The sequence below is a fragment of the Hibiscus syriacus genome, unplaced genomic scaffold (genome assembly GCF_006381635.1).
Source record: "Hibiscus syriacus cultivar Baekdansim isolate YM2019G1 unplaced genomic scaffold, ASM638163v2 tig00110263_pilon, whole genome shotgun sequence".
NCBI classification, from domain to species: Eukaryota; Viridiplantae; Streptophyta; class Magnoliopsida; order Malvales; family Malvaceae; genus Hibiscus; species Hibiscus syriacus.
Window position 1 is genome coordinate 1,199,772 of NW_024062652.1, and position 72,089 is coordinate 1,271,860.

Below are 72,089 nucleotides of genomic sequence, written 5' to 3' on the forward strand. Positions count from 1 at the left end.
GAAGGGATTTGTTGTTATCATTAAAAGATTGTGGAGCATTCAAATCCATTTTTTCTTGTGAAGAAATGCATGAACATGAAAATCTTGTCAAATTAATATCAGTAGCCCTAATTTTGGTATGTAAAAGATATCATGGGATATCAAAGCTGTATTGTTATATAGAGAATTAAACTGGATGAGTTCGTTAGATTTGGGTTTTTCCTAACAATTAAAGTTTGGAATAGATATATAATTTATTTTAGTCATAAAATTATACCATCACGTGTTTATATAGATCATATATTATCAAATGATAAACATATTGATATTAATTAAATCTATCTATTTCGTAATAACAGATATAATAATGTATATAATAATAGATGTATATTTTGTTAAGTATTAAAAACATAATTACATGTATTATATTAATTAAATCTACATATTTGATAATAACAGATATAAATATAAATATATATATATATATATATATATATATATATATATATATATATATAAGAATTGATGTGTGAGTAATAAAAATATAACTATACTTATTATATTAATTAAATTTACTTGTTTGATAATGGCAAATATAACTATATATATATAAGAATATATGTATAATTTATTGAGTAATACAGATATAATTTCACGTATTTACATAAAACATATAATATCGAATAAAAGTATTACATTTATATTCATTCATGTCGGTATTATTTAATATTATATTTTGGTTTTGACAAATATATTTAGTCATAAAAAAAGTAAATGCATGCTTTGTTTTTTCATAATATGATACCATCATGTGTCTATATGAATAATATAATATTAAATTATCAATGTTATATATTTTATATTCATGTTGATATTTATAATTTTGACAATGGCAAATATATGATTCATCTAATCATAAAATTATAACATTACGTATTTATATGAATCATATAATATCAATTAATAAATATTATTTTTGTATATGTTCATGTATATTGGTAAAATAATACAACATTTTTTATAATAACAACTATAACAATGTACATATAAGAATAAATGCATGATTTATTTAGTCATAAAATGATACCATAATGTATTTGTACGAATAATATAATATTGAATAATAAGTTTTATATCCATATATGTTCATTCATGTTGGTATAATAATTAATATTACATTTCTGGTAAGGACAGGTATAACAATATATATACAAGAATGGTAATGACATATATAGCAATGTATATACAAGAATGGTAATGACAAATACAACAATGTATTATGTATATACAAGAATACATTCAAGATTTGTTTAGTTTTTTTATTAATATGAGATAAATACAAGACAGTAATATATGTTTAAATATAGCTCTCAACTATTTTACATTATATTAGCAAGAAAAGGTATACTGGAAATGCATCATATAGTATTTCAAAAACTGTGTCAATCATATAAGAGGACTAACTATTTAAGAAGTTAGAAATAGCTTGCTTTACTGCTATATAGCTGTCACAACCACTTAACCGTATGAATAACACATGTTAAGAATAACCACGTGTGACTAACTACTTAACATTCATCCTGCTACTTTACATAACTTCTCTAACTCAAATACACCAAATTTGTTACTAATAACCCTTCAAATCTATTCAGCGCAAGAGGTTTTGTTAAGACATCTGCAATCTGACTGTCAGTCGGAACATAATTGATTTGAACTTCACGTGAGTCAATTTTTTCCCGCACGAAGTGTAAATCTAATTTAATATATTTACTCTTTGCGTGTAAGATAGGATTTGCCGCCATGGCAATTGCATTGGTGTTGTCGTACCAAACTTTCTGCGTTTCAAGCAAAGGTACTGCCATCTCATGTAGTACGACCTTTATCCACATTACTTCAGATGTAACATCAGCAAGGCTCCTATATTCAGCTTCCGCAATAAATCAAGACATTGCACGCTGTTTCTTGGAGCTCCAAGAAAGAAGGTGATTTCCGTTATAAACATAATAACCCGATATTGATCTTCTGGCATCAACATCTCCACCCCAATAGGAATCAGAAAAGACACTAAGGGTCACCATTCGTTGCACTTAAGCAGAGAACCAAAGACCAAATTCTAATGTTCCTCGTAAATAACGTAGAATTCGCTTAACAACCATCTAATGTACTTCAGTGGACTCTTGTAAGAACTTGACAGCTTTGTTAATAGAAATGAAATATATGGGCGAGTGTGACAAATGTATTGAAGTGCCCGATCATACTTCGATACTGTCGATGACCGATTGACAATTCTTCATCATTCTTGCTAAGCTTAGTCGTGGTAGTCATAGGTGTAGTAGTAGCATTCACATCAACCATTTGATTCTTTTACAACAACTCTGTGATAAATTTCTTTTGACTTAGAAACAAATCACATTCAAACCTATGAACTTCTATGCCAAGAAAAAGCTTCAGCTGCCCAAAATCCTTCAAGGAGAATTTCTCATGAAGCTTGTGTTGATCAACCTCCTCTTGTGAACTCCCGGTAATAAGAATATCGTTTACATAGACCACTACATAAGTGACATCATTACCATTTTTATGAATAAACAAAGAAGAGTCAACCTTTGAAGATTTGAATCCTAAACCATGCAAAAATTCTTGTAGCTTAATAAACAAATTCCTTGGTGCCTGTCGCAACCCTTACAATTCCTTTTTCAACTTACAGACTAACATTGTTCCATCAGTTGTAGATTCTTCAAAACCAGGTATTTGTTGCATATAAACAACCTCACTTAAATCTTCTTTTAAGAAGTTCACGTCCACCTGCCTTATCTGCCAATTGCATGTAACAGTTAGTGAAATCAAAATATTCATTGTGAAGAAGCAAATCACTGGAATAAAGGTGTTCATAAAATTATGTCCAAGATGAGCTTTCAGCCTTTTCACAAAGCCACCAACATTCTTCTTAACTTTAAAGATACATTTACAATCGATAGCTTTCCTCCCAGGTGGTAGTTCAACAACGTCCCACGTGTTATTACTTAAAAGAGCATTATATTCAGCCATAACAGCTGCCCTCCAGTCAGAATGTTCAAGAGTAGTCTGAATGTCACAGGGCACTTCTTTACATTGCATGTTATAAATTTTTGGCTTAAAAATACCATGTTTACTTCGAGTGGTCATAGCATGAGTGTTTATCGTACCTATATCCTGATTATTGACTTCATTCTGACCTTGACCACTAGATGCACCTATCACAATTCAAGATAGAAAATGATAGAATTGGGGATTTCAGAAAAATGAAGAAAGTATGAAGAAGAAGAATTGCATTGAAATCTCAGCATATTTTCTCAATTACAATTCTGTTGCATATATTTACTAATCAACAGCCAATTATTTATTTACAGCTGTCACTATATTTGTCTTGTAGTCTAACTGCCTGCTTCTTGATAGATTCCTTCAACAGATTTCTTCTTGGGCTTCACGGTGGGCTGTCATCCTCCTTTATATTCCACAGCTGTAGTTACTTGGGTATCTCCTGTGGCCCATTCCCATTTCACGTTCCAATCCAGTTTGTCATCTCCCTTGGTCTGCTCCAAAACTGCATTCTCATCAGGTAATTTAATCGATTCCTCTTTCTCCCAAATCCCTAGCTTTCGAATTCTCTGAACCCTAATTCCATATTTCCGCTAAATCTCCTCTCCATTTCACCTGTCTCCATGACAATACCCCCATCTTCAGATGATCCTTAACCCCAAGGATCAAACCGTGGAAACTGTATTTGCAAAACAGTATAATCTTCCCATGTAGCATCATCCTTTTCCCAAGTTTGTCCAGTGAATCAAAAATTGGGTAACATCCTGATTATTGCACTTCACAATTCGTTTGGCCAAAGCAGCAACAGGATATACCTTTAACTGGCCGTCAACATCAATCTCCGGAGGATCCAACGAGGTAATTTGCTGGTCACCAATATTTTTCTTTAAGAGACTAACATGGAAAACATGATGGATTTTCGAATGATCAGGTAATTTTAATTTGTATGCCACTAACCCCACTCGTTCAATCACTATGTAGGGACCAAAAAAATGAGCAGCCAATTTAAGATTTTTACGAAGTGCTAACGACGTCTACTGATACGGTTGGAGTTTAAGGTAAACACTATCCCCTACCTAAAATTCCTTATCTGTACGCTTCCTGTCTGCATATGCTTTCATTCTTGATTGAGCCTTCTGTAGTTGTTCCTGCAAAATTTTATTCATGACATCTTGTTGCTCTAATAACTCATGTACCGTCTTCACTATTGACTGACCACCCCAAGATAAAACTTGAGGTTTATAACCATACATTGCTTCAAATGGAGTTACTCCTAAGGCAGTGTGATAGTTGGTGTTATACCACCATTCTGCCTGTGGTAACCAATCAACCCATATAGTAGGTTTAATAAAACAAACACTCCTCAAGTACTGCTCAACACACTGATTTACTCTTTCAGTTTGGCAATCCGTTTCTGGATGATAGACAGTGCTGAAGTGAGTTTCTGTGCCAACCTGTTTCATAAATTCCTTCCAAAAAAAACTTGTAAATAACTTGTCTCTATCTGACACAAAAGACTTAGGATGGCCATGTAATTTATAAATCTGAGCTAAATAAAGCTTTGCCAAATCAGCTGCTGTGTAAGGATGTTTTAAAGGAATGAAATGACCATATTTAGTAAACCTGTCAACAATTACCCAAATGCAAGTGAATTTCTTGGAATGTGGCAAACCTTCAATAAAATCCATAGAAATCATATCACAAGCCTGGTGTGGAATTGGTAGTGGTTTTAGGAGACCAGCTTTGTGAGAATGATCAACTTTAGTCATCTGGAAGACCTCACACTGAGCAATAAAATTTGTGATCTGTTTTTTTAATCTTGGCCAATAAAAATATAGTTGAACTCTATAGACAGTAGCTTGAATTCCTGAATGTCCTCCCAAAGGAGATGCATGTAAAAGGGTCAAGATTTGTTGCCTCAATCCTCCAGTTTCACCCACATAAACTTTCTTGTTAAATCTCAAAACTCATTGAGTAAAAGTCCATTGACTGTTAGCATCTGTGTATATACTCAATTCTGTAATTTTTGCATTTGCAAAGCTATCTTCTGTATAGCTCTTTTCAAGATCTTGAACCCGCTGTGGAATAATAGTTGTTACAGTCATCTGCTGTAATTCAACTTCATTTTTTCTAGATAAAGCATCTGCAGCCAAATTACTTCTCCATTTTCTGTAAAGAATTTTATAGTCTAACCCCAAAAGTTTTATAAGTCATTTCTTTTGGATAGAAGTAGTGAGTCTTTGGTCCAAAAGATGTTTAAGTGCTTCATGATCTGTTTTGATGACAAATGGAATTCCTTCAAAGTAATGTCTCCATTTAGTTACTGCTATAAGAATAGCTAAGTATTCCCTTTCATAGACAGACAGATCAGAATGTCTAGGACTTAAGGCCTTACTTAAATAGGCTATAGGACGTCCCTCTTGAGATAAAACAACTCCAATTCCAGTAGAACTCGCATCTGTTTCCAAACAGAATGGTTTAGTAAAATTAGGCAAAGCAAGAACAGGAGCCTGAGACATGGCTGCTTTAAGTGTCTCAAAAGCTGTCCTAGATTCAGGTGTCCAAGTGAAATTATTCTTTTTAAGCATATCAGTCAATGGCCTACTAATCATACCATAATTGCGTATAAATTTCCTGTAAGACCCAAAAATCCCTTGAGAGACTTTAAATTTGTAGGCAACTTCCAAGTCGTCATAGCTTCTATCTTAGAAAAATCAGTAGCAACACCTTGAGCTGATATTACATAACCCAAATATTCCACATGTGTTTGCCCAAAAAAACACTTACTTCATTTAGAAAACAACTGGTGCTTCCTCAAAGTCTCTAACACAATTTTTAAATGTGTCTTGTGTTCTGCCATAGACTTACTGTATATAAGAATATCATTAAAAAAAATAAGACAAATTTCCTCAAATATGGTCCAAAAACTTCATTCATCAATGTTTGAAAAGTTGCTGGTGCATTTGTTAGACCAAATGGCATGATTTTGAACTCAAAGTGGCCATGATGAGTTCTAAAAGCTATCTTCTCAATATCATCAGGTCTTATTCGAATCTGCCAATACCCTGATCTAAGATTAATTTTAGAAAAATACTTAGATCCAACCAATTCATCCAAAAGATCTTCTACCACTGGTATAGGAAATTTGTTTTTAACTGTCATAGAATTCAATTGCCTATAATCAACACAAAGCCTTCATGAACCATCTTTCTTCTTAACCAACAAACAAGGAGAGGCAAAAGGACTCTTACTTGTTTGTATAATGGAAGAGGCTAACATCTCTTTAATCTGTCTCTCAACTTCTGTTTTTTGATGGTGAGGAAATCTGTATGGGCGTAGATTGACAGGTTGAGCTCCCTCCTTAAGTATAATTGCATGGTCTTGACCTCTTTGAGGTAGCATACCATCAGGTTCATCAAATATATTTGCATACTGTTGTAAAATTGATTGTAAATCTGCTGAAATTGAAAACTGATCTTCTTCTGTTATCATCAAATAGAATTCACCAACAAAAGCAACATCTTTAGCAACCATTTTATGTAACTTATTCTCAGAAAGTAATTTAATGGTTGGCATCTTTTTTTCTCCTTGTAAAAGAATTTGTTGTCCATCTTTTTGGAATGCCAATGTCAATTCATTAAAATCCATCAAAATGGGATTGTACTTTTTCATCCAATCAACCCCTAGCACCATATCACTCCCTCCCAGTTGCAAGACTCTGAAATCATGTTCAAAAAGATGTCCTTGCATTTTCCATTGGAGTTGTTTACTAGTGAGTGTGCTGTAAAGTTTCTCTCCATTTACTACTGTGATTGAAAGAGGTCTAGTAAAAATAACCTCTGCTCCTTCCTTAGCCCAACCAGCAGTTACAAAACTATTTGTACTACCACTGTCAATCAAAATATTTAAGGGTCTCCCTTTCACAGTCCCTTGAATTCTCAAAGTTGAAAAACTAGCCTGTCCATTTAAAACATTCATAGAAATTTCGAAAACTTTTGCTCCTGCAATTTGAGTAACAGATTCTGGTAATTCGGTCTCTTGAATATGCTTCTCTTCAATGTCTTCAACAAATTCACCTTCATTCATACAATTCAGCTGCTTTTGTTTACATTGATGTCCCGGAGCAAACTTGTGTCCATATTTAAAACAGAGATTATTAGCTCTTTGATAGTCTAAAATACTCTGCTTAGTGTTGGTAATTGGAGGACTAGGCTTAGAAAGAATTGTAGTAGACAAATTCTTCACTGTAGAAGTTTGACTTGAATTGTAGAAATTTCTAACAGGAAGTCGAAATTTTTTACTCTCAATTTCACCAGCAATTTCATGAAGTTTAGCTTGTTTAAATGTAGCAGCCAAAGATTTTGGTTCATGTGCTCGAACTCTGTGCTTCATTTCTTCCTTTAAGTCGATAATAAAGCTAGAAATGAAATACTCTTCCCCAAATGAGGATTCTGCTGTATAATAAAAGGCATTAATTCATCAAAACGTTACTGATACTCCTCCACAGTACCTCGTTGAGTTAATTTGTTAAACTCATCCACCACATCAATATACGTACTGCTGCCAAATCTGTGACACAAATCAGCTGCAAACTCATGCCAAGTAACCTTATGTTTGTGCATTAGATACCCATCAAACCACGTTTCAACCTTCCCAGTCAAATACATAGAAGCTATTTCAATCTGCTGAGAGTCAGGAATAGAAAATATTATGAAATATTTCTGACATTTTTGCAACCAACCCCTAGGATTTGAACCATCAAAGAACTGAAGTTCAATTATAGGTCTAGAAAATGAAACAGAACACCAACAGTAGCAGGAATAGCACTAGAATTCTCCCCAGAGGCATCTCCATTACTAACCAGTCTCAAAGATGGAACAGTTGGCAGAATAGGATCAGATTGTTTAGCACTAGAATTCTCCCCAGAGGCATCTCCATTACCTGGTTCTCTAGGTTTAAAAGAGTATCTTTCATGCTCATTAATTACAGTAACCTTACAAGGTGTCTTACCTTCCATTTTTGGTGAAGGAATGTCAGCTCCTTTCTTACTGGTTGCTGGAGTTAGGTGATCACCTTCCTCTGCACTTTTTGCAATTATCTGAATAATCTTCTGAAGATACCCAGTATTTTCTATGGACTGAGCTTCCAGGGTAGCTAGACGTTCCTCCCATTTCTCACGTTGAACAACCTACCATCTCGACACTTCCTCTTGCTGCTCTGCAGGTACAGTTTCAGTTGCTTCAATCGGATTTGTTTCAGCCATTTTTGTATTTTTCTTAGGCATCCCAATTTTTTTTTTTGAATTTTGGATCAATTAACGTAGCTCTGATTACCAATTGTCACAATTCAAGATAGAAAATGATAGAATTGGGGATTTCAGAAAAATGAAGAAAGTTTGAAGAAGAAGAATTGCATTGAAATCTCAGCATATTTTCTCAATTACAATTCCGTTGCATATATTTACTAATCAACAACCAATTATTTGTTTACAGCTGTCACTATATTTGTCTTGTAATCTAACTGTCTGCTTCTTGATAGATTCCTTCAACAGATTTCTTCTTGGGCTTCACGGTGGGCTGTCATCCTCCTTTATCTTCCACAGTTGTAGTTACTTGGGTATCTCCTGTGGCCCATTCCCAATTCACGTTCCAATCCAGTTTGTCATCTCCCTTGGTCTGCTCCAAAACTGCATTCTCATCAGGTAATTTAATCGATTCCTCTTTCTCCCAAATCCCTAGCTTCCGAGTTCCCAATTCTCTGAACCCTAATTCCATATCTCCCCCAAATATCTTCTCCATTTCACCTGTCACCATGACAGCACCTTGGTTTAGATCAAATGAAGTATCACTCGTTTGCTCTACAAGTTGCGCATCTGACTGATTTCTTGTATCTGTAGATTGTTCAGCTTTTGTTGTAGCTATAGTTTGAATGTCATTGGAACTCACATCTTGAACAAGCCTGCTTTGATCTTGCTGATTAAAACCAACAATAGGAGTAGTTACATAATGAATAATTGGTAAAGGTTTTGACCAAAATACTACGTTGGAATCTTTGTTGGAAGCCAGTGGTTTGCGATGGAAACACCTTTTCATTGAACACCACACTTCGAGACACAAATATTCTACCATTCGCATCCATACATTGATAGCCGTGGTGAATTGAAGAGTATCCCACAAAAACACAAGACTTGGAGCGAAAGTCCATTTTGTGCTTTTTGAATGGTCTGAGATGAGGAAAACACTCGCATCAAATTTTTTTAAGGAAATCATAGTCATGGGGTTTACCATAAAGCTTCTAATGAGGTGATAAATTGCCAAGAAGTTTGGAAGGCATCCTGTTAATGAGATAAACTGCACTAAGGACTACCTGAGACCAGTATATCAAAGGCATTGATGCTTGAGCCAATAATTCTAGAGCAGTTTCTATTATATGCCCATGTTTCCTTTCCACTACCCCATTTTGCGGAGATGAGGACAAGATCTCTTGAGTCTTACTCCAAGACGATGTATAATAGTTTCCAAAAATCTAACTCTCCTCCACCATCGGTTTGTAAAGCTAGAATTGTTGAATCAAATTGATTTTTAACTACAGCGGCAAACATTTCAAATGCAACAGAAAAATCACTTTTATTCCTTAAAAGATAGACCCAGTTATTCCTGGAGTACATATCCACAAAACTCACAAAGTAAAGAAAACCACTAGAAGTAATAGGGGGAGGACCCTATACATCAATTTCAACTAGCTCAAAGCGTCTGCTATACACTGTTTGTGATACGGAAAAAGGTAGAACTCGACTTTTTCCCATCTGACAGGCTGCACATATGCTATTTTTGTCTACATATACTTGTTTATTCAAGGTAGATCTTACCACCTCAGTTGCTGGATGCCCCAATCTCTTGTGCCATTTCCAATATTCTTAACTATCTTTAACAGTTGTATTGTGAACCACTGTTGACCTTTCATTAATTTGACACTCAAAGTTGTACAATCCACCATCAAGTCTTCCTTCCTTCAGCACAGCTCTTGTGCTTTCATCCTTAACATAGCAAGCATTGGCATGAAATTCAAAATAAACAGAATTATCTCTAGTAAATTTCGAGAGTAATAACAAATTCTTTGTTATTTGAGGAACGCATAAAGTCTGATCAAGCAAAAGATTCTAGAAGAAGTTTGAAAAACATTTCGACAAATATGACTAATTGAAATAGTTGAATCGTCTCCTAAATGAACCTTACCACTGTCTGTATATGCCTGCTTACCTGAAAGAGTAGAATAACTACTAGCCACATGATGGGTAGCTCCTGAATCGAGGAGCCATTTAGCATAGTTCAATGGATCATCAGCCGTTAATGCATTGACTTGAATGTTGTTAACTGGTTCCATGTCAGGAGAGCCTTCATCGCCTACATTTGCATTTACAAAAGGAGTATAATTATATTCAGACACGAGGACAACACGAACAGATATTTGCTTGAGCCTCAGAAGCCGTAGAACTCTTTTGAGTTGAGACTCCCTTAAAATTTTGATCGAACCTATGTAAGCATCTATCCACAATATGTCCGACCTTTCCACATAATTGACATTGCTACCTAGGTTGTCCCTTGTATGTATTTCCAGCATTGTTGTTGGGTTTAGAACCCTCATGTCATTTGTGTTTATGAACATCAGGAACCTGATTGGTGTTATAATGAGTAAAGTTTACTCCTACTGGAAAGCGAGATGAGTCATCAAGACGAGACTCAACATCAATGAGAACAGACACTACATTCTCCAATGCAAACGGTTCTCTGCTCGCTATAATAGCGGCAACAGTTGGTTCATATTCGACTGACAAACCATTAAGAATAATGGCTATGTGATCAATATCAGAAATGGGATTACCACACGTAGCTAGAAGGTCTCAAATTCCTTAATAGCCATCGTGTAATCTCTCTTGGATTATGTGCCTTTTTTCATTGACCTAAGGTGACAATGTAGAGTCATTATTTTAGTAGTGGAGAGCTTAGAGTATAACCATGTGATAGCATTTCAAACTGCTGCTATAGACTCAGCACCAACTAACTGTGGTAAGATGTTACGTCTTACTGTTGAAAGAAGACAAGGAGCTATCTTGCTTGACATAGCATAAGTATGTCGGATTAACAATCTGGTCATCGACGTTGTTGAGAACCATCTTGGCTGGAACCGACATGGATTGATCAAGATAATCTTCAAGACCTAGCCCTCGAATCGTGAGTTTCACTTATTGTTTTCAAAGAAGGTAGTCCGAGTCAGTTAAACACACGTTAATCCTTTTATTAGAGAAAGTGTATGAGCTAGTATCAGTGATCTGCTCATCCTCAACTACCTCAGAAATTGTCGTAGGTTGCACCATGACATAAATAGCAAGCTTCAAAACCCATAATTCAAGAAGAAATCAAGAAGAAGAAAAACAAGCAAAACCCAACGAAGCAATTTCAAGATCTCACTGCGAAAGATATCATATTAACAAGTAAAGGTATACTAGAAATGCATCAGATAGTATTTAAAGAATTGTGTCAATCATACAAGAGGGCTGGCTATTTAAGGAGCTAGAGATAGCTTGCTTAATTGCTATACAGTTGTTACAACCACTTAACAGTATGAATAACATGTGTTAAGAATGACCACATGTAACTAACTACTTAACACATTGAATGATTACACCCTATGGCATTCCTACTGCTCGAACCTAAGACTTCAATGAACAACAACAATTCATTTACCACCGAAATCGCTTCATTCGTGCCAAGATTTGTTTAGTTATCATCACGTATTTATATGAATCATATAATATTGAATAATAAATGTTACGCATATGTATACACACATTCATCTTGGTATCAATATTTTTGGTGAGGCAAATATAATAATGTTTGTGCACAAATTAAACTACTTCAATAATTAAAGATATGTTTGATATTATTCAAAAAGCTCACTAACATGGTAAGCACTTCTTAATGTCATCCGAAAAGCTCACTAATACAGTAAGCACTCAATTATACAATTTCATAAAATTAACCTTCCTTTAACTAATGATGCTAATTAACTACAATTGGAGTTAATAGCATTTTTTACAATGAAACTTCGGCCTTTATTGATGCTTAAAAGCATACGTCCATTAATGGTGAATATCAAGGAATCTTAGAGATGTTTAGCCATGGCTCGGGAAACTGTGATTAATATTATGATTTTTTTTATTCTGAAGTGTAAATAACTAATAAACGTAAGTTTACAGTAGGGCACTGCCTAGCTTGTCCTCATGAAGGATATGGAGGAATTCAAGAGGAGGATCTTCAAGAAGTGTAACTAATAAACGTAAGTTCAAACCGTGATGATATCATTAGGGGATTTTATATGAAGAGGCTACCGACTTGAGTAAATATTTGAGAGGGGTATATTACACCATTATTCATTAAACTTTAATATTTCTCTTATTTTACTCATTGTATTTTTAATTTTTCATTTTACTCGCTAAACTTTCGAATTGCTTCTGTTCTAGTCACTCTGAATTATTATATTATTTTTTGATATTATGTGACATTTTTATTATTATTAAAATATAAAATAAATAATAAAATATTATTTTTATTATTAAATTTTAAAAGATTTAAAATAATCATCATCCACCGTTGACCATCGTTAATCTTTGAAACCGACAATTGTTCGGTCCCAAATTTCATGGGAATTCAAGTTGATTGATAAAATGAAGACACAACTTTCAAGTCGTGCGGCAAAAACACTATCCCTTGCAGGTAGCCAGAGTTAAGCTTGCTAAGGCCTAGGGCTGTTGTTCAGGCGATCTCAACCTATATTATGCAAACTTCAGATATTCCAAAATATGTTTGTGAGGCAAAGAAGAGGATTACTAAAAATTTGGTTTGGGGTTCCACTAATGAAAAAATAAAAAGAGTATTCATCTTGTTAATTGGAATGCAGCTGTTGAAATATTTGGTTTGTGATGGTTGTACTGCGGATTTTTGGATGGAACCGGAAGGCCCTCTAGCTCCTAGATGTTATGACGCGTTCTCTCCCATTTTTTCGATGAAAGTAGCGTCGATGGTTATCTACGCCTTTGTCCATCCTGAGCGTAATTAATTAGAAGAGATAATGATTTCACAAGGAAACCATTATAAAGGGTGGCTTTTGGATAACTTACATTAACACAACAATTCAAAATGAAACTTTCTATTCGTTTGTAAGACAGCTGTTGATTAATTGGACGAGATCACTCGAGGGATGGATCAAGGCTAACGCAAATTAGGTTGAGGTACAAGGTTATAGTTGAAACTGATAATACCTGAATTGTACAACTTTTATCTCTTGCCACAACAATAGACATCAGTTGTGGAATTGATCAAGCAAAAATGGGAAGTGAGAGGGAAACAAATTACATGTCGTTAAAGTTTAACGGAGCAACTAACGTGATAGTTAATAAATTTAGTGTAATTATATATTTAGTCCTTATAATTTATACATTCTTTCAATTTGATTTTAATTTTAAATCAATTCAATAATTTTAATCTTCCAATCAAATTACGACACATATCGCTATATGATTAGAAGAAAAACCGATTACAAGAAAAGTGTGAGAAGCTAAAAAAACCTAGGCCTTGCAAGTGAGATGCACACACTTGCCACTAAGCTAAACTCTGAACTTCAGATGTAAATCATAACAATATTTCTATAACTTATAGGAAAAAGGAAAGAAAAATGACAGATACAAGTTGTTGCAGTGATAACATGGGCAGTTGTGGATTCAACTCTTGATGTCGACAATGACAAACCGGGTCAAAATGTATATGTTATATGTGTTGCTGATGGTGTTTGGCTCTGCAGACTAATGTGGACAAAGATAAAGTGAAGGCTGCTATTAAAGCTCAACAAGAACAACAAATTGATAATGCAAGACCTTGCAAATAAGATGCACACATTTGCCACTAAGCCAATTTAGTTTTTTTAATCGTGAATGAGAACCAAATCCTAATAAATATAAAAATTTAATCATGTCAAATTATTAAGAATAAAATATTAGACGTATAAATATAACTGAATTAATTGATAGATTGAAATCATTGAGTCTTTATTTGATTGTGATCTTCCAAGAAGATATGTATGCTCTAGCCGTAAAAAAACTTTGACGAGATGAGAGTAATACAAGTTAACATATTTCTTGAGGACTATTACCTCTTTATATAGAATGAATTTTAGGTTAATCTCTTAAGTATTTATAATTATGTCTTTCATCAAATTATAAATACAATTTATGGTATCAACACTTTAATTTCATGACACTTTAAAACCTATGACACATGTAACATAATTGGTCACTTAATTTTATGTCATACTTTATGATAAAATTGTATATTATACATATGTTTCCATAATTATGGATTTTAATACAACAATCTCCTACGATGTACCCACAATTATGGATTTTAATACAACAATATCCCACTAGGGCAACATATGTTTCCTGATAAATGTACAACCTTGTGATCTCAAAATTTACTATCATATACTCTCTTTGACCCATAAAAATTATCAATTATTGACTTTTAAAAAGTTAAAATTTTTAAACTTTGATCATGATTACTTAATTATTTCAAATAATTAAATTTTAGAAAATATATATTTAAAAACTACTTGATTGAAGATTTTTTTTTTCATATTTTTATCAATACTAAATTTTAAATAATAATAAGTCAAAGTTAAAAAATATTAATAAAAAAGTCAATAATGGACAGATTTAATATGAGAGAGGGAGTAATAGATATTTTATAACAATCTTGCCGATCAACAATATTCATATAGGATCAAAGTAGTATTCGTCGTATCAATCATGACTAGACATATTAATGGTCACGTATACAAACATAGTCAAATGACATAGATCAATCATGAAGTGTAGCATGAAAACTACATGCAATGTGAACCAAACATGCATATTTCCAGCTCCTCTTTAAACATTAGTGATATAAAATTTACTAAAATCAGAGTGTAGATAAACCAAAACAATTTTTTTTGGATAAATCAATTTATTACCAAAAGAAGAGGAGTTCCTGCTACAAAAATACAGGATCAACAACCTGATTACATCGACCACCTTACTTACAAAACAATGCAACGATTAAACTATACCCATTGATTACAAAGAGTAGTATTAACACTATCAAGTCTATTTATGTTCCTACCCCCTAATTGTATACGAAATATATCCTTAACAACTTTAATTATCTTAACAACATTTCTATAGTAGCCCTAGAACAATCTTCTGTTTCTCTCCTCCCAGAGGGTATAAATTTGAGCACACCAAGCTAGCTTCATAATTGTTGTGAGTAAAGACTTTCCTTTACAAGCTCCACTAGCCCATGCTATCTCAGCCTCACAACACAAAGAATTTATCCTCAAACCACTTAGATTCAACACAGTCTCCCATATAGCAGAAGCCAAAGTACATTCAAGGAGCAAGTGATCCATTGTCTCCAAAGCATCATTACAGTTAGCACATTTAACTCCGATTTCAAGCCCCATACACTGCAACCTATCCTTTGTTGGAAGTCTATCCAAAAATACCATCCAAGCAATCACACTATGCTTAGGGATGTGGAGAGGAAACCAAATCAGATTTTGCCAAAGAACTTTGACACCCTTCACCCGAATCTCTTCCCAAAGTTCTCCTACCTTCATTGCGCCAGCAGACAAAACTGAAAAAGCCTCAGTCATCCGTTTAAGGATACGCCTTAAGCATCAACTAGTATTAACTCCAACTTCCATGTGCCAAAAGTCCATATCCTTTAAAAAATTTATTTATGTAGAAAATAGCCTTAAAATAAATATTCTTAAACTGAAGTAATTTGAATTGTATTTATCACAAATGAGTATTAAAATTACAATCTCCCACTAAAACTGAATATCCTTAAATAATATTACACCCAAATATGTAGTGTGCTAATAAAATACTCCTTAGTAAACGTGTAATCATGAATTTGTATCAATATGTTCTATAAATACATAATCTTTTTAATTATACATATTTTTTTTGAAAAAGATATGTAATAGGGGGTTGTCTCTGGAAAGACAGACTAATATACGGAGTGACCGGATACATTAAAAGATATTTAACAAAATCGGTTTAGCGCTATCGGAAATGTTAAGTAATAATAATGTTGTAGGTGGAAATCATGAATAAATATTAAAAAATTTGGCAACCAACAAACTTAGCTTGTCGGTTTGTGTCGATACAAATAAAAAATGTATCGATCCATATCAATATAACAAGTAAAAATATGACATGTAATAGATGAGGATCAGTGAACACGATACATGAGGATACGACGAGACACAACATGTTTGATGAAACTAGAATTTTACTGACGGTGCAGAAATCTTCTAATATCCAGATTGTAACACCCTCAACCCATACCCGACCCGGATACGAGTCCAGGATGTCACATTGACTATCAAAAACAATATTCTTAAAAAATGATAAAACATTTGGACTTATATAACTAAAATATGATAATATACATAGGTTAATACAAGTTTATCAAAATACTCAGAGCATTCACAACTTGACCATTTGATTACATGCCAACATTCATTTACATAACAAAATGACCTACTGATTAAGTTGCTTATGATATGATAGTTCAGGAGTAATGTTGTCCAACTGCTTAACCTGTCTCGTCTACTTTCTCAGATCCTACGTGTGAAACACTCACACGCTAAGTCATCGACTTAGTGAGGAAAAATAATAATAATAACAACAAGGAATTGTAATGAAAATGCCATAATGAGATGAAATGAAATGAAGTCATATACTTAATCAATGCAGTTATATCACCATGTTCCTTACCTATAAGCGTATTACATTAACATTCATGAATTCGTATTAATAAGTTTATTGGCCCATGATACCATACTGAGAACCTAAGGTATGTGAGTACTGTAAGGTTGTGCACTATGCTATCACCACAACTCGTATAAATGCACCGAAGTGCCACGTAGAATTGCACCAAAGTGCCGCGTAGAATTGCACCGTAGTGCTATATAAGACGTCCCTAAGGACCACGTAGAAAATTCCTTAAGAATCATATATATATGTTAAGGATCAAGTACGTGTCCCAAAAGACATCACACATGTTCCAAAGAATATATATATGTCCCGAAGGATTGCGTAGACCCTCTACTCTTGGCATGCCAACTATACCTATAGTTCTAATCTACATAACATGGGCTTTTCTCAATCTACATAGTATATCACATAAACATATCATTTTCCTTACTTTCATCACATAGTTCATATAACTTTGCATACATATTCATTTAAAACATATTACACAATGCACATAGTATGAATTTCTATTACATTTCATAATATGAAATGAATCATGTATCAATGTATTGAATATAGACTTATCACAAGTCTAGAACTGAATACACTACGATAATCATGTTATGCATATGCACTCACCTATATTTCTTTGCCTTTCCCTCGATCGATCTTACTGGGCAATTGTTCTGGAACTTGTTTAAGCTCTGTATCTACATAGTAATACATTGATACTTATCAGTATACTAATTATATATTCTAAACTATCATTTCTTAGGTTAAAAGAAAAGCTATTTTCATCTTTTAATAAAGGTATGTATCGATGCACTCTACAGTGTATCGATGCACTCCTTAATGTGTGCATCGATGCACTACCCATGCATTGGTACACAAATTACATTCGATGTTTTCTTCTCAAGGGGGTGCATCAATGCACTCCTTATACATCGATGCACTAATTGCATTCGATGTTCATTTATTTGAGAGTGCATCGGTACACATTGAATGTGTATCGATGCACTTAACCTAGAAATATTATTTTGAGCACGAAAATCCCTTCATAATCCTCTCAACACTACATAATTCACCTCTTTTCATATCTCTAACTTGCATACACTTACTTAAACTAATTATTATCCATTCAATACATCTAAAACTTAAAAATCCAATCTTCCCTATAGAATTTAAGAATCTCACTCAAATTCCAACATGTTCTAATCCCTATTCTAACACTTCCTATTCCTTAATTAGCTTAATGACAAGTCAAATCTCACTTCCAATTCTTATTATGAACTCTATTCCAAGATTTCACTTTTCTACTTTCTTTTTTTAATTCTTCATGTACTCCTCATCTTATGGTTTTAAACCAAATTAAATTTCCTTTAAGCTTAACTATTGTCTAATGGTCATAAATCAACCATAAATTCATCAAGAATTTCACTAACAAGAAAACTCACATTTAACTTGGCTTCACGATGGAGAAGAATAATAAAGAATAAGAGAAATCTGGAAACTTTGGTTCTCCCAATAGCTTTCCACGTGGATATATAATTATCCTCAACTAATATTTAATTACTTCCTTGCTAAAAGACTCTTTCGCCCTTGTAATTCTTCCTTTTTTGCTAATTAATCCTACACAAAACATTTCAATCAAGTCCTTGAACTTTTCAATTTATCCAATTTGGTCACTGAATTTTTAAATCTCACAATTTAATCACTACCCCGATATAAAAGATGTTACACAGATAAAGTTCATGTTAGTGTGAACAGCAGCAGGTCCCTGATCAAGGTTCGAGTGGAAGAATATGAAGGTGAACGAAGGTTCATAGATGGGCAACTGATCTCCAACGGTGAGGAATGATGCGACATGGCTAGAGTGATTGGTATCTCAAGATCTACGGAATTAATTAATGACGAAGGAGATTTCGAGGAAAATGATATAAGGGGGAACATAGACCTCGAAGACATGCAAAATGATGCAGAGGGAGTTGCTTTTGTCTCTTCTAGGTCAGAGGGTAGTATAAACGTTACGTGTTAGGATATTACGCAGAGAGATGAACTCCACGAAGTACCCATCATGTTAGGTAGGGGTCTGGTCCCTAGGGAGGTAGAAGCTGAAATTGGGCCAGCATATGACATGTTGGAGCCCAGAGACTTTAGTGCGGATCAGTCCATATCCCATGCTTCGAGATTGCTCGATGTCCCCAATAGGAGTCGATAATTGGCTTCAGTTTGAATCGGTTGGAAGGGAGTCAACGTTTTTTCTTGCCACGTGTAATGTAAACCAAATTTCAATACCGAGTGAGCAGCTGACTCTCCCAGTCGGTGAAATGATGGGTGTAGCAAGCAGGAAAAAAAATCTCGTTTGAAAGCAAATAAAGCATCAAAAGGTTCGAAGAGAGGAACTTCTGAAAGGGAAAAAACAAAAACAAAAAAAACATCAGCTTTCAAACAGAAAAGTGGGAAATCGATGTAACACCGATTGGGGAGAGAGGGAAGCGAGTTCTCCTGTTGTGAGTTTGTCCCCTAGGTCAAAGGCTGTAGCTACCTTTGAAGTTGGAAGATGTTTGTGTGAGAAAGGAGGCATGGTGGCCAAGAGATGCCCAAAAGGTAAACGACAGTGAATGGAGATGAGAAGCTGTGAAAGAGTTAGCTAGAATTATTAGAGGACATGTGAAAATGAATTACAAAATGCATGGGTCAAAACCCTCTTCTAAGCCAGGCTTTATATAGCCCAAATTACAATCAAATATTAACTACTTATTACTAACAAACTTCCAACTAATTATAGTTACTTCTAACTATATTCTAACATTCACCCTCCTCTTCTTTCCTTCTGAACCTTCTTGAAAAAAAATTTATTTTCAGCTAGTGATTGCATCAGTGTACCAGTCGTTTGACATTATCTGAACAACAAATTCACTATTTTCTTCTTTCCCATCCACACAACATTTATTCACCCAACTTTTTCAACTTCCTTGATCTTCTTCAATAAGATTGAACATGTGTTGGTATTGAGTTCTTTACTTCTTCTTCTATAACTTTTTTTAACAGCTTTTGAAAGCTGGCATTGGCTTGATCAATTACTCGGCATATTCCTTTCCTTGAACATATGATCAGCAAACTGTACATGTGTTGTTTGAAAATTTACTGGAATCGTTCTTCCTTTCTTTTCCATTTTTTTCCGATCAGTATCGATGTGTTTACCTCTCCTTGAACAACTGACCATGTCCATTTGCTCTTTCTTTATTTATTTGGCAGTGGACTATTCAATATTAAAATTATGTTTACTGGAATACTCAGCAACATACCCACAACTATTTGAGAAACTCAATGCTCAACATAAGTCTAAGAGCTTTGTTTCAACAGTCACCATTCTTATATACTTACTCTACAACAATCACTTTAATCTCGCTTAGTCGATAGACTATTCAATTCAACTCAATCCTTTGAAGCTTTTCCAATTACTTTAGGATGCAAAATAGAACATTCAACACCAATTCTTCATCTCAACAATAAAGACTAGCAACAATTTTAACAACATACTAATCTTCAGCGAAGTAGTCCATTCATCCAACAAATCACGTGAAAGATACTAGTAAAGAAAAATGATTAAGATAACAACTGAAAGATTCCAGACCTTTAAACAAATCAGTGAGCAAGCATACCGGTGAAGAGTGACAAATTAGATTAAAGTGACGGACGTAAAATAGCAACACTAGCGCATCAGAATCAGATTAATAGATCAGAGACTGAGATCAAATATAGCAACAAATCTTCAACGACAGGCATCAGATCTAATGAACAAAAACCAAGGAGAGATGAAGAGGCGTAGATGAAATTCATGACAGAAGGCAACGGTGTTTGAATCATTGGCATCAGTTTAATCAGACGTGTAACTGAATCGGCAATGAAGCGGAAGAGATGGCCACAAGATCATCGACGAATGATACCATGTGAGAAAGGAGGCATGGTGGCCAAGAGATGCCCAAAAGGTAAACGACAGTGAATGGAGATGAGAAGCTGTGAAAGAGTTAGCTAGAATTATTAGAGGACATGTGAAAATGAATTACAAAATGCTTGGGTCAAAACCCTCTTCTAAGCCAGGCTTTATATAGCCCAAATTACAATCAAATATTAACTACTTATTACTAACAAACTTCCAACTAATTATAGTTACTTCTAACTATATTCTAATAGTTTGGGGTTAGAGTTTGAAGCCCCGTATAATGCGGTTATTGAGAGGCTATAGGATCTGGAGGGTGATCGTGATTACTGACTTTTCGACCATGAGAGTCCTCTGGTACGTGTGTAAATAACTAGTTTTTGTTATGGAGTTTTCTGTAGTGTCATGGAATGTGCATCGTGGTGGGTAAAGGAGAAAAGGTTAGAGCCATTAGCAAATTGATATTTTCTAGTAAATCAAAAATGGTAAAACTACAAGAACCCAAAATGGAAGCAGAGAGGCCATTGTTGATGAAGAGGCTTTGTGGAAGTAGATTTGATTGCTATGAATGTTCCCTTTAGAAGGGGTGGGGGGGCTTATAACATTATGGGATTCTCAGTTCTTTAAAGTAGAGAGACAACATCTGCATAAGTATTTTTTGGTGCTGGTGAAGAGTCTAGTTAACCCAAAGGCGAATGTGGCTTTTCTCAATGTGTATGCCCCAATAATTCAGGCTGCTGGGAAAGATATACTCAAGGAAATAGAGGAATTTATTGCTGCTTTGGGCATTCCCATAATTTTGGGAGGAGATGTTAACGTAGTGTTGAGGGCCAATGAGAGGGTTGGTGTTACCACCAATGTCTTGACTTTGAAGGAATTTTTTTACTGTGTTTAGAATGGTAATTTGTTAGACGTGCCGCTTGAGGGTAGTTCGTTTACTTGGTTCAGAGGAGGAGAATCCTCGTCCACCAATAGGCTGGACAGATTCCTGGTCTCGCCAGAAATCCTTGTTCTGTTTTTGAACCTATCACAGTTTCGCTGTTGAGGAGTCTCTGTAGCCACAATCCAATATTGTTAGAAGCCGAAGAAGCAGTCAGGAAAGACGAGACTCTTTAAGTGGTTTTCCCATTGGGCTGATGATTGTGGATTTACGCAAATGATTAAGAATGTTTGCGGCAACAGTAAAAATAAAGTGGTGTGCTCTTTGTTGAAGGACATGAAGGAATTAGAAGAGTTAACTATGCTCCCTGGTTACAATAGTGAGATTCAAGTGGAATTAAAAAATCTCAAGGTCGAGCTCTAGTCAAGATACAGAAGATAGGAAAGGGAGTGTTTGCAGAAATCTAGGCTAAAATGGTTCAAGGCGGGAGATCAAAATACAAATTTTTTTAATCTCACCGCAATTAGGAGAGGTTGCGCAAATTTGATAAGTAGAGTTCGACTTGGAGATAAAGTATATCAGAAGCCGAGAAAGATTTCCAAAGTGTGTGAGAGCCATTTTAGAAGAAGGTTCAATACAATAAAACTATACCAGTCAAAAGATTCGATGTGGGTTTAAGCAAACTTCAGTCTTCATCAAAGAAATCTTTAGAAGATCCTTTCTTAAAGAATGAAATTTGGAGTGCTATTGGTTCTCTCGATGGATCCAAAGCATCAGGGCCTTATGGATTCAATATATACTTCTTTAAGAGATTTTGGGGTGAGATTAAAGGGGAAGTGATGGCATTCTTTGAGGCTTTTTTCAAAGGGAGAATAAAAGATCATTCCTTCAATCAATCGTATATTTCAATTATTCTAAAAAATGATACGCCAAAGAGCATTGATGATTACAGACCTATCTCCCTTGTAGGAAGCATCTACAAGGTCCTGGCTAAAGTGTTGTCGAGGAGATTAGCACGGTGGATCAATAAAGTGATAAGCGTCAACCAATTTGCCTGTCACCAAAAAATAGATTGTGGACTGTGTGTTAACTAATGAAGATGTCGACGATTGTTTTAGAAGGAAAAGAAAAGCAACTCTTCTGAAAGTGGACTTTAGTGTTAGTGTGAAGAATGAATGAAGTTGCTATGCATGGGACATGAGCACACGTACAACTGCAGTTCATGATGGTTGTGTCTACAGCTGATACATTTTAGCTAATCAGTTGGAGCAGTTAATTTGTTGAAGTTAGTTACATCATCAGTTACTGCTATAGTGTTCACTATAAATACACTCCTTGAGACTTGTAATTGATATACTTGGAAATAATGAATTTCAGAAGATTTCTTTCTCTTGTTTGTTTTCTCTGTTCTTGCTTACATAGGTTAGACATCTAGTGATAATCTTTACATGGTATCAGTTGCCAAAACGATCCTGCAATTTCTGGCTTCTTCTTTTCTTGGAGGTTCTTGAAGGTTCTTGCATTTCTTTAAAGATGGTGGACTTGCAACAAGCTGGAGTTCAGTCTCCGGTGAATACCACAGTTACTTCAACGTCATATGGTTCTTCAGTTCTGTCCAGTGTTCAACATATACCCAAACAGGATGTCATAAAGCTTACCGAGTCAACATACCTTCTTTGGAAGCATCAGGTGACCCTTATAATTGATGGTTATGGATTGTTGGCTTACATCTCTGGTGATGGTCCTGCTCCATCTCAGTTTGTTACAAATGAGTATGGGCAGCTTGAGGAAAATCCAGTGTATCCTGTGCATAGGCAACAAGACAAGTTGCTTGCTTCGTGGTTGTTGACAACGGTTAGCATGGAGGTTTTGCCACATCTTACGGGGCTCACATCCTCTCGCACAATCTGGAATGCAGTTTCTAGATTGTTTGGAGTTCGTTCCAGTGCCAAGATTTCTTCTCTCAGACACAGTTTGCACTATCAGAGGAAAGCTGGCTTGACTGTGAGTGATTATTTAGTCAAGATCAAGACAATCTGTGATTTGTTGAATGCTGTAGGTTGTGTTGTACCTGAACAAGAACAAGTAAGTGTGATTCTTGCTGGATTGTCAATGGAATTCGAGTCCATTATTGCTATAGCATCTCATGATGTAGTGTCACTGGATAGCCTCACTGAAATGTTCCTGGATTGTGAGGCAAGGCAGAAAGATTTTTTAAGTGATGGTATTGCTGCAAATATTGTTGTGCAGCCGAAAGAAGAGAAAGGGACAAAGTCTCAGGCTGCCACTGAAACAGATGCAACAGAAAAGTAGTTTTATTCGGGAGGTTAACAGGGAGGCTATCACGGTCGAGGCAGAGGAAGGTTTAACAGTTCAAATAGACCACAATGTCAGTTGTGTAGAAAGTTTGGGAACATTGTTCAGCGGTGTTATCGTCGATTGATCAAGATTTCACTGGACTTGGCAGTGAAGATCAGTCTGCTGAGCTGTGGAAGAAACCACCTGAACAGACAATACCTGTGAATGGACATGCGTATAGTCACACACTGCAATCTCCTGTCTTCTACCACTATCCATCTAGTTTCATGCATGGTATGCCTTATGTTTTGACTCGTCAAGGACTGCCTTACTCCTCGAGTCAAGTAATGAATACCTTCCTTGGGGACTGTGGAACTCATCCTGCAAAAACAGAAGGACAAGAGTCATTTGTTCATACTGCACCTACAGCCTTTGTATCCCCTGTGCCTAGTATGACAGCAACTCACAGTGCTTCAAACCACTCCCATGCTTTGTGGTATCCAGACACTGGAGCCACTCTTCACGTATCAAATGATCTTGTACCGTTCAATTCAGGTATGACATACAAAGGTAACAATACTCTTTTAATGGGAAATGGTGAAGGAATTAAAATTGATCATATTGGTCAAGGCTTTCTATCTTCTAGTCTGAGACCTCTAGTGTTACAGAATATGCTACATGTCCCACACATTAAGAAAAAGTTACTGTCAGTATCTCAATTCACTAGTGATAACAATGTATGTATTGAGTTTCACCCCTTTGAGTGCTTGGTGAAGGATGCACAGACTCGAAACATTCTGTTGAGAGGGAAGCTCACACGTGAAGGTTTATACCAGCTGCTACCATATGAAGAAAAGAAATCGTGTTGCATGGTGAATAATGTGACCAAGGCCTCAAACAGTCTGGAACTTTGGCATAGGCGCTTAGGAAACTCCTGTGAGAAGACTGTCAAAGATGTTATGAAAATGTGTAATGTTTCTTTTAGTGAAAACAAATTGAGCAATGTTTGTTCTGCGTGTTTACAAGGCAAGGCTCACAAGCTACCTTTTTGTAATTCGTTGACTGAATACAAAGAAATTTTTCAGCTGGTTATGTCAGATGTGTGGGGACCTGCTTTTGTAGTTTCGACTGAAGTTTACGTATATTATGTATCGTTTATTGATGTGTTCAGCAGACATACCTGGGTGTATCTAATTAGAAAGAGATCTGAAGTCAGCCAATGCTTTCTCAATTTTGTTAAAATAGCCGAGGTTCAGTTTGGGAAGAAAATCAAAGCATTGCAAAGTGATGGTGGAGGTGAATATCAGGCTCTGAAGAGTTGGTTTTTTACCAATGGAGTACAGCATCGAATCTCTTGTCCCAGCACGTCAGAGCAGAATGGGAAGGCTGAACGTAAACATCGCCATATTGTTGAGATGGGACTATCCATGTTAGCTCAAGCATCACTGCCAATAAAGTTCTGGAGTTATGCCTTTACTATGGCAGTGTATATCATAAACAAGCTTCCATCTGAGGTTATTTCAGGCAAGACCCCGTTTAAGGTTCTCTATCAGAAAGCTCCTGACTACTCAGGAATGAGTGTTTGGATGTGCTTGCTTTCCCTTCTTGAGACCGTTTAATCAACATAAATTGGATTTTCAGTCAAGGCAGTGTGTGTTTCTTGGGCCCAGCACCTCACATCATGGGTACAAATGTCTATACAGTAATGGCAGAGTGTTTGTATCTCGACATGTGAGGTTTGACGAGCAAGTTTTTCCTTTTGATAATAATAAATTTGTGTGCAAGTGCCATAGACAAGAAATTGTCACTACTGGACAATTACCTATATTCTATAATAAGTGTAGAGCCACACTGCTTGGAAATTATCATAATACGCATGGGGTTGGAGCCACCTCATTTTCTGCACATGGTGCCAACATTGGGACCACACCGCTTGGAGCTATACGAGACAATGCTCATGACCATGGGACCATGCCGCTTGGATCCACGCGAGAGATTACGCATGAACATGGGCCATGCCGTTTGAATTAATATCTGTTCACAATAATGCACATAGTGGTGTGCAAATTCCAAGTAATGGGGTCGGCCATTATAGTGGAGCTAGTGCGCATAGTCCAAGCACTCACAATGGAGATGAAATTGTTGAAGGCACACGTGGATACAATAATAATATGCAAGATTTGAATATTAAAAGTGCTCCAACTATTGAAGACTTTAATGCGCATGGTCCACTTTGGGAGCATGGTGCGACGTTAAACAATAATGCACAAGATTTGAGTATTGAAAGTGCTCCACCAATTGAAGACTTTAATGCGCATGATCCACATTGGGAGCAAGGTGTGGCAAACACATGGGTCCAAGGAGAAAATAATGCAAATTTAAATATTGAAAGTGGTGATGGCTCACGTGGGGACAAAGGTGCGGTAAACATAAATAATGAGGATATTTTTAATAGCTATTCGCATGGAATCCAAGAAGAAAATCGTGATGATGAAAATTATGGGAGTAGTTGTAGTGTCAGTGTACATGGGGTCCAAGAAAATCAAGATGGTAGCAATTGTGATGACAGCTCACGTGGAACTTAAGGAGAAAATGGTGCAGTAGAGCCGAGTGTTGAAGTTCAACGCAATGTAGAGAGTGGTATACCACAAGCAGTCTCCAATGTATATCCCATGATAACAAGGAGTAAGCATGGAATCTGGAAGCCGAAAGTTTACAACGTTGCAAGTTCAGATCGAGAACCAACAAGTATAACAGAGGCCCTGATGAGTCCTCATTGGAAAGAAGCTGCACAAGCAGAGTTTGATGCCCTGGTAAGGAATGGCACATGGACTCTAGTTCCTCTTCCTAGAGATAGGAAGGCAGTAAACTGTAAATGGATTTTTCGAGTAAAGAGAAATGTTGATGGCTCGATATCAAGGTATAAAGCGCGTTTGGTGGCCAAAGGTTTTCTTCAAAAACCAGGAATTGACTTTGATGAAGTCTTCAGTCTGGTGGTTAAGCCTACAACGATCAGGGTGATCATTTCCTTGGCGTTGTCACAAGGATAGAAGTTGAGACAAGTTGATGTCAATAATGCCTTTTTGAACGGGTTGCTCACTGAAGAGGTGTACATGACTCAACCACCAGGGTATGAGCAAGGAAATGGTGAGCTGGTATGCAAGCTACACAAGGCGATTTATGGGCTGAAACAAGCACCGAGGGCCTGGTTTGATCGGCTGAAGGCATACTTGGAGTCTGAAGGTTTTTGCCTAGCTAAGTCGGATGCCTCTCTTTATGTTCGAAAGACCTCAGATAGCTTGGTGTACTTACTGGTGTACGTCGATGATATCATCTTGACAGGGGATAAAGAGGTGGTTGTTCAAAGTGTTATAGACAGACTGAATGCTCAGTTTTCGTTGAAGGATCTTGGACCATTGAGTTTTTTCCTAGGAGTTGAAGTCAGTTATGAAGGTTGTGATGTTGTTTTGAGTCAGCAAAAGTACATTCACGACCTTTTACAGAAGCATGGTTTTGCTGGAGTAAAGAGCCTTCCCACTCCCATGGTCTCAAATATCAAGCTATCTGCTAAGGAGGGAAAACCACTTGAAGATGTTGCACAGTACAGAAGCATAGTTGGTGCTCTGCAATACATTGTAATCACTCGGCCTGATGTGGCGTTTGTTGTGAATAGAGTATGTCAATTCATGCAAGCCCCACTGGATGTTCATTTTCAGGCAATCAAACGAATACTTCGTTATCTACAAGGCACAGTTGATTTTGGACTACGGTTTACACCCTCCTCGAGAATGGCTTTGACTGGCTTTGCAGATGCGAATTGGGGTTCAGATGTTGATGATAGGCGATCTACTTCAGGATTCTGTATATATTTTTTGTGGGAACTTGGTCTAGTGGAGCTCTAGAAAGAAACAGGTTGTTGCACGTTCAACTGCTGAGGTTGAATACCGAAGTGTGGCCTGTGCAGCTACTGAGATGGTGTGGCTTCGATCGTTGTTGGGGGAATTACATGTAGTTTCACATGGCAAGGCCACATTGTGGTGTGATAATACAAGTGCAGTGGCAGTATGTGCTAATCCTGTTCTTCATTCCAAGTTCAAACATGTTGAGTTAGATCTGTTTTTTGTTCGAGAAATGGTGGCTATGGGATAGCTACAAGTGCATGAAGTGCCTGCAGTCGAGCAAGTTGCTGATGTGCTGACCAAGCCTTTATCAGCACCTTTGTTTTTCAAACACAGACAACGGTTGCTGGTGATGCAGCTCAAGAGCAGATCAATTTGAGTTTGATGGAGGCTTGAAGTTGAAGGTTGCAAGGGGAATGTTAGTGTAAATGAGCATTTGTTCAATTTGAGTTTTTGAAGGAGTTTTGAAGTTGAAGGCTGCAAGGGGAATGTTAGTGTGAAGAATGAATGAAGTTGCTATGCATGGGACATGAGCACACGTACAACTGCAGTTCATGATGGTTGTGTCTATAGCTGATACATTTCAGCTAATAGTTGGAGCAGTTAATTTGTTGAAGTTAGTTACATCATCAGTTACTGCTATAGTGTTCACTATAAATACACTCCTTGAGACTTGTAATTGATATACTTGGAAATAATGAATTTCAGAAGATTTCTTTCTCTTGTTTGTTTTCTCTGTTCTTGCTTACATAGGTTAGACATCTAGTGATAATCTTTACATTTAGAAAGGCGTATGACTCTATTGAATGAAGTTTCCTTGATCTAGTTTTGAGGAAAATGAATTTCGGTTTAAGATGGAGGAAGTGGATTAAGTTGTGTATTTCATCCACTTCAATCTCAATATTAGTGAATTGTGTTCCGTCGAAATCTTTCAAGATTAGGAGAGGGCTACGACAGGTATGTCTGTTGTCCCCACTTCTGTTCAACCTGATCGCTGAAGCATTAAGCTGCTTAATTCGGAAAGTGTCAAAAGTTAATTTATTTGAAGGAATTAGGGTGGATAATTCGGAGGCTCCTATGACCCATATACAGTTTGCGGATATCATTTTGGTGTATACTCTCCTAAGTCGTTTTGTCAAAATACAGTCATAGAAGATTCCAAAAGAGTAGGAATTTGGAAGATGGTGTGGGAGATCAATGTCCCTCACAAGGTAGCTGCTTTTTTTAGGTTGTGTTGAATAGAATCTCGATTTGTGTTGAGTTAGCCAAAAGAGGAGTTGTGAGTTCGGACAAATGTTTATGCGTTCTTTGTCGTAAGGAAGTGGAATCAGTAAATCATATTTTTTGTCAATGCAATGTGATTTGGTTGGTTTGGAAGAAATGGTTTTCAAAGTGGAACCTCTAAGTTCTTAGTCCAGGTGATTTTAGATCCCTAATGGAATTATGGTTTGTCAGCTCGATTTTCAAATCGAGCCAGTTCATGTGGAACATTGCGTTCTTTGGTATTAATTGGTCGATATGGTTGAGTAGAAATGAGTCGCTGTTTAAGAATAAAAATTACGAGTGCATACAAAATCTTTGAATTTGCGTTAAGCAGGCAGCGTTCTGGAGTCGGTGCTCTAGGCCCGATTTTTGTTTTTCTACACTTGATTTCTGTAGGAGTACGAATGAGTTAATTAAACTGAAGTAATTATTGGGAGTGGGTTTTGGGGTCTGCTGGTGTCTTTGTTTTTTAGTCGCAGCCCTTGGTTTTGATCTTTGTTTTTGGTTTTTACGATATAATGTTGTTATTATTTATAGCTAAGAAGTGTATTAGGCTAGTTTCAAGTAGCTTGTTAGGAGCGAATATGTTTTGCTGCGGTAGTATCTTGCTTGGTATACGGTCGACCGAATCCATGGTTTTCGTAAGTGCAGGAACAGTTTTTTCATTGTTGAGGTAAAGCATAGTGGTGTTCCATAGCGTGAAGCTTAAAGGGTAAAACAAGGTCAATGCCCTTGAAAGCTGTTGGATTCAGATGGCTTGGTGGTATATGGCTTTCATACTGGTAGTATGGCTTAATGTTTTGTTGTTCGAGTGGCCATGCAAGGGATCCTGGTTCTAGTCATTTTGTAGAAAAGGAGTTTATGGCGCTATCATTGTGGTTTGCCCCTAGTGGTGTCTGAAAGTTTGTTGTCTTGAGCAAGAGGTTGTCTTGTCTAATCGTGTGGCATCAGAGTCAAAAATTTATCTTGATCAATTAATCATAACTCGAAGTACCTCAAATCCAAAATTACCTTAATATGAATAAATAGAACTTATAATGACCCAAACCTAAAACAGTTAAGAATTTAAAATTGACCCAAACCTCATCTGATTGGATGAAAAATTGATGAGACCTGAAGTGATTCAAAATAGGATAAATTATATGTTTAGTATCTAAACTATTAGTATTGAACTGTTTTAATACCTAAATTTTTAATTTTTTCAAAATTATACCTAAATTTTAGTTTTTATTTTATTTTACTACCTATATTAAAAAAATTTAACGTTAAATTTTGAAAAAAATAAATGTGTAGGTATTAAAACGAATTAAAATTGATATCTTAAGTACTAAATGTGTTAAATTTTTAACGATGTAGTATTAAAATGAAATGAAAAATAAACTTTAAGTATATTTAAAAAAAATAAAAATTTAATTATTAAAACAGACTAAAATTAACAAATTAACAAATTAAATAAATACGTAATTTATCTTTAATTTTTTTTAAAGTCTTAAAAATATTTGTACCCAAAAGAATTAGGGTATGTTTAATAAAAAGCCCAATAGCAAGAGAGGGCCACAAGAAAACTTATGCCTACCACCAGAAACGCAGATCTAAAATAAGAAGATCCATTAAAGTTGAGCAATAGGAAGATTTGAGCCATTGGCCATAGTCCCCCATTCCCAACTACCCTAGTGATTTGAAGCACCTGATTGGTCCGAACAACTCACCCACCCAGTCAAAACTCGCCAACTCGCCCTTCTTTATGCATCCGCCAACTCCCACCCTCTCTTGAATGTGTTATTTTGACTCGAGATTCAAATTTTCGTTTTTGGGTTAATTAGTTTCAGTGAAGGAAACAATTCTAAATCATGTTTATCTTTGATTGGTTCTATGGGATTCTTGCATCCCTTGGTTTATGGCAGAAAGAGGCCAAGATCTTGTTTTTAGGGCTTGATAATGCCGGCAAAACGACGCTGCTTCACATGCTCAAAGACGAGGTATTCTCATAATTCACCTTTTATTCATTAATTTGTTTTGTTGATCTCAGTTCTCATTTTGGGGGATTTGATTTCTGTATAATATTGTTGTTTTTTCTGATTGAGTTCTAATTTTTCTGATCTAACATGATTTGAATGCTATGGAAAGTTTAATTCAAAGTACGGCTATATAACATGTTCTGTTCTGAACCCACTGAGGGGATGGAATGTTGTTCTCTGAGAGGCCTAGGGTTCGAGCAGCCCTGCATAGTGTGAGTGTTATCAATGGTTAATAGAGATTTTGAATCGATACTACCTTGTCATCAGTCGAGAATATTAAAAAATATGATATTTTCTTGAAATATTGATGGGATTATAACCATGTAGCTGGAAATTTTGATTTATAAAAGGAAGAATATGTATGGTTGTTTGCTTTTTTCCCCTCTTTTTTCTATAATAAGTTGATTTATAGTTTGTTTTTTAATGGGATTTGGCAGAGATTAGTTCAGCATCAGCCTACACAGCATCCTACATCAGAGGAATTGAGTATTGGGAAAATCAAGTTTAAGGCTTTTGATTTGGGAGGCCATCAGATTGCTCGAAGAGTTTGGAAAGATTACTATGCCAAGGTAGATACTTTTACCTACAAGTTCATGTGATTTTTTTTTTGTTTCCAGACAACAAACTATGCACTTTTTTTTGCAAATTTTAGTCATCATTTCATATATATATATATATATATAGAGAGAGAGAGAGAGGGAAAAATAGACGGATGAGATTATCAATGGGAAATGAGAAGATATTCACTGAAAAATCCAGATATTCTCAGTTGTCTATTTTCACTCATCCAACTTCTTAAATCAATGTAAAACTTTTTTTAGTTTTACGTAGTGTAACTAGATCCTAATCCATGCAGTGTTTTCAAGGCATGTTCTTAGATGTGCCTGTTCCACGCACCTTAGCACTAGACAACGGAAGCGCCTCACACCCTTTTGGGCAAGTCCCATTTAACCAGGCACAGGCTTGGTGGTGCGTTTCGGGATGCTTTTGTAATTAGATATACCTTTACTGGTGCGAAAGAGAGAAGATTCGAGTCTATACTTCTCAACCAGAATGCCTGTTTTCTTTTTCTTGAGAGCATAGTTGAACTGATATAAAAGTTGATTGGTAGGTGGATGCTGTTGTTTACCTGGTGGATGCTTATGACAAGGAGAGGTTTGCTGAGTCTAAAAAGGAGTTGGATGCTCTCCTCTCCGATGAATCCTTGGCTAATGTTCCATTCCTGATATTGGGCAACAAGATCGATATACCATACGCTGCCTCAGAAGACGAGTTGCGTTATCACCTTGGCCTGACGAATTTCACCACCGGAAAGGGCCAGGTGAACTTGGGAGACTCAAACGTTCGCCCCCTCGAGGTATTCATGTGTAGTATCGTTCGAAAAATGGGTTATGGAGATGGTTTCAAGTGGGTTTCTCAATACATTAAGTAGGTAGGTATAGAGAATTCAGATATGCTATGTTTTCTTTCTCAATGTTATATCTGTACCGACTTCAGTAGGGTTATCCCTTTTCACTTTTGCTTCCATTTTTGTTTGAATCGATAAACATACTTTCCATCTATTTGCCCCTTCGTTGTCCATTGTTGCTTATCAATATGCATCCTTGTGATTCAACCAAGACTCAATTTAGCAGATAGGAATGACTAAAATCCTTTTTGATTTCTGCTATCTCCAATTTATAGGCAGGATTGTATATTAAATATATTACAATGATGTGCATCATCCTAAGAAGCAATGTAACATGCTACAATAAAATCTGGAAACAGTTACTATCGGGTCATTGCATATTTATCATGATTGCGGCAATAGTGAATGTTATTACAGGGATTATAGGTATCCATGATTGCGGCAATAGTGAATGTAATTACGGTGATTATAGGTATCGTGATTGTGAAATAATTGTTTTGGATGGTATCTTTATTTTAAAAAAGCGCAAAGTGCACTGCAAAGCTCACACCTTCTATATATTAATTTTATAATATATACACATCCATTATTCATCAGTTCACTCTTCAAGCATTTAATCTATTTCACTATTGTTATTTAAATATTATTTAATTTAATATTTTTATTATTTTAAAATTTATTATATTCACAACCTATATTTCACTTAGTCTTACATAAATACATTTCACTTGGTTTTACGGTGAATATAAACTCAATTTCACTTAGTTTTACAGTGAGTAGAAATTCTGTAAGAGACCTTAATAAAGAAAAAAATACATAAATGATTTATTGGAAAATAAAGTGATGATTTTGAGAGTGCATGTCTATGATTGATTCTATGAAGACTTGGTATTTAAGCCTACCTAGTGTGTCATCTCTCTTTCATAGAAACTTATATGGTGCACGGTTCATTATTATGCTCACTATTCCAATTTTATAAAATACTATGACAAGTTAAAAACTCTTAAAATTTAGTGCATAAATTAAAAAAGTAGAGATTAATTTGATTGAGTAGAATACAAAATTTTGTCACAGTAAATAAATATATGATGGTCTCTTTAGGGTTAACATGTTGAATATTATGAATGAAAAAGTGATTGACACTAGTGCTACTAAAAAGATGGTTTATAGTCATTGAGTATATTCTTAAATAAAGGAATTGAAAGAAATTAGTATATTAATAAATAGAGGAACTGAAACAAATTATCTATCCTAAGGAGTTGTTGAAATCTCTTTGTGAAATACTTGAGATAATTTTCTCGTTGTTAGGAAAAGTTAACAACTCTCAATAAATATTGTTATAATATTCATAGTTTCCTGAACACCTTTTATGAAGAGTTAGAAAAATCAAAATTCTTTTTGAATGAGAAAAAGTCGTGGAAGACTAAAATGAGATATAAAGAATTTCGTAATTGTTTGAGAATACAATCATGTATAAACAAATTTTGTGTTTGTTAAAGTATAATTTTATGGTTAAAACTAATAACAAACTTTACTCAAGTATGAATGAGTAAATGTGCAAGGGAACTTGTTTATACATTATCCAAGACACTTATGAATTTATTTATATCTTAAAATGTTATAAATGTGAAGTGTCTTGAAATGATGATCCAAGTGCGAGAAGAACCTAGTTGATCCTCTTACTAAATGTTAAAGTCGAAAACTTATTCTTGATTCGTCGAAGGAATGAGTTTAAAGCCCATTGGTTGAGGAATTCATGGTGGAGAACCAACTTAGTTATCTAAGTTCAATGTGATCAAACGAAACTATGGAAAAACTCATAACGTACATTTCTACTTACATATCTCTATGACGAATAATGTACATGCACAATAAGAGCTTAATTACTCTTAATAAATTCATAGCCTAGGCTTTGAGTGGTCTTAGTGAGAAAGACTTGATGAATTTACCTATTTTTGATTGAATATATATTCTTAATATGCTTCTAACCCAGTGTTGAGTGAGTAATCTTAATCATAAAGTATTAAATGAACTTACCGCTAGAGAGAATGAGTTTTATTAAAACGCTAAATGAATTCAAACCTAGTGTTGTGCAAACGTCACAGTGATCTTATAACCAAATAACGCAAAAAATGGGTTAAGTGCTTAAGTAGTGGATTTACCTATTCTTAAAGGAAATATAGTCCATCCTTGAAATGTTCCACACAGTTTTTTTTTAGTAGGTGTTTATTAGTAAATAGAAAGATACACTTATTATAAGAGATCCATTAAAAAAATCTACCTAAATCTAAATGGAGAAAAAAAGAGTGAAACAATAACAATGGCTCATAAAGACACCAACCCAGTTGAGAACATAAAAATGATATCCCTAGGTACTGACCCCACAATCCCACCGCAAATAAGAACAAACAAAATTAGAGGAGGGACAAAGCCACTGAGCCCAGTCGATGATGATTGAACAGAGCTATGGGGTCTACGATCCCCTTAGTACAATCAGACAGCGCCCAAGGCTAAGATTGCTCCACCCAACTCAAAAACCAAGACAAAACCCCATAGTCAAGTACCATCGAGAGCCTCCCCTGGACAAAAGCTGATCCAATCGCCCGCTTTGGTAGATGGTCAACTGTCGTGTTGCACCTTCTAGAGATATGCTTAACGACAAACTTTTCTTGAAGAATTATCGATGAAACAGGGATGAGGATGTAAGCCCATTTTGGAGGAGCGAGGGAGGGGAACTGCAGTCAGTTCACCACTTCAGTGTAATCACTTTCAATAATTAGGTCAAAAACCTTAAACCATTTGGATCCCATGAACAACTTAATAGCTTGGAGAACGACCAGAATCTTCACTTCCACCGAGGACTCGCACCCAATTGGAACCGAGAAAGAAAGAAGCGAGATACCATCAATATCATAGAGAACCCCGCCAATACCTCCGCCACCCATGTCCACCTGCATCGCACCATCTAAAATAAATTTTAAAGAGCCTCTCGGGGGAGGAAGGCAAGACTGATGTGAGATCACCAATTTCTTTACCAGTAAGGAATCATCCAGAGTGCTAAATCCGCTACCAAATTTCCCAAGCTAAACGGGGAGGCAAGGTACTTGGCCTTCAACCAACGAGCAACTCGATATTTTATGAGAAATACCAATTGAAGCCTTTCAAGTTTCTTACCATTAAAAATCAATTCGTTTTGATGTAACCAAATAGACCATATAGCAACGAAAGGCAATGTGCTCTAAACTTTCGATGCAGCTTGAAGAGGAGAGTCTCACTCCAGACCACCATGAAATTAATAGGATCAATCTGGAATACAACTGAGACCCCCCATAGTGTGAGAAGAATAAGTGTTCAATAGATTCCAAAAATTTCGAGCAAAATGGGCATGTCTAATCTAGCAACCCGACCCTCTCCTTTTAAGTTCAGCCCTTACCAGTACTCTCCGCTGAAACATTCTCCAAACAAATGCTTTCACTTTGGAGGGAGCAATTCCCACCCAAAAAAGTTTATTCCAATTAAACTGGACTAGCCCGCTTGGATATTTAAGAAGCGATGCTGATTTAATTGAAAATAATCCGTCAATCGAACCAAGCCATTTGACTCAGTCCGAAGATGACGACGAGCTCATAAAGTTGTTGAGCGCACGAAACAGTGCATCCCATTACTGCTTTTCCCAATAAAAAGCAACCCTTCTAAGCAATACCTTCCAACACCATCCCCGATTATTTTTCGGAAAAAACTCCATTATTGGTCACAGCGTTTTTGAAGAGCCAAAAGGAATGCCTCCCGTGAGAGAACAAGAGCACGCCATCACCCTTAAGCCAGATGATACCCCAATGAACTTAAGACCTTATAGGGTTTCTCATCATCAGAAAATTGAAGTGGAGAAGCAGGTGGTTGGAATGTTGTCCTTAACCATAATTCAGGTAAACAAAAGTTCTATTTCTTCTTACTTACTAGTTAGGAAGAAAGATGAATTTTGGAGACTTTGTATGGATTATAGGCAATTGAGTTCACTTACGGTTAAGAATAAATTCCCTACACCTATGGTTAAGGATCTATCGGATGAATAGCATGTGGTTGTCTATTTTTTAAAAATTGATTTGCGGTCTAGATATTGGAAAATTAGGATCAATGAGAAGGGTATATCTAAGACTAAATAGCAAAACATAACTTATCACGTAGTGGACAACTTGAGCAAAAAAAAAAAAAAAAAAGAGAGGCAGAAAACAGAATCAACTCAACCCCAACACAAATGCATAACAGAGCAAAAACACACTACAACATCAAGAACACCATTGGGCATATTCGAACTACACCTTCCTTAGTGTAAATGCTATTCGATCAATCTCAACTACAAAGCTCACCACATCCATGTTCACACTAATACACAGGTACATAACACCCCAGTCCAAAATTTCTTCACTCTTTAGGATATAACACCCTTTAACTATTTACGCAAGCAAGGAACGAATATAACAGCTTCAGAAAAACTTCTTCAAACCTCGCACCCCCCAAAGAGAAAACACTAATGATTTGCCTTTCAATTGGTTTTTAAACCAATCCACAACTCAACTTCTCGACCACTTGCAATATCTATCACCAAGTTTTGACAAGGGTTGTGCTGAAAACCTTTCTTTGCAAAATAATCACCATTATATATGGTGATTTAGAAAATCTATACTACTACTGACTGCTTCAAAATATCTTTGACCCAAAGCAAATGAATTTAACTTCCACCAAATACAGATAAGAAAAGGATTGCAACTCTCAATGGAATGAATAAACACGATTGCCCATCATCTGACTTACACTAAAAGCTACACTTAGCACTGCTTTCGTAACTCCACAAAGCTACTTATTCACAATGGACCATGACGATTTGCACCCATATTCCTCTCAAGATCATTTGGTCTTACTAACGAACCTGCTACTTTCCAATCTTTAGCGAACAAACTTTTCAAACAGTTTCTGAGGAAATTTGTATTAATTTTATTTTATGATATATTGGTATACAATTTAAGCCTACAAGATCACGCTAAACATCTCAGAATAGTCTTATCTATTCTTCAAGATCATGGATTATTTGCCAAAAGAAGTAAATGGTTTTTTGGACAACCATAAGTGAAATACTTAGGCCATCTGATTTATTCAAAAGGGGTAGCGATAGACCCTTCAAAAATTGCAACCATGGAGAATTAGCCACTACCAAGGAACTTGAAATCATTGAGGGGGTTCCTAGGTTTTACATGGTATTACAGGAGGTTTATTAGGGGATATAGAGCTATTAGTAGCCATTGACTAATATGCTCAAGAAGGAAGGCTTTAATTGGACACTTGCAACAAGAGAAGCTTTTGAACTACTCAAATCAGCTATGTGTAGTGCTCCAGTGTTAGTTTTGTCAGATTTTTCCAAGATTTTTTTAAGAAACAGATACTAGGTCAGGGGAGATTGAAGCTATTTTATCTCAGGAAGACAGACCTATTGCTTATCTCGGAAAAACTTTGGGTCCAAAATATATGGATTTGTCTATTTGAGAGAGAATATCTAACTATTTTATTAGCTGTCTTCAGATGGAGACATTATCTGGAGGGTGGAACCTTTATTATTAAAATAGACCATAAACCATTGAAGCATTTACTTGAGGAGAAATTGCCTAAAACTATAGAAAAGAAGGGATTTACCAAGCTGCTCGGATTGGATCGTACAATTGAATACGTTGAAGGGAAGAGCAATGTGGCAGCATGTGCCTTATCTAGACAGTATGAAGACAAATGAAAATTTAGTAAATCGAGGTCACTATGATCTTTCTAGCTTGGGTACAAGACATTAAAGACAACTATGCTCGATTTAGCTAAAGAGATTATGGTGGCTACAACAGTTCATAATGATCCAAATGCAGATTGGAAGTTGGTTAGGAGGTTCTTTGCAAACAAAAGGTCTATGTGGGATCTACTAGAACACTAAGACAACCGCTTTTAAACCTTTTGCATGACTCTCCTCAGGGCGGACAGTCGGGTATTCAAGCCACTTGTCAAAGACTTAAGTCCTATTTTTATTAGTTAGGAATGAAGACTATTATAGACTCATGTAACTCTCTGTAATACTTATCAAAGAACAGAGGATGAACATGTTTCCTATCGTGGTCTCTTTCAACCTATTGAAGTTCCTCTATTGAGGGCTTAGCAAAATCACAGAAATTCAATTGCATTCTGGTTATTATAGACAAATTCACCAAAAATGAACGCTTTCTAGCATTGACACACCCTACACTGTTCATTATATTGCTAAACTTTATTTAGATTAGGTTTACAAGTTACATGGTCCACTTAAAGTGGTTATTTCAGACATGGACAAGCCTTTCACCAGACTTTTTTTTTAAAGAAATTGATGAAACAATTGGAACCACTACCTTGTTAAGCACTCATTATCACCCTGAGACAAATGATCAAATCAAATGTTTGAACCAATACCTAGAGCAATATCTATGTTGTATGTGTTTCTTAAAACCACAATAATGGGTTACGTGGTTACCCCAGGTCGAGTGGTGGTATAACACCATTTATCATTCAACATTGGGTATAACACCCTTTGAAGCATTGTATGGTTACAAGCCACTATGGGTGACCTGACACCTAGATTCTAATTTTCAAGCATATCAGGATTTATTACAAGGAAGGGATCACTTTTTTTTTGCATAGCAATATCAATTTTATTTATAGTATGGACTAAGTCCATAATCCGGTATATATAACCCCGATGAGGCTCTACAAAGCCACTGCAACAAGCCCACTCACACCAAGAACAGTAGCTAATCGTCGCCCATATCACCGCTCAAAGAAGAAATAAAACACTTCTAGCTTTCGTGATCATAAAAGCACAAAACTGTTGAAACAAAAACCAAAACAAACACGCCTAACTACTCATTAAACAACTCGAGAGCTCACCACCATGCTTTGAGCATTGAATCTTTTCTCATCCGACATTTGCTAAAGAATCTGCCATATTTTTACTCTGCCTAGGCGCATAATTGAATTGTATATTCCCCATCTGGTTTACAGCTAAGTCGAAGTCTCTGAAGAAACTCTAGAACATCCATGGCCTCAATCTAGTGTTCTTCACCCATGATATCACCACTTGAGAATCCGATTCCACCTCCAATCCACAGTCAAGACTTTTTCTTGATTCCATAATCAAATCCGCTGCAAATTTAAAGGTGATTAATTCTGCATGATCTGAGCAAGATACAACTGTCGTAACCGATTTTCACCCGGTACAACGTTTTTTAGCGAAAAGCAAGTAAATGAATAGCTTATAATGAACAGAATGGAGTCGCCATCGATCTTTTAGGTTAGGTAGATCAAATACCTAAAAACCGCCTTTTAAAAGAGTTTTTAAGAAAATGTAATTTTAAAAGATAAACAAGTATAGTGTAATCAGAGATTCATTCTTTTTAGTAATAAAAAGGGATTCGAGGTCGATTACGCTGGGGGAAGGATAAGCATCCCACAACGCCTAAAATTAGTACCCATCGATTATAAATTATCTCTAATAGTGGAAATCTAAGAATTTGAATATAAATTTAAGTTACAATCCTATTATTCCTAATTTAATCACACAATTTTTATTTAACTCTAACGAGAAATAGAAAATATTCTAATATTTCCAATTGAAGATAAAATAATCCCTAAAATATTTTAGGACGAATATTTCTTTTTCCAACTGAAATAATTAGAATATGATAATTCCTCAAAAAAAAAACTCAATATTAAAATAATTTGATTCAACCAAAATGAATATAACTAAAGTAGGCATACTTGATTGATTTTTTTTAGGTTTTCTTAGTAGGATTTTTATTTATTTTAAAATATCAGAATAGGAAATCTAGTTACTTTAACACGATCATTTCTTAATATTTTTAAAATAAATATTGTCTTTAATCCATTTATGAAATCGGTGGAGTTATGCTTATAAAGATTTCATATATATTCATAGGGCTAAAATGAAATGAACAGAAAATAAAGAGCAACAATTAAAGTACTAAATTTAAAGTATCAAAAAATAAATGACAAAAATAAAAATAAAATAAAAACAATAACCAAATTATAATTAAACTGTGACCAAAATATAATCAAACAAAAACAACATATCAAAAATTAAAATAAGACAAAAAATAAATGATAAAATTTTGAGCAAACCAAACAACATATTAAAATAAAATATAACAAATGACCAAAACAAAAATAAATAAAAATAACGTATCAATGTTAAAATAAAATGTAAATATGACCAAAATAGAAACAATAAAATTGATATGCTCAAATTAGAAATAAAAAACAAAGAAATCAAGTGACTAAAGTGTAAATTCATGACAAAGCTAGGAGGGCTTTTGAGTGATTAACCTACAAACTTGTTACATAAATATAAAAACACGCTAAAGGTCAAGGGACCTTATCGTGATTTACCCCTAAAACGAAATTAAACTCTTAAGTAACCAAAACACAAGACGTAGCAAATATAAGGGGACTTAAACTTGATTTAACCCTAAAACTAGTGGCTAAATGTAAATCATAGCAAAACCTAGATTGACTTAAAGGTAAATAACTCAAAACCTAAACTATATATATATATATACATATTTTCTCTCTTGTGTGGCTAACCTAGCCAGTCTCTTCTTCTTTTTTTCTTTCAACCGAGAGAAACAAAAGCTCTCATTTTTTTACATTCGACCGAGCAACCCAAATAAAAAGTCTCACCGTCGGCCACCGTAAATCGGCTAGAATTTACTCTTCCGACCACCCATAACAAAATCCAAGCCTAAAAACATTCCTCCATAAATTCTAAGTCCCGATTTGGGACTAAACTACCAAGCACGAGACTTGCAAAAATTCAAGTCTTCCTCCGATGTTTCGCCAACGACCTAGACTCCGACGAAGAACCAAAAACGAGGTAAAATCATCTTCTTTACTACTTTTTTAGCTGGCTTATTTTTTCTGAAAAAATAAAATAAAATATGAAATTCAAAGCTGAAAAATAAAAACCAAATGTAAAAATAACCTTTGATGTATTTTTCTTTATGATTTTCTTTGTATTGCTCTATCTTTCTGTAAAAAGTTACATACTGTTCTGGGGTTTTTATAACCCCATTTTTCTTGTAAAAAATTTACATTATCATTTTTTTGTGATGATGGGCTGACCTGGGACGTGGGGCATGGGTGGCCATGGGTGGAGCTGCCGGTGACATAGAACACTTGAGACCACGGACGTGGCGGCTGTGCTATAACGAAGAGCGACAACTGTTGTTGGTAGAGCTGAAACGTGGAGGGATAGATGGTGTTCATCTGGAAGTTGTTCTGGAAGTTGTTGGAACCATCGATTGGAGCTACAACGTGGAGGGGGTAGCTGGTGGGTGTTGATTTGATTGCTACTGTTGATGCGCGTGGAGGCTGCTGTTGAGGTAAAAATGGTCATTACAATTGCCCCTCTTTGCTCATTATTGTGGAACAGGAATGGAGCAAAGACATAAAGCACCATTTCTAGCTTGAATTGTTCAAACTTCTGAGCTATAAGTTCTTCTCATTATGAAATATTTTGCTAGGAATGACGATCCACCTCCTTCTACGATGGATTTAAATAAGAATAAAAAAGCTGACCCACCTCATTCTGTGATGGTGTCGAGCAAAATGATGAAGTTGTTTTGACTCATTCTGTAAAGAAACAAGCACCAGATTGACGCTGATTCAACTCCTTCTATGAAGAACCAAGCGAAATATTTTCACTGATCTAACTCCTTCCATGAAGAATAAAGTGAAAGGTTGTTACTGATCCAATTTCTTCTGTGAAGGACTGAGTAACATGACAAATGTTGATCCAACTTCTTCTGTGAAGAATCAAACAAAATGTTGATGTTGATCTATCTCTTTTTGTGATAAAATCAAGCAACATGGTTGAACAAGTTCTTCTCATTAAGAACTTATTCTTCCTCCTTGGACACGTTCTTCTTATTATGAACTCTCCATTGGAAATGTTGATCCATCTCCTTCTGTGATGGAATCAAACAAAATGTTTATGTTGATCTATCTCCTTCTGAGATAGAGTCGAGCAAAAGGTTGAATAAATACTTTTCATTATGAACTTCTTTTTTCTCTTCGGAAAAGTTCTTCTCGTTATGAACTCTCCATTGAAAATGTTGATACTGATCTATCTCTTTCTGTGATAGAGTCGAGCAAAAGGTTGAATAAGTTCTTTTCATTATGAACTTTTTCTCCCTCATCGGATGAGTTCTTCTCATTATGAACTCTTCATTGGAAATGTTGACGATGATCTATCTCCTTTTGCTATAGAGTTGAGCAAAAATTTGAACAAGTTCTTCTCATTATGAACTTCATCTCCCTTATCGGACAAGTTCTTCTCATTATGAACTCTTTATTAGCAATGTTGATGCTGATATATCTCCTTCTACGATAGAGTCGAGCAAAAGGTTGAACAAGTTCTTCTCATTATGAACTTCTTCTCCCTCATCGGATGAGTTCTTCTTATTATGAACTCTCCATTAGAAATCTTGATGCTGATCTATCTCCTTCTGTGATAGAGTCGAGTAAAAGGTTGAACAAGTTGTTCTCATTATGAACTTTTTCTCCCTTATCGGACGAGTTCTTCTCATTATGAACTTTCAATTGGAAATATTGATGCTGATCTATCTTATTCTGCAATAGAGTATAGCAAAAGGTTGAATAAGTTCTTCTCATTATGAACTTCTTCTCCCTCATCGGATGAGTTCTTCTCATTATGAACTCTCCATTGAAAATGTTGATCCCTCGAGTGAGAGGTCGCTGATTCAACTTCATATACGACGAATCGAGCTAAGGTTGAACAAGTTCTTCTCATTATGAACTTCTCCTCCCTCATCGGATGATTTCATCTCATTATGAACTATCCATTGGAAATGTTGATCCCTCGAGTGAGGGGTTGCTGATTTAACTCTATATGCGATGAATTGAGCTAAGGTTGAACAAGTTCTTCTTATTATGAACTTCTTCTCCCTCATCAGATGAGTTCTTGTTATTATGAACTCTCCACTGGAATTGTTGATCACTCGAGTGAGGTGTCATTGATTCAACTCTATATATGATGAATTGAGCTAAGGTTAAACAAGTTATTCTCATTATGAACTTCTTCTCCCTTATCAGATGAGTTTTTCTTATTATGAACTCTCTATTTGAAATGTTGATCCCTAGAGTGAGGGAAATCGAGCTAAGGTTGAACAAGTTCTTTTCATTATGAAATTCTTCTCCCTCATCGGATGAGTTCTTCTCATTATGAACTCTCCACTGGTATTGTTGATCCCTCGAGTAAGGTATCGTTGATTCAACTTTATATATGATGAATTGAGCTAAGGTTAAACAAGTTATTCCTATTATGAATTTCTTCTCCCTTATCGGATGAGTTTTTCTCATTATGAACTATCCATTTGAAATATTGATCCATCGAGTGAGGGGTCGCTGATTCAACTCCATATGCGATAAATCGAGCTAAGGTTGAACAAGTTATTCTCATTATGAAATTTTTCTCCCTCATCGGATGAGTTCTTCTCATTATGAACTCTCCACTGGAAATGTTGATGTTGATCTATCTCTTTCTGCGATAGAGTCAAGCAAAAGGTTGAACAAGTTCTTCTTATTATAAACTTATTCTCCCTTATCGGACGAGTTCTTCACATTATGAACTCTTCACTGGAAATGTTGATCCCTCAAGTGAGGTGTCACTGATTCAACTCTATATACGATGAATCGAGCTAAGGTTGAAAAAGTTTTTCTTATTATGATCATCTTCTCCCTCATCAAATGAGTTCTTCTCATTATGAACTCTTTACTGGAAATGTTAATCCCTCGAGTAAGGTGTCGCTGATTCAACTCCATATGTGATGGATTTGAGCGAAATGAAATTTGTTTTAAGAAAAACTATCTCAAGTGAGATAAAATTTTGTTTCAAGTGAAAACTGTCTCAGGCGAGATGAAGTTTGTTTTAAGAAAAACTATCTCACTTCGAGTGAGATAAATTTCTATTTCGAGTGAAACTATCTCAAGAGAGAAAAAGTTTGTTTTAAGAAAAACAATATCAAGTGAGATAAAATTTTTGCTTCGAGTGAAACTATCTCAAACTAGATGAATCTTTGCTTCGAAAATGTTGAATCTGAAGATGATTGCTCCCTCTTGCTGAGGATGTCTTGTTATCTTTTAATCCCATTCTTTCCTAAAAGATCAGTAAAAATTGTATCTGAATGTAACTATCATGAATGTCCTTATGAGAAGAGAAAATGTCCTTGAGAAAGATAAGATTTCAAGAGAAATTTTAAGGGTACCCTCGTTTGATGAAAAAATAAAGTTTTTATTGCATAAGATGATGGTTGTTTTATGTAATGATGCAACATCATGTATGTGTATGGGTATGTCGATGCATGTTTTCTCGATTAAGGGCAGTGAAGAAGTGCTCAAGTAATCTTAGTTCTCTTCCTGGTCTGTTTGCCTTCATTCTCCTCCCACACCAAGGTGTACCATTACATTTCTTTGCAAAAAATATGCTTTTCATGGTCCCTAAAATTCAAATTCTTTGCCCTAATTTTTTATTATGAATTTCTAAATCTTAGGAACCTTTGTCAATTTCCAAGATACTCTCTAGAGAGATTGTTCTGTTTGAAAATATTTTTTCTTTTTATTTTCAGAATATGGAAAGTTTTTTTAAAGAAAAATGTCCTTCCAATTGGAGCAAATCATAGAACATGAGTTCACTAAATATCAAAAGAATCAACAACTCTTTTAATCTTTCAAAGTTATACATCTTTGACAAGTTTCAAAATTGATAGATTGGTTTCAGGTTAGCTCCTTGAAGTTTCTAAGGTTTCAGTCATCAAGATGTCATTGTTTTCTTAGTCCTTGTGGACCTTATGATATGCCTATCTTCTTTGGCTTGGCATTTTAATTAGATGCAGACAAAATGACGCAACTAGCATAATCAATTACTAGACTTTCGAGAACACTTCTATTTTGGTTCTCTGAAATCTTTTATTTGTTCAAGCTTCATAGAATCCTTTAGTAGAGGTAGTGTAGAGACATCAATCTAAAAATAGAATTCCTAATTGCTTGTGTGAAGTCGACTATAACAGGTGTTCCTCAACTCCCTTAGTCCATTTTACTGAAACTCGTTATTAGATCAAGCATATGCATTAAAGCCTTTATTTATTGGAATTTATTTAATTGGCCTTTTTTCAGACATAGCTGAAGGATTCATCTCTTTACAAAGTCTTCGACTTGACAATCACAGTGGAGAAAACACCGAAGTGCCAGGTATCTGATCAATGTCATGGTTTGAATGCAATCTATTCATAAAGCCAGGGCTTTTGAGTTGCCTCTATAACCAATTGATTTAGTGGAATAACTCAGCTTTATTGTATAATCTATAATAATGATAATTTATTAACCTTTTGAGTATTCAGATTTAGAATTTCTTAACTTATCGAGAAGAGTCTGTTATAGTCTAGGTGTCTTTGATAGTCAGGGAATCCCATATTTAGAGTTTTGCCCCCAAACAACTGACCAAAACTAAATTCGTGTACTCTACCATTCCATTTGCGAAGATTAGTATCATCACTGAACGTCTTCAATAAAAGTGTAGTCTAGGCAGTTTTGTAATGTCATACATAGGAGATGTCCCATGTTGTCCGCTTCTATACGTAGCTGAATGCCAAGCCTCTTGATCATCTCTCATGAGAGGAGAAGCCTATATTGGTCCCTGCAAGAGGGAGTATGGTGTTTGAGTGTATCTTCTGGGGTAAGGTCAAGGGTCCTTGTTCTATCAGTTTTCAATCTTGTCATTTTGTCAAAGATCTATAACTCTGATTTTTTAAAGAGCTTTTAATCCAATTGATAATGAATTTCAACATTAAAATTTACTCATTGCTCATAACCTCATAAGATATCATTTTATTTAATATATTTGATTATTAAGTGACTTACAAACCTTTTAACGAAAAGAAAATGTAAAGAAATTCAAACAAGACAATATACGACTGCAATGATTTTTCTCTGTTTGTATTAAAATGCCCCATCATTCCTCGAATGTCCATGCCCCTGAATCAATTAAATTATGAACCTTGCGCTTGAATGCCCCCGCAATTCTCATTAGTATGCCCTGAGCTTCCCATGTGGTAGCTACATACTACGTTAATATTATACCCTTTAAGAAATGAGGGTTCTTTCGGTTTAGACTGAACTGGAATCACGAGATTCTTCTGAACTAGTAATGAGAGCAGTTCTTCATATGTCATTGGAATTTCACCAATAAAAGTATTCTCTCGGGTCATTCTATAAGGTTTGGTCCCATGATTAGCTGAATAAGACTTACTGTGTTGACCTCGGCTCCTTTCTCGATGTCAGTATTGTCGGAGCTTCTTATCCTGCCATTCTTGATAGATGTTTTGATCATTTCTCCACACATGATGATGTCAGAGAAATTCTTAGTGGCAACCTTTATCATGTGATTAATATAGGGAGATTTTAATGTATTGATGAAAAAAGTAGTGAACTCTATTTCAATCACTAGTGGATGCACTTGAGAAGAAACGTCACTCCATCGTTGCGAATTTTGTCGAAAGCTCTCGTTGCACTTCATATTCATGTTTTGCAACATTGTTCGATCAGGGGTCATATCAGTCATGTGCTTGTATTGATCCAAAAAGGCTTGAGCTAAGTCTTTCCAAGAACAAATTTGAGTACGTTTTAGATGATTATACCATTTGTAAGCAGGCCCAGATAAACCATCTTGAAAATAGTGGATCAACAACTCCTCATTCTCCACATAGCTAACCATTCGACGATAATACATGGTGATACGAGATTAAGGGCATGTGGTCCCATTATACTTCTCAAAATTTGAAACCTTGAACTATGGTGGGAGAACCAGGTCAGGGACCAAACTTAGCTCTTTGGCGTCAAACACATAGAATGACGCAACCATCTCCCTAGATTTTATTACCTCTTCTATATTTTTCAGTCGTTGTGTGAATTTTTCATTCTCAACTAATTCATTTGGGTCAGGAACCTCATTATTAGTACATAAATCACCTGGCTTCAACCCAGAAGCAACATGACAGTCAGTGGGGAATGAAGCTTCAGTCTGATATTGTGGGTTCATAACAGTGAAGTGGATTGGTGGTTGGATTTCCTGATGCATAGAGGTGTGCCCAGAAATGTGAACTGGTGTAACACCCAGAGGATATGTGGGGTTTTGAACAAGACTCTTTTCAGCGGTCAAATGCCTTCAAAACATTTCTTCCATCTTGTTCAATAGATCAAGCTGAGAGTTTGCGATATCAGCCTCAATTTGTGCCAACTTGCTCTTCACTTATTCTTGCAACTCTTTCTGCTCTCTTTCAATTTTGGCTAGCTTATGCTCTGTTTCTTTAAGCATTTTTCTTGTGTCGTGCGGATGATGAGCGTTCTTGCTACTAGTAGGAATCAGGATCACTGTAATTGGAAACCTTATCTTATTATTATATTATTATTTTATTGAATGAATGTTTTAATGCATGATTTGTAAATGTATCGAGCAATACAAATGTAATGCAAGATGAATGTATGCAAAAGACATTATCAAATAAAAAGACATTGTCGTTTTGAGTACCTTCTAATGCTAACAATTATTTCGAGGATCAATATTTTTGATGATATGCCATGTATGAAACATGTGTTAATTCCAAGGTAATTATCCTAGAACAACTTTCAAAGAACATATAACGTCCCAATATGTCAAAGAAAATAAAATATCTACCCCTTCGTGTGGCGTTGTCATTTTAAAAGCCTTATAATTTTGATAAATAACAACTTTTTATAGGAAAAATCAGATCAAATTGGATCGAACCATTTACAGTGACTCAAGTATTTCCTCACGGTGCTCTTGAAGTTGAAAATAACTCAGGAGTTCGATTTAAAGTTAATGGTCAAAGGTTGAAGCCGCATTATGAAAATGCTCCGGTTGGTCTAATCGAATAAATCAATTTAGAGGAACATGCAGTCTAAAAAAAATTAGTTCGTCGAGCTAACGACGTTAAACAAAGGCGCTTGATAGGGGACAATCCATTTCGTTTCATTTTCGTTTTATTAGTTTTTAGCATACTTTATTTCATTTTAATTTATTTAATTCCATTTTATTTTATTGTATCAGATGCTTAATTTTATTTTATTTTTCTCCAAACAGATTCGAATTTCAATTGAATATACAACATTGGAGCAATGTGTTACGTGTGGATGCAACACCATAATTCAACAATAAGCAGCGCAGCCTTGCATCACCTTCACCACTTTCATGAGACCAAACAAGCCTTTACTGCTGCACCTCCTCCGCTGCTTATTCACCATCGCTATTTACAACTAGGGTTGCCACTAGATCGAGGAATATTCTTTTTCCCTCTCTTTGTTTATGTATTTGATATACATTTTGGGACAAAACGGATTGTGATCATGTTTTGATCGAATTTAATTTACATGATGGTGATTGGTATAGCTGGTGAATTTTTAGTTGAATATAGTTATTTCATGCTTTTGTTGATAGATAAGAACTTGATTCAGTATATATAAATTCTTGCGAGATTCGTGCCTAACGAGCATACATTTTCTTTCTTGCTCATTGTTTGATTTGAGAGTGTCGAACTAATTAGGATATTCTAGAACTTGTAATCAAAATGCATATCAAGATTACATATTGAACGTAATGTTTTAATGTGATAGGAACATCTAGGATAAACTCACTTTTCCAAAAAGTCTACCCATTTATATGTCTACTAGTGAACCACATTTGAGTCTATTTCTCTTTCTTTGTTTTACACCTCATAATTAAACCCGAAGCCTTTCTTTTTATTTTCCTCTCTTTTTACACCCTTGTCGAGACTTAAGATCTTGTATCACTCTTGTTCCACGAAAAAAAGGAAATGAAACAAAATTTAAAAAAAAAATGTGTTCACTATTTCAAACAGCAGAAAAAAAAGAGACACTTTGTTCAAATGAAAAAAGATAGGAAAAATCGATCGTTTCAATTGCCTTTTATATATTCTTTTTCCTTGTTTTATTTTTCATTGTGCTTCATGTTAGTTAATGGATTGTTCCTAATTGTTTTAATCTCTTTTCTTGGTACTTAAACCGATCATCATGGCCTTTCCCTACCCTAACCTAAGCCCCGTTACACCTTGTTTAAAGACCCCTTGATTATTGTATTATGTTCATTTTTTTGTAGTGGAGACTTGATTGGATTCCAAGCCTATGGTGATATTTTGGTTAGTTTCAGTTTGAGCGATTTCATTTACCCTAAACATTTTGAGCGGATATGTGTGAATCTTTGTGGGGTATTGAGTCATGTTTCATTGAAGTTGGCAATTAATTGGAATATATTGCTTGGTTTAAATATCCCTAGTTGCATCTTAGCTTGATTGTACATTGAATTCGACAATTTTCATGGACTTATTTCGATTGGAAGTTTGAGGAATAACATGGGATTGAAAATGGCAACTTATTATTTTGATGTATTAATTGATGAATGCTTGAGGACAAACATTGAATAAGTGAGGGGGGTTTGATAAGTACTTTATTTGGTTAATATTTTACTGTTAAATTGCTCCATAATCATTGGTTTTTATGGCTTATTCGTTCGTTTTGATTCATTTTATGTGCATGACACTAGATTCTGGAAATTGTACTAAAAGGACAAAATTCTGCAGTTTTTTTTATTTTTCAGAATGAAAGCTGGATTAATGGGCATGACTTTGGAATGATGCATCTGACATGGCAATGACATCAGTACCTTCTAGAAGGTCCAGTCAGCGCTTCTAGAAGGTCCAGTCAGCGCTTCTAGAAGAACGAATGGATCAGCCGCACATTTCTGCAATTCGAATTTGAATTAAACTCATGTTTTAGGATATTATTTTAAATATTTTATTTTATCTTATATTTGTTTTAGGTATTTTAGTTTAAATAATTTTAAGTATTTTCATTAGGATTTATTTCTTTATTTTATGAACTATCTTTACCTTATTTTTAGGATTTTGAAGGCTATAAATACCCCCTCAGTGTAAGCCTAGAAACATTTCTCTCAACAACTAAGAATTTACTCTTCTTCTTCTTTCTAGTTTTATAAAATTTTATCTTTTCTTTTCTTTTCTTTTTCAAGTTTTCATTTTCTTATTTTATGTTTTTCAAATAATTTTCTTTTAAGACGAAGGCTAAAGCGATGACTCAATTCCAAACGTGAGAAATATAAGACACTTAAATCGCTTCAAATATCTCTCTCTATTTTCTGTGCTTATTTTCAAATCAAAACAATTTTCAAAACCAAAAGTCGACGTTGGTCTGGATGTTGTTATGGTTAACGTGGAAGAAAGGATAGGCTTATTGAAACACATTCGACTTCCTGGGAACACACTTAGCAAAATTGTTTTCTAAGAGGAAACTGAGATCGAAATCAGTTATTGTTGAAACAACATAATCCGAGTCGACAACTTTTGGAGCCTCAACGGTTTTAGATCTACAATATTGTTGTTGCTTAAATCAAATCACAAGCCGAAATTAAAGATTTCTCTTGGGTATTCGGTATACAAAGCATAGTCACAAAGATATGTCCTTATAGACAAGTAACCGACGTGAATCCTGAAGTAAAGATCTATTTCGATGACCCGAGGAAACTGAGTCAAAGTTGAAAGCCTGAGACTACTTTTCACAATAAGTCTTCTTTTCAAATTCAAATTATTATTTTATTCTGTTTATTTTTATTTTTATTATTTGTCTTTATCTTATTTGCAAACAGTCTTTCAAAATCTCCATATTTTATCTTATTCTTATCTCACCTTTATTTTTATATTTTTATTTTTATTAATTTTTAATCTTGAATTTCATCCCTATCCAAACTCTACTGTTCAAAAACAAAATTATAATTAAACCAGAAACTGCATAGTCTATGTGGGATCAACCCTTACTTTCCACTTGCTATATTTTCTTTATATTTATTTTGGGATAAGGAATTATTTTGACACGAAAACGACGCGTGTCAGCCAACCACCGTAGACCGTTGTAGATGGTGGTCGTCAGTGCTTCTAGAAGAATGAATGGATCAGCCGCACATTTCTGCAATTCGAATTTGAATTAAACTCATGTTTTAGGATATTATTTTAAATATTATATTTTATCTTATATTTGTTTTAGGTATTTTAGTTTAAATAATTTTAAGTATTTTCATTAGGATTTATTTCTTTATTTTATGAACTATCTTTACCTTATTTTTAGGATTTTGAAGGCTATAAATACCCCCTCAGTGTAAGCCTAGAAACATTTCTCTCAACAATTGAGAATTTACTCTTCTTCTTCTTTCTAGTTTTATAAAATTCTCTCTTTTCTTTTCTTTTTCAAGTTTTCATTTTTTTTTATTTTATTTTATGTTTTTCAAATATGCTAAGTATGACTTTTATCATGCTTAACTAATTTTCTTTTAAGACGAAGGCTAAAGCGATGACTCAATTCCAAACGTGAGAATTATAAGACACTTAAATCGCTTCAAATATCTCTCTCTATTTTCCGGGCTTATTTTCAAATCAAAACAATTTTGAAAACCAAAAGTCGACGTTGGTCTGGATGTTGTTATGGTTAACGTGGGAGAAAGGATCGGCTTATTGAAGCACATTCGACTTCCTGGGAACACACTTAGCAAAATTGTTTTCTAAGAGGAAACTGAGATCGGAATCAGTTATTGTTGAAACAACATAATCTGAGTCGACAACTTTTGGAGCCTCAACGGTTTTAGACCTACAATATTGTTGTTGCTTAAATCAAATCACAAGCCGATATTAAAGATTGCTCTTGGGTATTCGGTATACAAAGCATAGTCACAAAGATATGTTCTTATAGACAAGTAACCGACGTGAATCCTGAAGTAAAGATCTATTTCGATGACCCGAGGAAACTGAGTCAAAATTGAAAGCCTGAGACTACTTTTCACAATAAGTCTTCTTTTCAAACTCAAATTATTATTTTATTCTGTTTATTTTTATTTTTATTATTTGTCTTTATCTTATTTTCAAACAGTCTTTCAAAATCCCCATATTTTATCTTATTCTTATCTCACCTTTATTTTTATATTTTTATTTTTATTAATTTTTAATCTTGAATTTCATCCCTATCCAAACTATACTATTCAAAAACAAAATTATAATTAAACCAAAAACTGCATAGTCTATGTGGGATCAACTCTTACTTTCCACTTGCTATATTTTCTTTATATTTCTTTTGGGATAAGGAATTATTTTGACACGAAAACGACGCGTGTCAACCAACCACTGTAGACCGCTGTAGATGGTGGTCGTTTGGTCTCAAATTTCATAGGTCGATTTGTCTCAACCCCTTGAGTCCGAATCTGATGGTTTTTTTTCCAGAAAATGTTCCAAAACCCATGGATCTCGACTAAAACATTTCACCTTCCTCAATTTCAATCTTCAATTCATGGATTTCGGAGCAAGTTCTGACAAAATGGAGGTTGGATTTGAACTCATAGTGTCGAGGCGAAGCGACCCATGAAATTTAGGATCGACAGTCGACGGTGGTGTCCGACCACCTTCTATTTTTATCTTATATTTTGAATTATTTTATATTAATAATAATAATAATAAAAATGTCACGTCATACGAAAATAATAATAAAATAATTCATAGTGATCAAAATAGGAACAATTTGAAAGTTCAGTGAGTAAATTAAAAAAATAAAAGTATAGTGAGTGAAATAAGAAAAAGAATATAGTTCAATAAGGAATGGTGTAATTTATCCTTTTTATTAAAACCTCTGTCATTAAAAATCTTTGATTTCGGTGACTGGGACCTTAAATGACTAACATCCAGCAATAAAATGTTGACATAAAATCAAAGAAATATGAATGAGGTAGAACTCAAACTCGAGAATTCTAAAGAAGTGAATAATGTTTAATCATTGGGATGAGTAAAGTTTTAATATTTTGACAAAATTGAATATATATAAGTTTTTCTTTTGATGGGATCCAATCTAGGACCTTTGAGAGGTAAGTGCAATACCCAAGTAGTATGCTAAGCAAGAAACTTGTCATAAAATTTAACTTCATGACCAAAATTTAAACTTATTATTGGTAAGAAGGCTGTAAGTGTAATTTATAAAGTGGATTATGTGATATATTATTTAGGCGTCAAAGAATTACATAATTTGATAACACTATACGATAAATGTCAAGAAGCTTCCATATGATAATAAACTTGCAGAGGATGTATGTATGTATGTATGTATGTATGTATGTATGTATGTATGTATGTATGTATATGTATGTATGTATGTATGTATGTATGTATGTATGTATGTATGTATGTATGTACGTACGTACGTACGTACGTATGTATGTATGTATGTATGTATGTATGTATGTATGTATGTATGTATGTATGTATGTATGTATGTACGTATGTACGTATGTACGTATGTACGTATGTATGTATGTATGTATTAATTGCCATAATCCTCGAGTTCTTACAAGGAAAACAAGTCTTTCTTCTTTCTGAAAGTGATTCATTTGATCTTCATTGTCTCACCATCTGATCTTATAATATTAACAAGTATATCTAAACCTCTGCATTCACAATCAAACATAAGCCACTTCCATCCACCTTGTCTGCTATGTTGCCGATGTACCGATTTCTTTCCTCATTTTCTGCATTGTTAAGACAGTCATATTTCAACGAATTAATCCTGCATTAACAGATAGAAATTATATAAACAATGAAGAGATTGAATGTCAAAGTAATCAAACCATTTCGGCTTTGGTGTTTTCCCAAGCTTTATCTAACTCATCAAAAACAACATCAATAGGCGGTCGGCCTCGACTTGATTTTGCAACACAAAGTACTGCAATATGCAAAATGGATTCGAAATCCTTCCTATTCAGATCCTCATGAAGCCTCGGATCTTCAAAATCTGTAACTGGTCGTCTTCCCAGGCTCACATCCGTTGCCTGCAACGAATTCATATCAGTTAACATTTCCGGATTCAAATGACTGTTACTATCACAATAGAATATCAAAATACATACTTTTCGTGTAAGTTGTTCACTGGCATCGAGATCCAACTCGATAACTTTCTGTCCAGACAGAATTTGCAAGGCTACAATGCCAAAGCTGTATATATCACTGGCACAGGTTAGCTTTGCATTGGTCATGTATTCTGGATCCATATAACCTATAGTTCCTCTCACGTCTGTGAATACTTTGCTTTCCTTCATTCCCAGAATTTTTGCCAGCCCGAAATCCGAGAGTTTCGGATCCAAATGTTCAGTCAAGAGGATGTTTGTGAGCTATAACACAGGCATTCAGCATTAGGAACAATTATATGAATAGTCAGTTGCTTGCTTTTGCAGACTGTTATTCGCATTCGAGTATCAGATATGAGTATTTTAAGGAAAATGAAAGATCGGAGCAACATAGGTCACAGAGATGGATCACTAGGTTATGATCAATGTTACCTTAATATCTCTATGAACAATGCATCCATCAATGTAACTATGAAGATACCTCAGCCCGAGTGCACAGTCTCTTAGGATCTTAACTCTTCTATCCCATGTCAAGACGCAGTCTTTCCCTGAAAATGAAACATAGTCAGGTTAGTTCATAAAACCTCGGTCTTAAAAGGCGACATTCAACCTATTTGAGACTCGAAGCGAAGCATATGCGATGCCACAGCCCTTCTTAAACCTTGAATACTGCAATTCGAGATGGAAAAAATAGGAAATTACTGAAAGAACAGGCAAACATGCAATGGTTTCAAGAAAAAATTACTTAAGAGATGCTGAGCAAGATTCCCCGCATGACAGTACTCCAAGACCAAGTACTGCTCATCACCTTCGATACAGCAACCAAGCAAAGAAACGAGGTTCGGGTGTCGAATCCGGGAAAGTCCAGCAACTTCCCTAGCAAAAGTATCCAAAGAGTTACCTTTCTTTATCTGCTTAATGGCCACAACTTGACCACTAGGCAACCTGCCTTCATAAACTTCACCAGCACTCCCTCGGCCTAAACTCTTCCTTCGATTGTTAATGCATATAGCTTTCTCAATCTCAGACTTTGAAAACCTGTAGAGACCAGACCAGGTATTGCTGTCCTTTAATGGCATTGGTTTTGGAAGCTCCTTTAATGGCATTGGTTTTGGAAGGTTTCTTTCACTCTTTCCCTTCTTCAAGGCCACAAATTTTACCAAGAATAGGATCAAAATCAGCACCATGACTGCTACAGAGAGCGCAAGAAGTGCTTTTGCCAGGGGCCCTAAACATGATTTCAGTGAACATTTTATAAATTTTTAAATGGCAGCTCAAACCAGGGGTTTAAAGTAGACACTATTTTATGATTTCAGCTTTCTCCAGTGACATTCATTGTGGATATTCACTGAAACCGCGACCGAAATTTAAATCCTTGACTCAAACAGAAGAAAGAGATGGAGATAAGCAATTCAACTTACTTTTGAGTCTGATGTAGCCTGGATCTGTTAGACAAACAATGGCTCAGAGTCAGTAGTAGTGAATCTTGAACTTATATTACTCAGACTAGGGTTTGAGTGTCAGACACGGGTATGTTTCAGAGTTCTTCATGTATGTCTTACAGATGGTGGACAAGGAAACTTCAAGGAAAATTAAAAGTAGGGGTAACATAGACTCGAACTACGCAAAAAAGACTTCTAAATAAGTTATGGTCCTTACCAAAAACATCTAAAGAAGACATGCAGCTAAACAAATTTGCACCAAAAGAGCTCTCAGTGGCATTTGCAGCAGCAACAGACTGCACAGCAGCTAGATTACATAATGTAATTTCAGTACCATTAGTCTGCGATTGAAATATTTGCAATAGAAACCAAGCTACCCTTGATATGGCCTCTGTGCAGTTTCTGCAGGAGCTTTGAAATGAAGAACTCAAGTTAGAACATGATTTAACTGCTTCCAGGTAAGGTGGACTGCCTTGAATCTGTGACAGAGATAAACTTGAACACTTGGAACTGCCAGAGTAAAAATTGCTGAATCCACAAGATTCTATGGAAACCAATTGTTGAGTTGGAAAGGGAGAATTGCATTGTTTCCATGAATCTTGTCCAATGAAGATGGCACTGTCTGGTGTTTGATTGGCTCGAACTGCTAGAACTTGAGTGAAGGCATTCAGGGCATTTCGACAGCAAAGGTGTGAAGATATCGTGCCCCACAAGTTAACTTTCCCATTGTCACCAATGCAGTCACCACTTGGTAGGTAAGGGTGTGAAGTGAAATTCAAGGTACAGTCTGCAAACCATAGCAAAAATTGTTAAGCTGCAGCCACAGGCGCGTTTTCGATTGCATCTACCATGGTCAATTACGATTAATATAGACAGTTGAAAAGGAATAGAAAAAAGGTCTCTAAAATGTACAATCCAAAGCTTAACTGTTACCTAGAAACATAGTTAACATAGAGTTTATTGTGCAACTCCTATGCATTAAGGCAAAAATAAGGCTCAACATACCTGAATGGTTTATCTAAAAGCAAGGCGATCTTTGATTGTAACTCAGTTAATTCATATAGCTATGCTTATGCGGTGACATATAGCAAATTGGCAACTCTTTCCCTATCCTCTGGCTACTATTTCCTTTTGTAAAAACAAGTGATCCTAGTGGACTTAAACTATTATCTAAATATTAATATTATGTTTAGATAATTTCATACTCAAATCACTTTTCCAAGAGTCAAGAACACTTTTTTAACTTTTATAATTGGGTTGAAAAGTACATTTCATCTTAAAAGCACCCCGTTCTTTGTTTACCGTAACAAAAGTAGAGATGTCATCCGATCAATCTAGATTCCAATTCCAAAATCTACACTTTTCATCTATACTGATACACTACGGTTTCTTTTTGTTATACCTCCGAAGATAATCTCTAGAAACCTCCATCAAACCGAAGTCACTAAAATAATCAACTCTCCATAAACCAAAGTCTTCAAAAACCCTCTCCATTGACCAGAATTTCCAACAAACGTAAATCCCCCGAATACAGATTTCTAGTAAACTACAATGTACAAACAAGATTTTCTGATAAGTCCATGTGATGCACCAGAATAAAATTCAAAGTCTGACAAACGAAACCACCCACCACTTAAGTCTTTAAATAGTCACGATGATCATACGACTGACACTCCACTAAAAATTCCTATCAATACCCACCTAAGACTACAAAAGGGGACAAGCCTCCTATGTCTACACGATTTTCATCTTTTTAATCACAATCACATCTCTCATGTAGATTACACCCTCAACTATCATTCTCTCACCAATCGTTACTCTTCGCCCAAACTAAGAAAGATAAAACCAAATTTATTCCAATCAACACTTTTATATTTATATATATATATCAGCTACAGAAATGTGAACCCGAAATTTTACGTAATTAGTTCATGCAATAATATCCAAAGAAATGGTATTTGAAACTCTAAATTCAAATCCCAACGTCTTCCATCACTTCTCATATCCGAAACTAGAGTGAAAGACTTACTCCCAAACGAATGAAATTGTCCCTAACAGTGTTAAATCCGGGAACAAACCAAAAGGTGAACATTGTCATTCAAACATAAAAAACAAACACATGGATTACATCAAATAGAAAAGAGAAGTTAACCTGCCAGTGAAGGAGAAGCAAAGGCAATGAAGAGGAAGCAATTAATGCAGCAGAAGGCAGCAAGTTTCAGCCATGGATGAAGTTTTCTCATCTCCTTTTTCCTCGTATGGTAGACCCTTTAAAGCTTTACACCATGGCGAAAGATGGAATTCAAATATTCACAACATGAGAAAGAGTGAAGAAGAAGCTGAAAATTTTCCATTGGAGAACACCCAATTCTTCATTTATACACACATTGTTGGCCTAGTGATTATCATATAAAAAGCTGGATATTCTTTTATGGTAGCTGGATTCTTTCGGCTAACTTTACAAATCTTGAAATTTTCACCAATTAAGCATCTTATCAGTATCTCTACCTTGCAATATACACTTGAAATCCGTATAAATTTGTGTTTAAGGTGAAGTGAAAACAAAACTTTCATTGAAATCAACTCCCATTTGAAGATTTTTTTAATATATATCCAACAGAGTAAATCCAAGCATAGAATCTTAAATCATATCGCCGCTTCTGTTGATGCCAGAAAAATAATAATGGCTATATGGTTTTTTTAACAGATTATGAGGTTAATACCGGTGTAAAAACCATTTTTTTTAAAACAATTAAGTTTAAAAAATAATTATTTACTTTGATTTGAAAAATTAGCGATTTTGAATTAAATTGAATGGGAGTCACCATTGATCTTTGAGCTAGGTAGGTCTAATACTTAAAAAAACGTTTTTCAAAACAATTTTAAGGAAAAATCGTTTTAAGACAAAAATTGGTATGCGTTTACCAAAAATCAGATTTAATGGGTCCGGAAGTCGATTACGTGTGGGGAATGATTAACACCCCAAAATGCCCAAAATTGATACTTAGTCGCTTATATGTTATCACAAATGCTGGAAATTATAAATCGAATATAAAGTTAAAATATGATTCATTTATTAAAGTTTAATTAATTTGCTTAGAATTATTTATTAGGTAAAATCTTTTAATTCGAAAAGAAATATCGAGATTAGCTCATCCTCTTCTTATTTCTTGTCTAAAAAGAATATTTTCTCCTTGATAAAAAAATGCAAATCGAATATAAAGTGAGCATCGACATTTGCAAAAAAAATAAATAGTTATTTAGAGAAAAATGCATTGCATTATTTGACTTAAAATAAAAAATAAATTAATTAGCACTTAAAAAAGTAACTTCGATTTATTTCAAGTCATATTTCGTTCGAATGTCGTATCGGATCATACTACTTCGAGCAATCAATGCTTTCCACGCCCATTCTACAAATAAGTGTTCTCGAAAACATTCGAGCTAGAGACTTTTAGAATATTATCAAATAATAATCATTTAGCGAAAATAAAAAATACGTACATAAATAAAATGTGTAAAATGAATAAAGATCCAAATGCATAAACACTACATATATGAACATTTAATATGACAATTCGTGCATAGCGACATTTACAATGAAAATATAGACTCTAAGTTGAAAGTACTAATGTGCAGTAAATAAATAAAACAAAGATCAAATTAACAAGATAAACAAAAACAGGGAGCTAAACAGGTAATAATCTTTATTTTGAGACTAAAACCAGTGATTACTTTACATATACTAAAATATATAGGGATTAAAGACACAAATAAACTGAAATTGGACAAACATTAGACAAAAAGTACTAAAAACAAATTGCTAGATCAAGCCAAATATTTAACCAAAACATTAAAACATACGTACGATGACTAAAACGTAAAGAAATGAAAACATGAAAGGCTCGAATCCATAAATATCCCATTTCATTTCAAACCTGCCAGATTACAAAACTCAAGGGCCTAAAATTGCAATTTTCCCCAAAACTTGTGAAAACACGGGACTGGGGGCGAAACCACGTTGTTTCGATCCATTTCGATCCGTGTATATAAACTCGATTTTAAGGCATTTCCCTCATCCTCTCCCCATTCCTCTACTTGTTTTAGAAAATGAAGAGAGAGAGAGTTTCCCAAAACTCTCTCAACTTCCCCTTGTCGGGAGAGAGGGTCGCCGTTCTCCGGTGGCGGTTCACGATCGTTCACGAAGATCGGAGGAAACAAACCCCCCCAAAATCCCTCTTGTCCTCTTTAACCCAAATATCACCCCTATTTAGTCTAAAAATCACCCTAGAATCATAGATCTCTATGGTTAACCTCTCGGAAAAAAAGGATATGGCGACCTTCGAGCTTCCAGCACTTTAAATCGAGGTATGTGTTTCTCTCTTTATTATTTTTCTTTGTTGATTTTTGTTGTTTTCGAATTTTTCCTCTCTGTGTGTGTTGTTTTTTTTTATTTTGAATCTTTTTTTCCGGTTTTCTTGCTCTCTCTTTCTTTATTTTTTTACTCTCTCTTCGAATCTGGTCCTCTCCTTTTTATCTTCTTCTTTGTTGATTTTTGGTGATGGCTTATTGTTTTCGAGGAAATAGGGTTTGGGTGCCCTATCTCTGTAGATTGACAGTCCTGGATTTGCCTGGGGATATCATTCAGATTTCTTTTTATTTTTTATTGGGGTTTTAGATCGGGTGGGATTTTTTCTGACTTGATGTGGTTTTCTGTCACTGTTGATGATGACGATGACTCAGGAGCTTACGGTGGTAGCTCACGCAGTTGGAGTGATGGACGATGAAGCGCACGCGCCGGTTAATGGCTGCTCAATACTGATGACGGTGGCTGATATATTAGGGTTAAAACCTTAAGCTCTTTGGTGATCTGGACCATTGGATGGGTCCATGTCCAACGGTTGGACATGAAGGTGGCGGTGGGTATAAAATAAACCCTAATGTGTTTAGGGTTCTGATATAATTAAGTCGGGTTAAATCTTGGGCTTCAGGGTTTTTCAAATAGGCTCCAATTGAGTCTGATATTGGGCTTTAGGTGCTGGGTCACTTGTTGGTTTTGTAATTTAGGCCTGCAAAATGTAATAATATTAATAATTAAAAAGTAATAATAATAATAATAATTTAAAATCCAGAAAAAAATGGTGTTTACAGCTACCCCTCTTTGCTCATTCTTGTGTTAATCAAGAATAAGGCAAAGACAACAAGACATCAAGTTTTTGTTTGGTTCTCCCTTTCGCTTTTAAACTTGATAGTAAAGAGGATGCTGCTCATCCATGTCGAAGAGATCTGGCCACTTTCAGATAAATTGTTTGTTGAAGATGATGATGTTCCTTTTCGTTGAGGAAGTCGGGTCAATTTGGAGATAATTTGGAGACAACAATCTCAAGTGAGATTAATTTTGTTTTAAGAGAATTTGTCTCAAGCGAGACAAAACTTTTTTCGACGGAAACAATCTCAAATGTTTATGATTCAAAAGAAACTGTCTCAAGAGAGATAAAATTTGTTTCAAGGGAAACAATCTCAAATGTTTATGTTTCAATAGGAACTGTCTCAAGCGAGATAAAATTTGTTTCAAGGAAACAATCTAAAATGTTTATGTTTCAAGAGAAACTGTCTCAAGCGAGATAAAATTTGTTTCAAGAGAAACAATCTCAAAGGTTTATGTTTCAAGAGAAACTGTCTCAAGCAAGACAAAATTTGTTTCAAGGGAAATAATCTCAAAGGTTTATGAATTTTGTTTCAAGTGAAACAATCTCAAAGGTTTATGTTTCAAGAGAAACTGTCTTAAGCGAGACAAAATTTGTTTCAAGAGAAACAATCTCAAAAGTTTATGTTTCAAGAGAAACTGTCTCAAGCGAGACAAAATTTGTTTCAAGGGAAACAATCACAAAGGTTTATGAATTTTGTTTCAAGTGAAACAATTTCCCAATTTTGTGTTTTGAGGGAAAATTGTCTCCAGTGAGACGAATTTGTTTTGAAAGAAACAATCTTAAGCGAGATTAATTTTGTTTCAAGTAAAACAACTTCAAAATTTGCATCTCAAGGGAAAATTGTCTCAAGTGAGACAAAATTTGTTGTTAGGAAAATAATCTCATGTGAGATCAAATTTGTTTCAAGAAAAACTGTCTCAAACGAGACGAAACTTTGTTTTTAAGAAAAACAATCTCAGATGTTCGTGTCTTAAGGAAGACTATCTCAAGTGAGACAAAATTTGTTTTTAAGAAAAATTGTCTCAAGTGAGACAAAATTTGTTCTTAAGAAAAAATCTCAAAGGCAAAAGACAGTCTGCTCCTGTATGTTGAGGAGATCTAACTGCATTTATAAGATCTGATCGTTCACTTTAGGATGTCAAATCCGTGGGTGACATTGTTCCTACATGTTGAGGACGTCTAGTCATCACCAAACTTTTATTTACTGAAAGGCCAAAATGATGCATTTATGAATGCTTATGTTGAATGTTTTATGGATGCCATGATGAAGTTTATTTCAATTGTTTGATTTGATGAATTTTTGAATTTTTCATCATGAGAGGGGATAAATGTATATAATAAAGACAAGATTTCATGTGAAATTTTTAAAAGTATCCTCGTGAGAGGGAAAATCAAAGTCTTTATTGCACGTGATGATGAATGTATGATGCAAAGATGCAAATTTCATATAACATGTATGTATGTGTTAATCTATGTTTTCTAGATCTGTAAGGGGAATGTTTGCGTGAGAAGTCTTCATTCTATCCCTGATTCAGTTGTCTTCATTTTCCACCAGGGTGTACTCTTGCAAACTTCGACCTGCGACAATTCGTTTTCCTTGCCCCATCAAATTTTGCCCCAAAAAAATTGGCTTCCCTTGCCCCAGCTTTGATCATGAACTTCGGAGAGATATTTGTTGAATTCCAAGATATGCTTCCAGAGAGGTTGTTTTGTTTGAAAATGTTTTTCTTCCTTTGGAAAAAAAACTACATGAAGAAAGAAAATGTAAATTTTCATTGTCAAATGAACTAAAATAATGCCCCATCTTCCGCATCACAATTGAAGCAAACATGAGTTCATTGATTATCAAAATAATCAACTGCTCTTTTAATCTTTCATAGCTGCAAATCTTTGACAAATATCAAGATCGACATATTGGTTTTGAGGTTAGCTACCTACATTTTAAGGCTTGTTTCATCGATCCATCCTTTTTCTTTTTCTCAGTCATCATGAAAATTATGACATGCCCCTCTTTCTTGGTTTGACATTTTAATCGGAGGTGGAAAATAATGCAACTACCATAGTCAATTGCTAGACTTTTTAGAACACTTATATTTCAATTCTCCGAAATCTTCAATTTGTTCAAGCTTCGTAGACTTTTCTAGCCAAGGCAGTGCAAAAATATCGATCTAAAAATGAGATTCCTGAGTGCTCGTGTGAAATTGACTATAACAGGTGTTCCTCAACTCCCTTAGTTCATATTCACCGAAACTCCTTATTTAGTAAATTTGATTTAATTTTCCATTGTTTGGCTAGCTGAATTCAGCTTTATTGTACATATATATTTTTATAATTTCCTTTATTTGGCTAGCTGAATGATTCATGTCTTCACAAAGTCTTTGACTTGACAATCACAGTGGAGCAAACATCGAATTGCTAAGTATCCGATCAATGTCATGGTTTGAATGTAATCTATTCATAAAGCCAGAGCTTTTGAGTTTCCCCTATAACCAATTGCTTTAGCTGAATAGATCAACTTTATTGTATACATATATATATTTCTGGGTATACGGATTCAATTTCTTAAGCTTGTCAAGAAGAACCTGATATAGTCCAGGTGTTGCTGAAAGTCAGAAAATCTCATCGTTAGAGTTCAATTTCCAAGCAACTGACCTAAGTTAGATTCACCTACTTGACCATTCCATCTGTGAAGATCATGATCATCATTGGACGTCATCAATGAAAGTAAAAACCAATTAGCTTTGTAATCTCATGTGCAAGATGCCCCATTTTGTCCGCTCCTAACACGTACCTGAATACCAAGCCCTTTGATTGTCTTTTCATAGTAGTAGATGGTTATTTTGGTCCCAGTAAGATAAAGGTGTGATGTCCGGGTACAACTTTTAGATTAGGATCAAGTGTTCTTGTTTTGCAGGGGTTCAATCTTTTCATTTGTCAAATATTTACAACCTCAATTATCAAAGAGCTTTTAATTGAGTTGATATTCAAATAATTTCAAGATTAAAATTTACTCATTCCTCATTACCTAAGAAGGAAGCGTTTTATTTAAAATGTTCGAACGTCAAATGACTTAAAAACATTCAAACATAGGAAGACAAAAAAGAAAAACAAGTTCAAACAAGATGACATGCTTTTGATGAGAGTGCAAAAAAATTCCTGATAGATGCCACAGCTTACTCCTGGTCAGAATGCCCCATTAAACATCGAATGTCCATGCCCCTGAATCAATCAGATCTTGGACCTTGCGTTTCAGTGCCCCACAATTCTCAGTGGTGTGCCCTGAGCTCCCAATATGGTAGATGCAATGGCTTTAACATTATGACCTTCACGATATGGGGCCTCTCTTAGTTTGGATTGAACTGGAGTCACAAGGTTCTTCTTAATTAGCGTTGCGAACAATTCCTCATACGTAATTGGAATTGGAGTGATGTGAGTCTTTTCACGGAACACCTTATGAGGTTTGGTCCCCTGATTAGCTAGATAATATCCCACTATGTTAATCTCAACTTTTTCCTCAATGTCACTACTACCAGTGCCTCTTATCCTTCCATTCTTGATAGCTCTTTCAATCATTTCTCCACACATGATGATGTCAGAGAAACTCTTAGTAGAAGCTCCTATCATATAGTTAATATATGGAGATTTTAATTTATCGATGAATAAAGTAATGAAATCCCTTTCAATCAGTGGTGGATGCACTTGTGATGTAACGTCCCTCCATCATTGTGCATATTTTCTAAAGCTCTCATCACACTTCATCTTAATATTTTGCAGCGTTGTTCGATTAGGGGCCATATCAGTCATGTGTTTGTATTGACCCAAAAAGACATGGGTCAAATCCTTCCAGGAGTGAATTTGAGTATGACTCAATTGATTATACCACTTAGAGGTGGGTCCAATCAAACTGTCTTGAAAGAAATGGATGAACATCTGATCATTGTTGGTGTATCCAGTCATCATTCGAATAAACATTATGAGATGGACAGTAGGGCAACTGGTTCCATCATACTTTTCAAAATCGGGCATTTTAAATTTAAGCATGAGCACCAAGTTGGGAAGTAAAACTAGTTCTCTTACATCAATTTCATTATGAGAGCTTTGTTCTTTCATTCCCTTGAATGCCTCTCTACACCATTTTTTTAAGTTCTCATGGATCTCATTCTTGGCTTTTTTTATCTCATCAGAAGTGGACATGTTGTGATCAGTAGGATTATCCCGAGGATCTAACACAGTTACATGAGTTTTAGTGGCGAAGAAACATACTTTGTGGCTTGGAAGCTTGTCGGGCGAAATGAGTATTTGTGGATTAGCATTTGCTATCACACATTCAGAGGTTTCTCTGGTCGAGGAAATCTTCTATTTGCCTATTTCTTGGTTGAGCCCAATCAGTTTTGCTACAATTTGGTCCACTAGGTTGTCTTGGTTTTGCAAGATGCAATCCACAGTGTCCTTTTGAGCTTGCTCCATTTTAGCTTCCCAATCTATTTGCATCATTTGCAAATTCTCTTCTAGTTCTTTCTTCGATTTCTCAAAATTTTCTTCCATTCTCAGTACTGTGTGAATGAATTTGCACAGTTAGAAACACCTTCACATAGTCCTCCACGAGATAAATCCATGTATCCATGATTAATGCATGTAAAAAATGCCTAAATGAATGCCATGCAGAATGCAAAGATGCAAATACAAATACAAAAGTATTGATCCTAATGGTGAACATCATAGAACGATTTTCACCAGAGATAAAAGCCTTCACATTACAAGATAGTCCATTTTACAGTCATGCTCAGTTAGATGTTTAGTCTGAAGTGAGTTACTGCTTCATCTCGGATCTTCATCCTTGAAAATCATGCCCCTCAAGCACTCTGTAACCTAACTCCGTTAATGCCCCGGTGGTGCTGAAGTTAGTGCGTCGCTCCTTGATAACTAGCGATGAAATGATCATAGATAAGACTCTACTGCTGGATTACTCCTCGGATCAATGGATCATCATTCCAATCTCGAATATTGCACGATCTTCGAGAAATTCTCCTTCTTATACTATTTGAACTTCTTTTAGCCCTCGGTGCATGTCTGTGTACGCGACTGCTTGATTGAAAACTTTTATCTCTCCTTGTGAAAATTTTCACTTGAATATCCCCTTACGGATCAACATTTTTGCATTATTTCATGTCGATGAAATGCAATGCAAAAGGGTGAAAATAACACAAACAAAAGAAAAGAAACAAGTTAGTACAAGCAAAATAATCAATAGAGTTAAAAGATACTATTTAAAGATAAATATAACACACACCAACACGATCATGGTATCTACCCAAAATGATTTGCTTTCAAGAAATTCTTCCTAACCGCATGGTATTTAGTTCGCATGCTTTTATTCAACAAAATTTAAAGCAAAAGGTAAAGGTTTAGAAATACTCCTCCTTTGTGTACACTTATTTTGGGTACCTACTGACGAACAGAGGTTCAATATGACTATACCTAAGGTGGCTATTCTACGGTTCACTACATGCATGGTTTTGGCTCTATGAGGAAAGGATACTCGAATTGTCCTTGATGTCGGTGCCCTCATTGGGCTGCCAAGCCCTCAATCCTAACCCATTACAGGCATAAATGGATCGAGTTCAATTCGAGAGTATTCACTTCCTTATACCCATACGAGGAATAAATCCCTACGGAGGTATAAGGCATATGTATCCCAGAGGTTATTTGCTAAAACTCATACGAAGAATAAATTCTTACGAGACTAAAGCGTTCATCCTTACATACTTGGAACGAAACTCAGGTCTAGAGCTTATGTCATGCAAATGCACATGATGCGTGTAAGGAGGAACATACAAACCTTTGACTCAAAAACTGAAAAAGTAAAAACTCTCAAAAGGAACTTTGATGTAGCTGAAAACAAAAATTAAATCTTTAGTATAAAGATAAGAAATTAAAAACTTCAATAAATGAATCATAAGTTAACTATAGACTCAAACCCATAATGTCCACCACTACGACAATGTGTAAACGACTTACAGCCTGACTCTCTAAAAAAAGTCCCCAGTGGAGTTGCCAAGCTGTCATAACCATTTTTTTTTAACAATTAAGTTTAAAAAATATTATGATTTTGATTTGTAAAATTGGCGATTTTGAATTAATTTGAATTAAATTGAATGGGATTCGCCATTGACCTTTGAGCTAAGTAGGTCGAATACCTAAAAATGTCTTTTAAAATAATTTTAAAGAAAAATCGTTTTAATACAAAAATTGGTACATGTTTACCAAAAATCCGATTTAATGAGTCTGGGAGTCGATTATGTGTGGGGAAGGATTAACACCCTCATAATCCCCAAAATTGGTACTTAGTCGCTTATATGTTGTCGCAAATGCTAGAAATTATAAATCGGATATAAAGTTAAAATATGATTCATTTATTAAAGTTTAATTAATTTGCTTCAAATTATTTATTAGGGAAAATCCTTTAATTCGAAAAGAAATATCGAGATTAACTCATCCTCCGACGGAAAGGCTATCTCTTCTTATTTCTTGCCTAAAAAGAATATTCTCTCCTTGATAAAAAAATGCAAATCGAATATAAAGTGAACATCAACATTTGCATAAAATAAATAGCTATTTAGAGAAACATGCATTGCATTATTTGACTTAAAATAAAAAATGAATTAATTAGCACATAAAAAAGTAACTTTGATTTATTTCAAGTCACATTTCGTTCGAATGTCATATCGGAACGCACTACTTCGACCAAGCAATGCTTTTCACACCCATTCTACAAATAAGTGTTCTCGAAAACATTCGAGCTAGAGACATTTAAAATATTATCAAATAATAATCACCTAGCGAAAATAAAAATATGTACATAAATAAAATGCATAAAATGGATAAACATCCAAATGCGTAAACATATACATATATGAGCATTTAATATTACAATCCGTGCATAGCGACATTTACAACGAAAATATAGACCCTAAGTTAAAAGTACTAATGTACAGTAAATAAATAAAACAAATATCAAATTAACAAGATAAATAAAAACAGGGAGCTAAACAGGTAATAATCCATATTTTGAGACTAAAACCAGTGATTAATTTACATATACTAAAATATATAGGGATTGAAGGCACAAAAAAACCGAAATCGGACAAATATTAGACAAAAAGGACTAAAATGAACTAAAAACAAATTGCTAGATCAAGCCAAATATTTAACCAAAACATTAAAACAAATGTACGATGACTAAAACGTAAAAAAAAGAAACGCTCGAATCCATAAGTATCCCATTTCATTTCAAACCTGCATACCAGATTACAAAACTCAAGGGCCTAAAATTGTAATTTTCCCCAAAACTTGTGAAAACACGAGAGTGGGGGGGTCAAAACTACATCGTTTCGATCCGTGTATATAAACCTGATTTTAAGGCCTTTTCCTCATCCCATTCCTCAACTTGTTTTAGAAAATGAAGAGATAGATTTTCCCAAAACTCTCTCAACTTTCCCTCGTCGGGAGAGAGGGTCGTCGTTCTCTGGTGACGGTTCACGGTCGTTCACGACGGCCGGAGGAAACAAACCCCCAAACATCCCTCTCGTCCTATTTAACCCAAATATCACCCCTATTTAGTCTTAAAATCACTCTAAATCATAGATCTAGGCTTTACCTCTCGAAAAAAAAGGATCCGACGACCTTCAGGCTTATAACACTTCAAACTGAGGTCTATGTTTCTCTCTTTTTTATTTTTCTTTGTTGATTTTGGTTGTTCTCGGATTTCCCCCCTCTGTTTGTGTTGTTGTTTTTTTATTTCGAAACTTTTTTCCGATTTTCTTGCTCTCTCTCTTTCTTTGTTTTTTCCATCTCTTCGAATATGGTCCTATCATTTTTATCTTTTTTTGTTGAATTTTGGTGATGGCTTGTTGTTTTTGAGGAAATAGGGTTTGAGTACCCTATCTCTGCAGATTGACACTCCCGGATTTGCCTTGGGATATCATTTGGATTTCTTTTTATTTTTTATTGGGGTTTTAGGTTGGATGGGATTTTTTCTGACTTGATGTTTTTTTCTATCACTGTTGATGATGACGGCAGCTCTGGGAGCTTGTGTTGGCGGCTGAAGTGATGGACGGTGAAGTGCATGAGCCGATTAATGGCTGCTCAATGCTGACGGCGGTGGCTGAAACATTAGGGTTAAAACCCTAAGCTCTTGGGTGATCTGGACCGTTGGATGGGTCCAAATTCAACGGTTAGAAATGAAGGTGACGCTGGGTAAGAAGAAACTCTAATGTGTTTAGGGTTTTGATGTAATTGGGTCGGATCAAATCTTGGGCTTCAAGTTTTTTTCAAATGGGCTCCAATCGGGTATGCTATTGGGTTTTGGGTGTGGGTCACTTGTTGGTTTTGTTATTTAGGCCTGCAAAATGTAATAATATTAATAATAATAAAAGTAATAATAATAATAATAATAATAAAAGAATAATAATAATAATAATTTAAAACCCAGATAAAACGGGTCTACAGTCGGATAAAAAATTATTAGATAAAGTACACAAATAGTCTCTCGACTATAGAACGTTACTTTGTTGAGTCCCCGACTATTAAAAATTATAAAATGATACTTCAACGACATTTTTTAATTCCTCTAACTATTAAAAATTACAAATTTGTCATTCGATTATTCACATGTTCCAAAGTTATCCTTTTCTATTAAAAAAGTAACGACCCTCTAAATTGGACGTTAACTTGTTAAATGAGACATTAAAATTATATTTTTAATGATATCTACAGGTACTGTCGTTGCTTTCAAACATTGACTAACTGACATAAACATTAGCTTGATGGTGTAATATAAACGGAGAGCCAGTCTACAAAATATAGCTCAAATAGTTATAGCATCATATTTTATCATACCTCGATAAAAAAATGTTAACATTCAACTCAGACAGCCGCTAATTTTTTAACGAAAAATGACAAGTTTGAAACATATGAATAGTACTTCAATATTGAATCGCATGCTCCCATACCCCTATATAAAACTATGAAACTTCAATTCATATTTTTAACAATAATTTTTTACTTCTTATAATTAAATTTCTCAAATTTTCATTTTATTTAATTTTATCTTTCGACTGTAATTTTTATGGATTTTTTCTTATCATTTATAGATTAACTCCTTTATATCCCATCAATATTTTATTCTCAAATTTTATTATTTGAAAAGTAAAATTATAAATATATTTTATAATTTTATATTATATTTTATTTATTAAATAACATTACAAATTCTACTTATACATGTAAAAATGAAGAAGTATCTATATTTATCGTATATGATTAAAGTAAGTTGTTTAAATTATAACCAATTTGTATCACAATATTATAAATGATTACTATTAAAAATTAAAGAAAAACTTGAACGACTTGCTCAAATTTCATAAAGTTAACTCGAAAAAAATTTAAATAAAGTTTAAAACATAAAATATAACTCAGCAATTCGACTAACTCAAAATTTGTTTACTCGACTCGATTGAATGTTTACCGCTGTTGATAAAAGTATTTTTATTTTTTTATTATTTATTTATATGTTTAGAGAATTACCTTTGATCATATTAAAATATATGACAAATATGAATATTGGATAATTCTGGTGAAAGAAATATTCTATCTATACTAATGTAAAATTAATGAACTTTACAATACCATAAATGGATAGCTTTATATATATTATCATATATCATACATATACACTTTTTCCTACCAAGTTTATTTTCAAAGCTGATTCTCAGAGAATTGACTTCGTTTGGAAATCCTTTTCTAAACGAATTTTCCTAATGTAAAAATACATTTTTTTAACTTTTTGATTTGAATCAATAATCACATTTCAAACGTAAATTTTTATTAAAAATAAGTTATTTAAAGATGCTTTTACGTTTCATACGAAATTTTGAATCAAAAATACTTTCATATACATTCTCAAAGAGCCCCACCGATTGCAACGCAATACAATGATGCTAAGACCTTTGAATTATACTTACACTTTCGAGTTTATGCATCTTAAAAGTAATTAATTATCATTTATAAAAAATAGAATTTACTTTAATTCAAAAGAGATAAAGCTCGATTAGAAAGTTTTATGTCAAGTAAATATAAGGGTATATAATAGATGTAAATACAAAAATTGAATTCATCCCTGATTCCAGTGATGTAAAGCTTATTTCTACAACAGTTTTAAAGTAAAGCTTGCATTCCAGTGAAGTATGAAAGTAGATATGCTGCTCCTAAAAAAATGTAATATACACAAAAGGAAACCACAGATGATCTCAGATTTACATGCCGGTTAGTCTCCTCCAATGGAAAATACCAAAAAGAAAAACCCAACTCAATCAATGTCAACAGCTTTAGGTATATCAAGACATGCACTACAAAGCTTACATCAGTGAGATAGAAGAGATTGTGTGTCCAAAAGCATCATTGCGGTTCGTAACACATTACCTGATAGATGAGTTCTTTTTTGGTATGGCTCAGTTCCGTAAAACTCCAACCTAGGATGATGATGATGATCTAGCCGAAGAAGATTCTCCCAAAGAGACAGATGCTAGAGAAGACGCCCAAACACGGGCACTCTTCGCACCTTGCTGAAAATTCCGGGTCTTGCATAGCCTCGGTTTGGTCCAAACTCTCCGAACACCGACCATGTGAA

General features: G+C 34.9%; 6 protein-coding genes and 1 long non-coding RNA gene across 7 annotated transcripts in view; 2 read left to right on the forward strand and 5 right to left on the reverse strand.

Annotated features, from left to right (window-relative positions):
- Positions 1–15,333: 15,333 nt before the first annotated feature.
- LOC120115320 lies at positions 15,334–15,798 on the reverse strand. Its single transcript, XM_039136050.1, has one exon. It carries the CDS (start codon positions 15,796–15,798, stop codon positions 15,334–15,336), a length of 465 nt encoding a protein of 154 aa, XP_038991981.1.
- A 10,904-nt stretch (positions 15,799–26,702) lies between these two features.
- On the forward strand, positions 26,703–27,080 carry LOC120115322 (uncharacterized mitochondrial protein AtMg00820-like). The gene has a single exon (XM_039136051.1). The coding sequence runs from the start codon at positions 26,703–26,705 to the stop codon at positions 27,078–27,080; it is 378 nt and encodes a 125-aa protein (XP_038991982.1).
- A 3,855-nt stretch (positions 27,081–30,935) lies between these two features.
- Positions 30,936–32,772, forward strand: LOC120115356 (GTP-binding protein SAR1A-like). The gene is made up of 3 exons (XM_039136088.1): positions 30,936–31,171; positions 31,648–31,779; positions 32,322–32,772. The coding sequence occupies exons 1-3, from the start codon at positions 31,043–31,045 to the stop codon at positions 32,640–32,642; spliced, it is 582 nt and encodes a 193-aa protein (XP_038992019.1). The 5' UTR covers positions 30,936–31,042; the 3' UTR covers positions 32,643–32,772.
- A 21,567-nt stretch (positions 32,773–54,339) lies between these two features.
- LOC120115323 (probable serine/threonine-protein kinase PBL28) lies at positions 54,340–55,856 on the reverse strand. Its single transcript, XM_039136053.1, has 5 exons — positions 55,496–55,856; positions 55,183–55,298; positions 54,754–55,014; positions 54,475–54,675; positions 54,340–54,375 (listed from the first exon to the last, which is right to left on the reverse strand). Exons 1-5 carry the CDS (start codon positions 55,854–55,856, stop codon positions 54,340–54,342), a joined length of 975 nt encoding a protein of 324 aa, XP_038991984.1.
- A 21-nt stretch (positions 55,857–55,877) lies between these two features.
- On the reverse strand, positions 55,878–56,485 carry LOC120115360. Its single transcript, XR_005515470.1, has 3 exons — positions 56,410–56,485; positions 56,172–56,195; positions 55,878–55,978 (listed from the first exon to the last, which is right to left on the reverse strand). It is a non-coding gene; the product is annotated as an uncharacterized LOC120115360 (long non-coding RNA).
- Positions 56,486–56,528: 43 nt separating this feature from the next.
- LOC120115324 lies at positions 56,529–58,436 on the reverse strand. The gene is made up of 3 exons (XM_039136054.1): positions 58,345–58,436; positions 56,642–56,979; positions 56,529–56,594 (listed from the first exon to the last, which is right to left on the reverse strand). Exons 1-3 carry the CDS (start codon positions 58,433–58,435, stop codon positions 56,529–56,531), a joined length of 495 nt encoding a protein of 164 aa, XP_038991985.1. The 5' UTR covers position 58,436.
- Positions 58,437–71,615: 13,179 nt separating this feature from the next.
- The window catches only part of LOC120115359 (5'-adenylylsulfate reductase-like 5), a 6,735-nt gene continuing 6,261 nt past the window's right edge, over positions 71,616–72,089 (reverse strand). The window contains exon 4 of the mRNA XM_039136089.1: positions 71,616–72,089. This exon is cut by the window's right edge and continues 267 nt beyond it. Within this exon, the coding sequence (XP_038992020.1) occupies positions 71,932–72,089 (158 nt within the window). The 3' untranslated portion in view covers positions 71,616–71,931.

Bases quoted from the DNA above. Each gene is read 5' to 3' on its own strand.
- LOC120115320 (XM_039136050.1), bottom strand. From the start codon at position 15,798: ATGACTGAGGCTTTTTCAGTTTTGTCTGCTGGCGCAATGAAGGTAGGA.
- LOC120115356 (XM_039136088.1), top strand. From the start codon at position 31,043: ATGTTTATCTTTGATTGGTTCTATGGGATTCTTGCATCCCTTGGTTTA. The intron at 31,172-31,647 runs GTATTCTCATAA...GGGATTTGGCAG, and splicing joins TTCACATGCTCAAAGACGAG to AGATTAGTTCAGCATCAGCC. The intron at 31,780-32,321 runs GTAGATACTTTT...GTTGATTGGTAG, and splicing joins GGAAAGATTACTATGCCAAG to GTGGATGCTGTTGTTTACCT.
- LOC120115324 (XM_039136054.1), bottom strand. From the start codon at position 58,435: ATGAGAAAACTTCATCCATGGCTGAAACTTGCTGCCTTCTGCTGCATT. The intron at 56,980-58,344 runs GTTAACTTCTCT...TATGGTTTGCAG, and splicing joins TGCTTCTCCTTCACTGGCAG to ACTGTACCTTGAATTTCACT. The intron at 56,595-56,641 runs GTTAAATCATGT...AAGCTCCTGCAG, and splicing joins GTCCACCTTACCTGGAAGCA to AAACTGCACAGAGGCCATAT.
- LOC120115322 (XM_039136051.1), top strand. From the start codon at position 26,703: ATGATAACAAGGAGTAAGCATGGAATCTGGAAGCCGAAAGTTTACAAC.
- LOC120115323 (XM_039136053.1), bottom strand. From the start codon at position 55,856: ATGCCATTAAAGGAGCTTCCAAAACCAATGCCATTAAAGGACAGCAAT. The intron at 55,015-55,182 runs GTAACATTGATC...CCTGTGTTATAG, and splicing joins TTGTTCATAGAGATATTAAG to CTCACAAACATCCTCTTGAC. The intron at 54,676-54,753 runs GTATGTATTTTG...AATTCGTTGCAG, and splicing joins GTGAACAACTTACACGAAAA to GCAACGGATGTGAGCCTGGG.